Here is a 64247-nt window from a genome sequence, read left to right on the forward strand (position 1 = left end):
GTCTCTATTGAAAAATTGACTTTTATCTCAATGAGACTAACCTGGTTAAATAAAAGTTAAATTAAAACATATTCAGAACATACCAGAACATACCAAAACATATCAACATACAATGGCAATTTTTGTATCTGTGCGTTGAACCATGCAGCCAATTCTATTTAACTAATATAACAGGAACAAAAGCCTACTGTCTCTCAGTGCTATATACAGTTCAGACTGTCTACAATTACAAAAAGCATATCCTTTCATCCTTTTGGATGTACCATTTATTGTAAATAAGGATAACTCTGCATACATTTCTAAACAATGTTTTCTTCTATATGAACAGTTTTTACAAACATTTTAAGTATTCTTGAGATTTGTGTAGCTCAGTAGGCCTCCTGTAGCTCAGTTGGTAGAGCATTGCGCTTGCAACGCCAGGGTTGTGGGTTCGATTCCCACGGGGGGCCAGTATGATAAAAAGTATGAAAAATGTATGCACTAACTGTACGTCGCTCTGGATAAGAGCGTCTGCTAAATGACTAAAATGTAAATTTGTATACAGTACATCCCTCTTTCCAAGCCAAACCAGAGTGTGTTATCGCCATCTAGTGTCCACAAGACATTATGCAGGTTCTGGCATTTTAACGGAAATACCAAGACCAAACCCAGTCGATTCTCAAACTAAATTCATTTAATTAGTCTTTGACTTTTGTTGTTATTTACAATGGTAAAACAAATAAATAAAATCATGACAAAAAAATTATATCATCTGAACAACACCGATATTCTTTCATGCTATTACAAGATTGTCCAGCAATATCTAAATCACAACGTTGACTCTGCATGCTCATGGCCCTGTAGACACCAGGGACGTATATTCATTGTGTGTACAGGGCTGTATATTCATTGTGTGTACAGGGCTGTATATTAATTGTGTGTACAGGGCTCTTCTCATATCCATTCACTTCAGGGGTGATAGGGCCAGGAGTTTCTCTGGACCACGTAACCTGACCAGAGAAAACTCCAGGCTCTACATATAGGTTTTAAACTGGGTCCTGAAACACTCTACGAATTATGTACCTTAACCTTCAGCAAACCTTCAGCAAACCTTCGGTAAAACTTCAGCAAACCTTCGGCAAACCTTCGGCAAACCTTCAGCAAACCTTCGGTAAACCTTCGGTAAACCTTCAGTAGCTCCAAAGTTAGTTTTCATCCTCTTCCTACCAACTCATTCTCTCTCTTTTTGAATTAAGCCATAAGGCACTTTTATGTAAATACAAACTGTAATAAATTATTATTTACAATCATCTTTCCCATCAGGGTTTCAAATTATTGAGGACATCTAGGGGGCTGCAGGGGGATATGTGAAGTACCTGAACAATGTGGTACTCAACCACAAATATAAACTTAGTTTGTTTGGATCTAATATCTCCTACCATGAGCTGTGGCTGTTGATATTGTCGTTTCCTATGTTGAAGTTGTTTCCTTCAAGATCATTAAAGGTGATGGATTGTTATTGTGAATTCCTCAATGGCTGTTCCTCACAGCCGACCCGACACAAAACAAAACAAAAGCCTAAGCTCTCTAGAGGACACAGTCCTTGAATTAGCTACAACACAATCAATTCAACTGATCACAATGTTATGGCCATAGCAGTGAACAGGCAGAAGGCTGGGCGGTATTCATTAGGTACCAAATGGTCAATCTTCTCTAAATGGGAGCTGGTGTTGTCAGATTGTTTCATTCTAACGTTGTACCAACAGTAGTATTACAGTAACTAAAATTAAAATGCTAAACAATAATATATAAACATCATTTTTCTTTGCCCTTTTCGATCTTACAGTACAGTAGTTAAGGCAAGAAGCAGTCCGAGTCATAGGCAGTGGCTTTGAAATAAGTGTGTGTGTTGATCTATTAGCCTATCAGAAAAGATCAGTGAATATTGATGCCTGTCAGTAGTAAAGGTCCATTTGAGTGTCAGTGCTCAGTCTATCTACAGTGGGGGAAAAAGTATTTAGTCAGCCACCAATTGTACAAGTTCTCCCACTTAAAAAGATGAGAGAGGCCTGTAATTTTCATCATAGGTACACGTCAACCATGACAGACAAATTGAGAAAAAAAAAATCCAGAAAATCACATTGTAGGATTTTTAATGAATTTATTTGCAAATTATGGTGGAAAATAAGTATTTGGTCACCTACAAACAAGCAAGATTTCTGGCTCTCACAGACCTGTAACTACTTCTTTAAGATGCTTCTCTGTCCTCCACTCATTACCTGTATTAATGGCACCTGTTTGAACTTGTTATCAGTATAAAAGACACCTGTCCACAACCTCAAACAGTCACACTCCAAACTCCACTATGGCCAAGACCAAAGAGCTGTCAAAGGACACCAGAAACAAAATTGTAGACCTGCACCAGGCTAGAAAGACTGAATCTGTAATAGGTAAGCAGCTTGGTTTGAAGAAATCAACTGTGGGAGCAATTATTAGGAAATGGAAGACATACAAGACCACTGATAATCTCCCTCGATCTGGGGCTCCACGCAAGATCTCACCCCGTGGGGTCAAAATGATCACAGGAACGGTGAGCAAAAATCCCAGAACCACACGGGGGGACCTAGTGAATGACCTGCAGAGAGCTGGGACCAAAGTAACAAAGCCTACCATCAGTAACACACTAAGCTGCCAGGGACTCAAATCCTGCAGTGCCAGACGTGTCCCCCTGCTTAAGCCAGTACATGTCCAGGCCCGTCTGAAGTTTGCTAGAGTGCATTTGGATGATCCAGAAGAGGATTGGGAGAATGTCATATGGTCAGATGAAACCAAAATAGAACTTTTTGGTAAAAACTCAACTCGTCGTGTTTGGAGGACAAAGAATGCTGAGTTTCATCTAAAGAACACCATACCTACTGTGAAGCATGGGGGTGGAAACATCCTGCTTTGGGGCTGTTTTTCTGCAAAGGGACCAGGACGACTGACCGTGTAAAGGAAAGAATGAATGGGGCCATGTATCGTGAGATTTTGAGTGAAAACCTCCTTCCATCAGCAAGGGCATTGAAGATGAAACGTGGCTGGGTCTTTCAGCATGACAATGATCCCAAACACACCGCCCGGGCAACGAAGGAGTGGCTTCATAAGAAGCATTTCAAGGTCCTGGAGTGGCCTAGCCAGTCTCCAGATCTCAACCCCATAGAAAATCTTTGGAGGGAGTTGAAAGTCTGTGTTGCCCAGCGACAGCCCCAAAACATCACTGCTCTAGAGGAGATCTGCATGGAGGAATGGGCCAAAATACCAGCAACAGTGTGTGAAAACCTTGTGAAGACTTACAGAAAACGTTTGACCTGTGTCATTGCCAACAAAGGGTATATAACAAAGTATTGAGAAACTTTTGTTATTGACCAAATACTTATTTTCCACCATAATTTGCAAATAAATTCATAAAAAATCCTACAATGTGATTTTCTGGAGAAAAAAAATCTCGTTTTGTCTGTCATGGTTGACGTGTACCTATGATGAAAATTACAGGCCTCTCTCATCTTTTTAAGTGGGAGAACTTGCACAATTGGTGGCTGACTAAATACTTTTTTCCCCCACTGTATATGTATTGATCAATCTGATAGATAAGTATTGGTCTAGTCAGAAGTCTGTGTGCAGTATTACAGTCAGTAAAACACCAATGCAAGGCATAGTATATATAGATTCTCCCCAGTTAGTTAGTCAGTCAGTCAGATAGTCAGTCAGTCAGATAGTCAGTCAGATAGTCAGTCAGTCAGCAGTAGCAGTAGCAGTCCAGAATATTGATCCAGTCATTTTAAAAGTAGAATACAGTAGAATACAGTAGAATAGCATTGGCTTGGGTGAGTTTTCACCATTGATAAATCCATGACGGGAAGTGTGCACGTGCACACTTCAGAAGAAGGGTGAAGAATCAGGACATAGCCTCAATGTGCACAACACTGTTGTGACACGGTCAGTCTGTCTGCACACGTTTGTTCCACTGCAGAGTCAGTGAGTGTCATAGGGTTGAATGGCTGTTTGTTGTTCTTATTCTACTCCTTGTTTGTTGTTGTTGTTCAGGAGCTTCCGTCGCTCCAGTGTGTGGCCCACTCCTTCTTCTGGAGGATCCCTGCCTTCTGTTGGAACTGGGGCCGGTCTTGACGGGGGATCTTCACCGCATGGTATTGAGGCACTTTATCTTCATACTGGACCCGACGGAAGAAACCACACTGTGGGAGAGAGCGAGAGAGAGCGAGAGAGAGCGAGAGAGAGAGAGAGAGAGAGAGAGAGAGAGAGAGAGAGAGAGAGAGAGACTAGGTTGATGTTGCTGTTTAACCCAAGGAAACATTTTGGTTGCTGATTCTGAAACATTGTGCATGTGCCACAAAAGCCAAAAACATCCAGGTGATTTGCGTAAAGTTTGAATAAAACAGGTGACACACAACAAGCAAAGTAAACACACCACACAGCATAATAACCTTATGCTGTCAACACACTCCTGCACCACCATTTTGTGAGAAACAAGGAACAAGTTCATTCTGGCATTCTAACCTAATCTAATCAGGTGACGTGTGACCAGATGAAATGAGATTATTCATGAATAGAACAGGAAGGACAATCTCATAAGGAAGAGAACATGTACACAACCTCCTACAACGCCAGGATGAACTTGTTTCAGGTATACAAAGGTTTACAGATAACAACTCAGGCAAAGTCACAGCACTGGCAGGCCAGTGCAGAGCAGGCCAAGGTCCAGAGCAAGCCATTGTGCAGAGCAGGCCAGGGTGCATGGCTTTACCACTTGGAGAGACGAGAGGGCAGGAACCTATTGGTCTGACGCCTGCTTCTCAACCTCAGAGGGCTGAGCATGCATGTGGGCGCGGTAGTACTCTGTTTCGTACTGCGGGCGGCGCTCTGTACGCTTGAAGAACCCACACTGGGGAGGGAGGAGAAGGAGGAGCGGGAGTTACAACAGAGATGTGAAGGGAAGGAGGAAGAGAGGGAGAGAGAGAGAGAGAGAGAGAGAGAGAGAGAGAGAGAGCGCAGTTGGAATGTAAGTAAAGAAGAGGAGAGATGGATTAGAGAAGAGAGAGGAGAGAGATGGACTAGAGAAGAGAGGGGAGGAGAGATGGACTAGAGAAGAGAGAGGAGGAGAGATGTACTAGAGAAGAGAGAGCAGAGAGATGGGCTAGAGGAGAGAGCAGAGAGATGGGCTAGAGGAGAGAGCAGAGAGATGGGCTAGAGGAGAGAGCAGAGAGATGGGCTAGAGGAGAGAGCAGAGAGATGGGCTAGAGGAGAGAGCAGAGAGATGGGCTAGAGGAGAGAGCAGAGAGATGGGCTAGAGGAGAGAGCAGAGAGATGGACTAGAGAATAGAGAGGAGCTGAGATGGACTAGAGAATAGAGCAGAGAGATGGACTAGAGGAGAGAGCATAGAGATGGACTAGAGGAGAGAGCATAGAGATGGACTAGAGAATAGAGCATAGAGATGGACTAGAGAATAGAGCAGAGAGATGGACTAGAGAATAGAGCAGAGAGATGGACTAGAGGAAAGAGAGGAGGAGAGATGGACTAGAGGAAAGAGAGGAGGAGAGATGGACTAGAGAAGAGAGAGGAGGAGAGATGGACTAGAGAAGAGAGAGGAGGAGAGATGGACTAGAGAAGAGAGAGGAGGAGAGATGGACTAGAGAAGAGAGAGGAGGAGAGATGGACTAGAGAATAGAGCAGAGAGATGGACTAGAGGAAAGAGAGGAGGAGAGATGGACTAGAGAATAGAGCAGAGAGATGGACTAGAGGAAAGAGAGGAGGAGAGATGGACTAGAGGAAAGAGAGGAGGAGAGATGGACTAGAGAAGAGAGAGGAGGAGAGATGGACTAGAGAAGAGAGAGGAGAGAGATGGACTAGAGGATAGAGCAGAGAGACGGACTAGAGAATAGAGCAGAGAGATGGACTAGAGAAGAGAGCAGAGAGATGGACTAGAGGAGCGAGCAGAGAGATGGACTAGAGAAGAGAGAGCAGAGAGATGGACTAGAGAAGAGAGAGCAGAGAGATGGACTAGATGGTAATATCAAAGAAATTGAATGATAAGAGAATAATGGAAATTGGCTGATGTATCTTTTTTTGTAAAACAACACATTTCACTGCAGCTATCTGCATGGTGGATGTGACAATAAATAATGTTTTATTTAAACTATCTGGGGGATGTGACAGTAAATCATGTTTTATTTAAACTATCTGGTGGGTGTGACAATAAATCATGTTTTATTTAAACTATCTGGTGGATATGACAATAAATCATGTTTTATTTAAACTATCTGGTGGATGTGACAATAAATCAGAAATACTAGGTGTTGGTACCTTCCAAAGGATGCGGGCCAGCAGAGCCAGCAGCAGTATAATAGAGATATGTAGGAACCTATGTTTATTATAGGTTATACTAGGTGTTGGTACCTTCCAGAGGATGCAGACCAGCAGAGCCAGCAGAGCCAGCAGAGCCAGCAGGATACCAGCCAGGGTAATAGAGATACTCTACATGACCAAACGTATGTGGACACCTGCTCGTCCAACATCTCATTCCATAACAATGGGCATTAATATGGAGTTGGTCCCCCCTTTGCTGCTATAACAGCCTCCACTCTTCTGGGAAGGCTTTCCACTAGATGTTGGATCATTGCTGCGGGGACTTGCTTCCATTCAGCCCCTTGAGCATTAGTGAGGTCGGGCACTGATGTTGCGCGATTAGACCTGGCTTGCAGTCGGCGTTCTAATTCATCCCAAAGGTGTTTGATGGGGTTGAGGTCAGGGCTCTGTGGAGGCCAGTCATGTTCTTCCACACCAATCTCGACAAACCATTTTTGTAAGGACCTCACATTGTGCACGGGGGCATTGTCATGCTGAAACAGGAAAGGGCCTTCCCCAAACTGTTGCCACAAAGTTGGATGCACAGAATCGTCTAGAATGTCATTGTATGCTGTAGCGTTAAGATTTTCGTTCATTGGAACTAAGGGGCCTAGCATGAACCATGAAAAACACCCCAAGACCATTACTCCTCCTCCACCAAACTTTACAGTTGGCACTATGTATTCAGGCAGGCAGCGTTCTCCTGGCATCCGCCAAACCCAGATTCGTCCGTCGGACTGACAGATGGTGAAACGTGATTCAACACTCCAGAGAACGTGTTTCCACTGCTCTAGAGTCCAATGGCGGCGAGCTTTACACCATTCTAGCCGACACTTGGCATTGCATATGGTGATCTTAGGCTAAGATCCCATTTCATGAAGTTCCCGATGAACAGTTCTTGTGCTGACGTTTCTTCCAGAGGCAGTTTGGAACTTAGTAGTGAGTGTTGCAACCGAGGACAGACGATTTTTACGCGCTACACGCTTCAGCACTTGGTGGTCCCGTTCTGTGAGCTTGTGTGGCCTACCACTTCGCGGCTGAGCCGTTGTTGCTCATAGACGTTTCCACTTCACAACAACAGCACTTACAGTTGACCGGGGCAGCTCTAGCAGGGCAGAAATTTGATGAACTGACTTGTTGGAAAGGTGACATCCTATGACGTGCCACGTTGAAAATCACTGAGCTCTTCAGTAAGGCCTTTCTACTGCCAATCTTTTTCTATGGAGATTGCATGGCTGTGTGCTCGATTTTATACACCTGTCAACAACGGGTGTGGCTGAAATAGCCAAATCCACTAATTTGAATGGGTATCCACATACTTTTTATATATAGTGTATGTAGGTACAGTAACTAAGTCATATGATGTGTGTTGTGTCTTCTACGGTATGCATGCCAGCAGAGCCAGCACCAGCATAATAGAGGTATGTAGGAACAGTAATAGAGGTGTTTATTATGGGTTATACTAGGTGTTGGTACCTTCCAGAGGATGCAGACCAGCAGAGCCAGCACCAGGATACCAGCCAGGATGGCTATGAGGATCCACCACCAGGGGATCCAGTACTGGGCAGTCAGACCAATCTCTGGGTAAATCATCACTGGGACCTAAAGGGAAAACACAGCAATATAAAGCAATGAGTGCTTTATTGTGAAGTGTCTTGTCTTTACTGTGTATGTGTCACTAGTAGTTAGAGCCCATAGTCTTTTCCTGGTCAGGTCATATGGTCAGGAAATACTCATAGCTCTAGTTATTCATGTTAATAGTTAAGAGTGTGAGTTTCTGAGTGTGTGTGTGTGTGTCTCTCAGTGTGTGTGTGTGTGTGTGTCTCTCAGTGTGTGTGTGTGTGTGTTACCTGTGCGGCAGCATCCCTCAGCACCAGGTGTTTGATGCTGGACTTGACTGTGATGTTGGCTCTAACCAGCAGCTCCAGAGCACTGACTGATTGGAACTCCTGAGAGAGAGAGAGAGAGAGAGAGAGAGAGAGAGAGAGAGAGAGAGAGAGAGAGAGAGAGAGAGAGAGAGAGAGAATGAGAGAGAGAGAGAGAGAGAGAGAGAGAGAGAGAGAGAGAGAGAGAGAGAGAGAGAGAGAGAGAGAGAGAGAGAGAGAGAGAGAGAGAGAGAGAGAGAAAAAGAGAGAGAGAGGGAGAGGGAGAGGGAGAGGGAGAGAGAGAGAGAGAGAGGGGGGAGAGGGAGAGAGAGAGAGAGAGAGAGAGAGAGAGAGAGAGAGAGAGAGAGAGAGAGGGAGAGAGGAGAGGAGAGGAGAGGAGAGGAGAGGAGAGGAGAGGAGAGGAGAGGAGAGGAGAGGAGAGGAGAGGAGAGGAGAGGAGAAACACTAGTCTTTACTAGGTGAAGGAGATTAGAGAGCCTCTGACCAGCATCTCCAGAACATGGTCTGAAGGAAACTCCTGACGGCAAGAGAACTCATCAATAAATGATGTATCCATCAGAGGTTTACATAAAGCCCTTTAAACATCAGTACTTGTCTTGGCACAACGTGCTTTATAGCAGCCCAGCCTAGACCCCAAAGAGCAAGCAGAAGCAGAGAAGACCTCATCAACACAGACATTTACTAGGGAGAGGAGATTACACTGGCCAAACATTATCAATGACATTATCAATGATATATTTATATGAGATGATCAATAATAGGTTAGCCTGGAAAGAGACCGAGATCAGTCTGTGCTTTAGCCAACTCCTATGACTTATCCTCATTGTTTTATAACAATGAATGACACGGAACACGGATAATGACGGCTTATGCTGATTAATACATTGTCAAAGTACAATGCAAAGGGTCCCTCCTGTTCCGCCCGCCCTCGTGTTGCCTTTGTAGTTACAGTCTGTGATTGCTCTCACTCCTTCATAATGCCCTTTCACAGTTACTGTTTCATCGATACAAATGCTACTGTTAACATGCACTTGCATTAAGTGGTACTTCAGGAAAACGTGCCAAGCAGAGACATAAAGGTTGGAGCTGTGACAGAGAGCAATGGCCACTGTTGAGAGCGTTGAGTGTCGTTGAGTGGTAGTGTTGTGTTTGTTCATTGATGAAACCAGGCGCAGGATTACTACTTTTAATAACCAGATGCTTCATCTAGCAAAGTGCATCATTGTGTAGTCATACAAGGCCATACAATTCTATCAACCACCACAAGTTATGCATTGCTTTATGGGAACAGTAGTCTATGTTAAAACACATAACACAATACGTGAGAGCAGGTTATATCTATCTATAAGCTATAAGCTCAAAAACACTTGTTTTTTCCTACTAGCACTGACTTTGCTGATAAATATTTTGTTGAGGAAAATGTACTTGCTACGATTGGGATATGTAGTCTCACCAGCTACAGTGGGGGAAAAAAAGATTTAGTCAGCCACCAATTGTGCAAGTTCTCCCACTTAAAAGATGAGAGAGGCCTGTAACTTTCATCATAGGTACACGTCAACTATGACAGACAAAATGAGAAGAAAAAAATCCAGAAAATCACATTGTAGGATTTTTAATGAATTTATTTGCAAATTATGGTGGAAAATAAGTATTTGGTCAATAACAAAAGTTTCTCAATACTTTGTTATATACCCTTTGTTGGCAATGACACAGGTCAAACGTTTTCTGTAAGTCTTCACAAGGTTTCACACACTGTTGCTGGTATTTTGGCCCATTCCTCCATGTAGATCTCCTCTAGAGCAGTGATGTTTTGGGGCTGTCGCTGGGCAACACTGACTTTCAACTCCCTCCAAAGATTTTCTATGGGGTTGAGATCTGGAGACTGGCTAGGCCACTCCAGGACCTTGAAATGCTTCTTACGAAGCCACTCCTTCGTTGCCCGGGCGGTGTGTTTGGGATCATTGTCATGCTGAAAGACCCAGCCACGTTCATCTTCAATGCCCTTGCTGATGGAAGGAGGTTTTCACTCAAAATCTCACGATACATGGCCCCATTCATTCTTTCCTTTACACGGATCAGTCGTCCTGGTCCCTTTGCAGAAAAACAGCCCCAAAGCATGATGTTTCCACCCCCATGCTTCACAGTAGGTATGGTGTTCTTTGGATGCAACTCAGCATTCTTTGTCTTCCAAACACGACGAGTTGAGTTTTTACCAAAAAGTTATATTTTGGTTTCATCTGACCATATGACATTCTCCCAATCCTCTTCTGGATCATCCAAATGCACTCTAGCAAACTTCAGACGGGCCTGGACATGTACTGGCTTAAGCAGGGGGACACGTCTGGCACTGCAGGATTTGAGTCCCTGGCGGCGTAGTGTGTTACTGATGGTAGGCTTAGTTACTTTGGTCCCAGCTCTCTGCAGGTCATTCACTAGGTCCCCCCGTGTGGTTCTGGGATTTTTGCTCACCGTTCTTGTGATCATTTTGACCCCACGGGGTGAGATCTTGCGTGGAGCCCCAGATCGAGGGAGATTATCAGTGGTCTTGTATGTCTTCCATTTCCTAATAATTGCTCCCACAGTTGATTTCTTCAAACCAAGCTGCTTACCTATTGCAGATTCAGTCTTCCCAGCCTGGTGCAGGTCTACAATTTTGTTTCTGGTGTCCTTTGACAGCTCTTTGGTCTTGGCCATAGTGGAGTTTGGAGTGTGACTGTTTGAGGTTGTGGATAGGTGTCTTTTATACTGATAACAAGTTCAAACAGGTGCCATTAATACAGGAAACGAGTGGAGGACAGAGGAGCCTCTTAAAGAAGAAGTTACAGATCTGTGAGAGCCAGAAATCTTGTTTGTTTGTAGGTGACCAAATACTTATTTTCCACCATAATTTGCAAATAAATACATAAAAATCCTACAATGTGATTTTCTGGATTTTTTTTCCTCATTTTGTCTGTCATAGTTGACGTGTACCTATGATGAAAATTACAGGCCTCTCTCATCTTTTTAAGTGGGAGAACTTGCACAATTGGTGGCTGACTAAATACTTTTTTTCCCCACTGTATGTTAAAATGAATGCACTACTGTAAGTCGCTCTGGATAAGAGTGTCTGCTAAATGACTAAAACAGAAATGTAATGTGACGTGTTTGTTTGTTTTACCTTCAGGAAGGCGCTGTGACGCCACGTGTCGTGTGGGGCCAATTGCGTCATGGGAATGGTAGTCTTTGCTATTACCACATAACAACACAATGCGATAGGTGACGTGGTGTTTTACCTCCAGGAAGGTGCTGTTCCAAAGGCGTCCCTGGATCTTGAGGACAGCTGAGCCAGAGAAGCTGTAGAGAGGACACTGGAACAGCACACAGCGCGCTGAACCCAGCAGACAGTCCTACACACACACAGAGGGTTGGGAAGACCATCGATGAGAATAGCTGGGATGGTATTCAATCAAACTCACAGTATGGATGCGCTGAGATGCAGGGCTCTAGGGCATGTTTGCAGCACGTGAGCTATGTGATGTTTTCTGTGGTGCTGGCTTGATTACAACCAGTGTTGGAGAGTGGTGAACTACATGTAGTTCAACTAGTAATTTAACTAGATTTTACAGTAGCTTGGTGGCAGTTGAACTAAATTCAACTCTTGGTAGTGTTTCACAGTGTTAGTTAATTACTTTATAGCCATGTAGTGGTGTAGCTAACTATTGGAACTACACACAACTTTTTTTGCAAAAAGAAGAGAAAATATGGGTGAAGTAGGCCAGAATTTCCTTTATTTTTCGGCATCAGACCTGCCTATAATTCTCACTTCTGTTTATGTCATGAGCACTCTCTCTCCCTGGTAGCAACATTAATTGCATTCAATTCTCTGCCACTCTGCTCACTCTCTCCCTACTCTGCCTAACGAGCTCCACCTGGCTCCGCCCTGCTCTGCTCTTGTTACCTGGCCAGCTGCACTGCATTTCCCACTCACCATCCTCACCTTGCCTCACTCTGTTCTAATTACTCTGCCAGCTGAACTGCATTTCCCCACTAACCTCTCCCAGTATATCAAGCCCTGTTTTTCAGCCAAGCCCTGTCAGATCGTCTTCAAACCCGGACCAGTAACCTGCCTGTCTGCGCTCTGACTCCTGTTTGTGATACCGATCCTTTCTTGACTGCCTCCTTGTTCTACTGCCCCGTCTATCCCGACCTGCCTTCTGGACCTCGACTACTCTCCGATCTTCAGCCCCTCCGGTAACTCGATTCTGCCTTCTGTCTCTCACCACGACATTTGCCCAGCCCTGATCTGTACTTCTGCCTGCCATTCATATTGCTGTTGTGTGTGTGTTCCCCCAGGTCTCCGACCACCAGATGAGCGTGCCCAGACGCTTCACCACCCTCAGCCCGATACGCCGCTCCATCACTGGGGAACACACACACTAAGCACTTGGACTGGACACCCCCGGACATTTGGTGACCCCCGGAGCACAGGTACCCACAGGACCCTGAAAAACCCCAGAGCCCCAAGCACCCCTGGAACCCCTGACACCCCTGGCACTCCTCTTCCCGCCTGAAACCTTCAATAAAGAACTCTGAATTTGAACTTGCGCTCTTGGGTCCTCTTCTGTCCGTGACAGAACGATCTGACCATCATGGACCCAGCGCACTCCCTGACCACGATGGAAGAAGAGCCAGAGATGACTGCCATACAGCGACTGGAACGCTCTGAGGGAGACATAAATCGGATGGCTGGCGACATCGCTTCCCTTCTCCAGCTATTCAACCAGCAGCAACAACAGTTCCAACTGCAGCAACAACAGCTAGCCCAAGCCCTGCAACTACTCTCAAACCCGGCTACTCCACCTGCACCCCCCCCTGGTCCTTCTGTTCCTGTACCACCGACACTCCTTCATCCCTCCGCTGGAGGTCCCAATGCTGCAGGCCCGGCAGTGCTGCCACCAGATCCCCACGCTCCTGAACCAAAGATTGGGAACCCGGAACGTTTTGATGGCAACCAGAAGCAAGTAAGACCATTCTTGAGCAGCTGCCGAATCCAGTTTGCACTACAGCCCAGGACTTTCTCAACAGAGGGAGCCAAGGTGGGGTATGTCATCACACATCTCACCGGTCGAGCTCGGTTGTGGGGAACGGCGGAATTCGACCGGCAAACCCCAGCCTGTGCCTCCTTCAGTGCCTTTGAGGAGGAGATGTTAAAGGTCTTTGACCTAGGCTCGCCAACAGCCGAAGCGTCACAAGCTCTGCTCACCATCCGTCAGGGCAATCGGACAGTGGCAGACTTCTCCATTGACTTTCGTACCCTGGCCAGTCAAAGCTCGTTTAACCCAGAGGCACTGGTGCAAGCCTTCCTCCATAGCCTGGCGGACTATATCAAAGACGAGCTTGTTTCCCATGACCCGCCCTCAACGCTTGATGCCGCCATTGACCTTGCCGTCCGCATTGACCGCCGTATACAGACCCGGAGGAGGGAGAAGGGCCGTCTCAGTCAACCTGCCATCCGCACTCGGGTCGATACCGCTTCTGTCCAGCCCCTGCCTGTCAAGTCCCATAGCCAACTCAGTCAGCCTGAGCCCATGGAGATTGGCCGTGCCTCTCTGACTCCCGAGGAGCGTCGGCGCCGTCTAAGCTCCAACCTTTGCCTCTACTGTGGTGGCGAGAATCACCGTGTCGCCACTTGTCCGGCAAAAGCCGCAGCTCACCAGGTGTAGGGGAGATCCGGGTGAGCTCAACAAGCCTTCAGTCTCCCTCCATCCGAAAGACCCTGCTTCATCTCCGCCTTCAGCTTTCTGACAAGACTCATACATTGGCCGCCCTTGTGGATTCCGGAGCCGAAGCAAACATCATGGACCCTGAGCTTGCACAGCAACTGGGCGTGAACCATCATCAACTGACACAACCCATTCCTGCACGAGCCCTGGATGGGCATCATCTTGGCACTGTCACTCATATCTCCGCCCCTGTGACAATCCTGCTGTCAGGAAACCACCAGGAGTCCATCCAGTTTCACCTCCTACACTCACCTGGCCAACCACTCATTCTTGGATACCCGTGGCTCCGTCAGCACAACCCCCACATCGACTGGGAGACAGGAACAGTCCGTGAGTGGGGAAGGAGTTGTCACCAGACCTGTTTAAGGGGGGCCACCCTGCCCGTTCACCGGGAAAGATCTAGCGCTACCTCCGACATATCCAATGTTCCGGCCTGTTACCACAGCCTGAAAGAGGTGTTCAACAAATCCAAGGCGACATCTCTACCCCCACACAGACCCTATGACTGCGCGATTGATCTCCTGCCTGGCACAGCACCTCCCAAGGGTCGTCTGTATTCACTGTCAGCCCCGGAAAGAAAGGCCATGGAGGACTACATTAATGACTCTCTTGCCGCCGGGATAATTAGACCGTCATCTTCCCCCGCAGGAGCGGGATTCTTCTTTGTCGGCAAGAAGGACGGTTCTCTTCGTCCATGCATAGATTACCGGGGTCTGAACGACATCACGGTTAAGAATCGCTACCCACTGCCCTTACTTTCGTCTGCCTTCGAACTGCTGCAGGGAGCCACTGTATTCACAAAGCTGGACCTTCGCAATGCCTACCATCTGGTGCGGATGAGGGAGGGAGACGAATGGAAGACAGCGTTCAACACACCAACCGGCCACTATGAATATCTCGTCATGCCCTTCGGCCTCACCAATGCCCCAGCAGTTTTTCAAGCCCTAGTGAATGATATCCTCAGGGACATGCTAAATACGTTCGTATTTGTGTACCTTGACGATATTTTAATATTCTCAAAGACTCTGTCAGAACACACGCACCACGTCCAGTTGGTCCTGCGCCGCCTGCTGGAGAACTCTCTTTTCGTGAAGGCAGAGAAGTGCGAGTTCCATGCCAAAACCGTTTCATTCCTGGGGTATGTGGTGACCGAGGGCAGCATTCAGATGGATCTCACGAAGGTGTCGGCTGTCACTTCCTGGCCAGTTCCTGAGTCTCGGAAAAAGTTGCAACAGTTCCTGGGCTTTGCCAACTTTTATAGGAGATTCATCAGAAACTATAGCACAGTGGCTGCACCCCTCACGGCGCTAACCAGCACTAAACAACCGTACCAATGGACATCAGCTGCTGATAAGACCTCCCAGGTGGTCCTGGAACATGTGTTTCGTATCCATGGCCTACCCCAGGATATAGTGTCAGACCGGGGCCCGCAATTCTCAGCAACCTTTTGGAAGGAGTTCTGTCATCTCCTTGGGGCCACCGCCAGCCTATCGTCTGGATTCCACCCGCAGTCAAACGGCCAGACTGAACGCATGAACCAGGAGCTGGAGAAGGCACTGAGGTGTGTGGCTTCCCAAAATCCCCGGGCCTGGGCTCAACACCTGCTCTGGGTGGAATATGCCCATAATTCACTCACCAGTTCCTCCACCGGGCTCTCCCCCTTTCAGTGTGTCTACGGGTATCAACCTCCACTGTTTGCCAGCCAGGAGGCGGATGCCACCTGTCCGTCTGCTCTTGCGTATGCCCGCCGCTGCCGCCGCACTTGGGCCCAGGCTCGCACTGTGCTCCTGAAGTCTGGAACCAGCTACGCCGTCGGTGCCAACCGACGGAGGACCCCAGCACCTACTTACCGGGTTGGTCAGAAGGTCTGGCTGTCTGCCCGGGATCTGCCGCTGCGGGTTGAATCACGTAAGCTGGCCCCTCGCTTCATTGGTCCTTTTCCTGTGCAGAAAGTCATCAGTCCAACGGCGGTCCGACTTCAGTTGCCCGCTTCCATGCGGGTCCACCCCACCTTCCACGTCTCCAAGGTCAAGCCGGTCCATGAAAGTCCCCTGGTCCCTGCAGCTCCGGCGCCACCTCCTCCGCGCCTCGTAGATGGCGGTCCTGTCTTCACCGTCCGGCGGCTGCTCCGCTCTAGGCGAAGGGGTAGGGGTCTCCAGTACCTCGTTGACTGGGAGGGATATGGTCCAGAGGAGAGGACCTGGATCCCGGCCAGGAGGATAGTGGACCGGACCCTTATCACTGACTTCCACCGACTACATCCTGATCAGCCTGCAATCCGTAGGGGCCGTCCAAGAGGGGTTCCTAGCCGTCCTGCCCGCCCTGCTTCCTGTCCTGTGCCTGACCCTGCTCCTGTCTCAGTGCCTGTCCTGTCTCCCGACCGTGACCCTCCAGCTCCTTCTGAGGATGAGGAGATTCACTCGGACCGCTCGGAGGAGTTCTGACCCGCCGCCTGCTCCCCTCCACCCTCCCGGCATGATGTTGTTCTTGGGACTTCTGGGGCCGTCCCTTGGAGGAGGGGTCCTGTCATGAGCACTCTCTCTCCCTGGTAGCAACATTAATTGCATTCAATTCTCTGCCACTCTGCTCACTCTCTCCCTACTCTGCCTAACGAGCTCCACCTGGCTCCGCCCTGCTCTGCTCTTGTTACCTGGCCAGCTGCACTGCATTTCCCACTCACCATCCTCACCTTGCCTCACTCTGTTCTAATTACTCTGCCAGCTGAACTGCATTTCCCCACTAACCTCTCCCAGTATATCAAGCCCTGTTTTTCAGCCAAGCCCTGTCAGATCGTCTTCAAACCCGGACCAGTAACCTGCCTGTCTGCGCTCTGACTCCTGTTTGTGATACCGATCCTTTCTTGACTGCCTCCTTGTTCTACTGCCCCGTCTATCCCGACCTGCCTTCTGGACCTCGACTACTCTCCGATCTTCAGCCCCTCCGGTAACTCGATTCTGCCTTCTGTCTCTCACCACGACATTTGCCCAGCCCTGATCTGTACTTCTGCCTGCCATTCATATTGCTGTTGTGTGTGTGTTCCCCCAGGTCTCCGACCACCAGATGAGCGTGCCCAGACGCTTCACCACCCTCAGCCCGATACGCCGCTCCATCACTGGGGAACACACACACTAAGCACTTGGACTGGACACCCCCGGACATTTGGTGACCCCCGGAGCACAGGTACCCACAGGACCCTGAAAAACCCCAGAGCCCCAAGCACCCCTGGAACCCCTGACACCCCTGGCACTCCTCTTCCCGCCTGAAACCTTCAATAAAGAACTCTGAATTTGAACTTGCGCTCTTGGGTCCTCTTCTGTCCGTGACAGTTTATGTGGTTAATAGGATAAATTACACATTCTGTTCAAATCTGTCTCCAGAGTGATCTGTTCTTGCGATTTGTAGTCTATGACGTTTCAGATTTAGATATGATAATATCTCACAAAGTTGCTTTAGTTAAGTAAACTGTATTTTCTTCAGCGTAGCTTTAGTGTTACTTAACTTCTTCCAGTGTGAAGTAACTGGTAAACTATATTGTCGGAGTAGATTCCCCAACACTGGTTACAACCCCATTGTAATCCCTCTTGTTCCCTGTCCCTCTTGTTCCCTGTCCATCTCTCTCCCTCTCTCTCACCAGTTTGAGTGACTTGCGTCTCTCTGAGGCGGCCACAGCAGGCGTGGTCCTACCCAGACTGCCCTTGGTCATCACATGCCCTTCCTCTTCTGGGTGGGACCGCCCCTTCCTCCTGGCCTGCTCACAGGGATAGGAAGCAGAGATCAAATAAATCTAATGAAACAACAAAATACTTAGTTTTAGGCAAACAATATAATTATGCTTTAGCTCATGGGTGTGGGGAGGTGTACACTTTTTGTCCAATGTGGTTATTTCTGGACAATATCTCAATTTATGGAACCCCTTATGGCTCAAGACAACTAAAAGCCTACCTTCAGGCCTGCAGCCTGTGGCTGGTCGTCAGAAGGAGAGCTGTGGGTGAACTTGCGTGGGTTGAGGGAGGTGTGGGGGGTACAGGGTGTTTCTGGATGGCCATGGAAGTGGAGAGAAGTGGGGTACAGGAGCCACTTCCCATTGGACAGCTCGTGAGGCCACATGATGTTGAGGAAGGCGGAGCCTAGCGTCTGCAGGGACGGCCCGGTGTTGGTCACCTGATTAAAACATGAAGGACTGAATAGTTAACCGAATGAAACATGATCAATGATTAAAAAAAACACATCAAAATATTCATATATTGCTCTCTTCACAACACTGCATAGCTTTTCATCGTATATCTTCCAAGGTTCACAGCCTTAGAATACTGTATATCCCTGTGCTACATTAGCATGCTACATTTCCATGCTACATTAGCATGCTACATTTTCATGCTACATTATCATGCTACATCGTCTTTTGACTCCTCTCTTCTTCTCTCACCATAAACTCAAACTCCACAGCACTCCCCACATCGTCCAGAGTCTCCATGGCGCTCTCCCCCTTCACAGCCCCACTGAAGAACAGCTGGTGTGGTCTGGCCAGCCTGAAACAACACAGAGACAGACAGGTAGGGTCAGTGGACAGCTGGACAGAGCCTGAGAGTCTTATGGTACCACTGTTTACTGTTTTTATGGATCTCAGGACTCCTTGAAAACAGCAGCAAGTGTTACAGAGTGGACTGTCACTATCCTGGATTAAATAAATCAAATCAATGAATGTGTTTTTGACCTACTGACTCACTGTACTGAATGTGGCCACCGTGGGCAAAATTAGTTTGACACACCAGTGATATGAGGGTGTGACTTACCCACTGACAGCCAGGGGGAGCTCTATGATGATTTTAGCCACGGCTATGACTGGGGCCAGGTCTCGCTGTTCACTGATACTGAGGAGGAGACAACACACACACATCATATTGACTGCAATCTGGATAAACGTTCTATCTTCATTTCTAGCTATATCAATTTGAATACATATATTGAAAGTAGTAATTCCCTTCCATGTGCAATGAATGTTTTATTAGTGTAGTACCAAGCAAAGCCATTCACCTTGTGAATTGCCATGATATGAAAATAAACAGTGTTTTTTTACAGTACGAGAAAACAAAGATGCGTTAAATGGAACAACTATGAAAATAAGTTGCCCAGCCAGGACTTACGTAGCCAGCAGGAGGTTGACAGTGAGTTCCGTGGTCTCTATGGTGATAGCAGAGGTGCTAAGGATGATGTAGAACTTCAGTATAGCATCTCTCTTCAGGGGGTTTCCCAGCTCGCACTCTGCCTGAGAGCCATTCTGATTGGCCTGGCACACCACCTACACACAGGAAACAGGAAACAGGATCATTATACTGCTACTGTAGCAAGGTAAAGTTGCCCTAAGGTTTCCCTGACCACATCACCAACATAGTTTTTCCTGGGTCAGGAAAAACTCCTGGCTCTAAGCGTAACATGTCAGCCCTGTCCAGAATCGACCCCTAGACCCTACCTCCTAGACACTGGTGGAGATCTGAGAGGAATGGAAACGTTTAAGTGTGAATACCTGTTGTCCCGAAGCCAGAGTAGGAAAGGGTGTCCGGCAGGGTTAGGGTCAGGGTTGGGGTCAAGTCCAATTTACTTTGAAATTCCAATTCAATTCTTGAATTCACTCATGAAGTGGATCATTTACATTTAATTACATTTGAGTATTCAAGTTATGGAATTGGAATTGAATTGGAATTAGACTGCTTGGACTTTTTTAACTGGAATTGAATTGGAATTGTAAAAACATTTAATCTTCGGAAATGAATTGAATTGGAATTCAATATTTTAAAATGTCCCAGTTAATGGAATTAATGACCATAGTATTAAAAAATTGACTGTACGATTTGTTTTTAATCATTTCAACCTGTATTCCTATATTTCCCATATAGCTAGGTTGTCTGAACAGTGAAATGATCAGCCTTAAACCAGAGGGAACTGAATTTTAATTGGAATTTGTGGAATTGTTGGGGATAATATTGAATTGGGATTTGCAGTCTTGGAATTTACCTAACACTGGAATTCAGAGGAATTGAATTACAGTGGGGGGAAAAAGTATTTAGTCAGCCACCAATTGTGCAAGTTCTCCCACTTAAAAAGATGAGAGAGGCCTGTAATTTTCATCATAGGTACACGTCAACTATGACAGACAAACTGAGAAAAAAAAATACAGAAAATCACATTGTAGGATTTTTTATGAATTTATTTGCAAATTATGGTGGAAAATAAGTATTTGGTCACCTAAAAACAAGCAAGATATCTGGCTCTCACAGACCTGTAACTTCTTCTTTAAGAGGCTCCTCTGTCCTCCACTCGTTACCTGTATTAATGGCACCTGTTTGAACTTGTTATCAGTATAAAAGACACCTGTCCACAACCTCAAACAGTCACACTCCAAACTCCACTATGGCCAAGACCAAAGAGCTGTCAAAGGACACCAGAAACAAAATTGTAGACCTGCACCAGGCTGGGAAGACTGAATCTGCAATAGGTAAGCAGCTTGGTTTGAAGAAATCAACTGTGGGAGCAATTATTAGGAAATGGAAGACATACAAGACCACTGATAATCTCCCTCGATCTGGGGCTCCACGCAAGATCTCACCCCGTGGGGTCAAAATGATCACAAGAACGGTGAGCAAAAATCCCAGAACCACACGGGGGGACCTAGTGAATGACCTGCAGAGAGCTGGGACCAAAGTAACAAAGCCTACCATCAGTAACACACTACGCCGCCAGGGACTCAAATCCTGCAGTGCAGACGTGTCCCCCTGCTTAAGCCAGTACATGTCCAGGCCCGTCTGAAGTTTGCTAGAGTGCATTTGGATGATCCAGAAGAGGATTGGGAGAATGTCATATGGTCAGATGAAACCAAAATATAACTTTTTGGTAAAAACTCAACTCGTCGTGTTTGGAAGACAAAGAATGCTGAGTTGCATCCAAAGAACACCATACCTACTGTGAAGCATGGGGGTGGAAACATCATGCTTTGGGGCAGTTTTTCTGCAAAGGGACCAGGACGACTGATCCGTGTAAAGGAAAGAATGAATGGGGCCATGTATCGTGAGATTTTGAGTGAAAACCTCCTTCCTTCAGCAAGGGCATTGAAGATGAAACATGGCTGGGTCTTTCAGCATGACAATGATCCCAAACACACCACCCGGGCAACGAAGGAGTGGCTTCGTAAGAAGCATTTCAAGGTCCTGGAGTGGCCTAGCCAGTCTCCAGATCTCAACCCCATAGAAAATCTTTGGAGGGAGTTGAAAGTCAGTGTTGCCCAGCGACAGCCCCAAAACATCACTGCTCTAGAGGAGATCTGCATGGAGGAATGGGCCAAAATACCAGCAACAGTGTGTGAAAACCTTGTGAAGACTTACAGAAAACGTTTGACCTGTGTCATTGCCAACAAAAGGTATATAACAAAGTATTGAGAAACTTTTGTTATTGACCAAATACTTATTTTCCACCATAATTTGCAAATAAATTCATAAAAAATCCTACAATGTGATTTTCTGGATTTTTTTCTTCTCATTTTGTCTGTCATAGTTGACGTGTACCTATGATGAAAGTTACAGGCCTCTCTCATCTTTTTAAGTGGGAGAACTTGCACAATTGGTGGTTGACTAAATATTTTTTTCCCCCACTGTATCTCTGAATTCAAAGACTGAACTGGAATTTTTATTAAAAATAAATTGAATTTACACGGCGAGAGAATTTAATTTAAATTGAATTTGTGGAATTGATCCCAACCCTGGTGAGGATCAAGGCTAGAGTTAGGTGTGTGTACCCGAGTAGGACAGGTTGTGTGTGTTTCATATTTCAAGTTTTTAATGTCACATGTACAAGTACAGTGAAATGCCTTTCTTGCAAACTACAAACCCAACAATGCAGTAATCAATATAAATGCAGTAATCAATACACAGCCATGCAATCTCCATAGACAAACATTGGCAGTAGAATGGCCCGTACTGAAGAGCTCAGTGACTTTCAACGTGGTACCGTCATAGGATGCCACCTTTCCAACAAGTCAGTTCATCAAATTTCCGCCCTGCTAGAGCTGCCCCGGTCAACTGTAAGTGCTGTTATTGTGAAATGGAAACGTCTAGGAGCAACAACGGCTCAGCCGCGAAGTGGTAGGCCACAGAAGCTCACAGAACGGGACCGCCGATTGCTGAAGCGCGTAGCGTCTAAAGATCATCTGTCCTCGGTTGCAACACTCACTACCAAGTTCCAAACTGCCTCTAGAAGCAACGTCAGCACAAGAACTGTTCGTCAGGAACTTCATGAAATGGGTTTCCATGGCCGAGCAGCCGCACACAAGCCTAAGATCAGCGTCGGCTGGAGTGGTGTAAAGCTCGCCACCATTATACTCTGGAGCAGTGGAAACGCGTTCTCTGGAGTGATGAATCACGCTTCACCATCCGGCAGTCCGGTGGACGAATCTGGGTTTGGCGGATGCCAGGAGAACGCTACCTTCCCCAATGCATAGTGCCAACTGTAAAGTTTGTTGGAGGAGGAATAATGGTCTGGGGCAGTTTTTTATGGTTCGCGCTAGTCCCCTTAGCATACAATGACATTCTAGACGATTCTGTGGTTCCAACTTTGTGGCAACAGATTGGGGAAGGCCCTTTCCTGTTTCAGCATGACAATGCCCCCGTGCACAAAGCGAGGTCCATACAGAAATGGTTTGTCGAGATTGGTGTGGAAGAATTTGACTGGCCTGCACAGAGCCCTGACCTCAACCCCATCGAACTCCTTTGGGATGAATTGGAACACCGACTGCGAGCCAGGCATAATCGCTCAACATCAGTGCCCAACCTCACTAATGCTCGTTGCTGAATGGAAGCAAGTCCCGGCAGAAATGTTCCAACATCTAGTGGAAATTCTTTCCAGAAGAGTGGAAACTTTTATAGCGGCAAAGGGGGGACCAACTCAATATTAATGCCCATGATTTTGGAATGAGATGTTCGATGAGCAGGTGTCCACATACTTCTGGTCATGTAGTGTATGTATAGGGTAAGGTGACTAGGCATCAGGATATAAGATAAACAGAGTAGCAGCAGCATATATGATGATTGTATGTGAGTAAGTGTACGTGTGTCAATATAAAAGTGTGTGCATGTTATGTGTGTGTTGGAGTGTCAGTATGCGTGAGTGTGTAGAGTCCTGTGAGTGTGCATAGGAATAAATACAAGGGTCAACTAGTCAGTGTAGCCATTTTGTTAGCCATTGAGCAGTCTTATGGCTTGGGGATAGAAGCTGTTCAGGAGCCTGTTGGTGTCAGACTTCACCGGTACCGCTTGCCGTGCGGAAGCAGAGACAACAGTCTATGGCTTGGGTGGCTGGAGTCTTTAATGATTTTACGGGCCTTCCTGTCACACCGCCTGATATAGAGATCCTAGATGGCAGGGAGCTCGGCCCCAGTGATGTACTGGGCTGTCCGCACCACCCTCTGTAGCGCCATGCGATCGAGGGCGGTGCTGTTGGCATACCAGATGCTCTCAATGTTGCAGCTGTATAACATTTTGAGGATTTGAGGGCCCATGCCAAACCTTTTCAACCTCCTGAGGGGGAAGAGGTGCTGTCGCGCCTTCTTCACGATTGTGCGCATGTGAACCAAGTCCTTAGTGATTTGGACATCGAGGAACTTGAAAATCTCGACCCGCTCCACTGCAGCCCCGTCGATGTGGATGGGCTCGTTTCCTGTAGTCCATGATCAGCTCCTTGGTCTTGTTGACGTTGAGGGAGAGGTTGTTTTCCTAGCACCACCAGGTCTCTGACCTCCTCCCATAGGCTGTATCATTGTCGCTGGTGATCAGACCTACCACCATTGTGTCGTCAGCAAACGTGATGATGGTGTTGGATTTGTACGTGGCCACGCAGTCATGGGTGAACAGGGAGTACAGGAGGGGACAAAGCACACACCCCTGTGGGGCCCCGGTGTTGAGGGTCAGCGTGGCGGAGGTGATGTTGCCTACCCTCACCACCTGGGCGCGGCCCGTCAGGAAGTCCAGGATCCTGTTGCAGAGGGAGGTGTTCAGTCCCAGGGTCCTAAGCTTGGTGACGAGCTTGGATGGGACAATGGTGTTGAACACTGAGCTGCAGTCAATGAAGAGCATTCTAACATATTCCTCTTATCTAGGTGGGTGAGGGCAGTGTGGAGTGCAATTGAGATTGCATCGTCTATGGATCTGTTGGGGCGGTATGCAAATTAGAGTGGGTTTAGGGTGTCTGGGATGATGGAGGTGATGTGTGCCATGACCAGCCTTTCAAAGCACTTTAATTAAAGATGTGAGTGCTGCAGGGTGGTAGTCATGGTGGCATGAAGCCTTAGAGGTCTTGGGAAGAGGAATGATTGTAGTCATTGTAGACCTTTCCTGCAGCCAAATGATCAAATCGCCCTCTAGTGGCCTCACGGGTGGAATGTTATTAATATTTTTCATAATTAATCAACATTATTTATTTATTTTACGCTGAAATTCCGGTGTTTCTATGTCAAATGGTTTTGTTATATTTCAGTCTTCTGTGGTGTATAGTAAAGTGTAATATTGGGATGCAAACTCAAAATGGAATACATTTCATCTCTATATCTGACAGGTCTTCTTTTTTTAAAGACCATAACCATGTGTATGAGGTGTATACATTTGTTTCAAAGTGGATTTGTTTAAGAGTGCCAAGAATCACAACGTGTGACCCTGATTTAGCCCACTGTAGTAAAATGTTTAAGACGTGGGGATTACAGACTTGGACAAGGAGAGGTTGAACATTACCATGAATAAAAATAATAATATAATATGCCATTTAGCAGACGCTTTTATCCAAAGCGACTTACAGTCATGCGTGCATACATTTTTGTGTATGGGTGGTCCCGGGGATCGAACCCACTACCTTGGCGTTACAAGCACCGTGCTCTACCAGCTGAGCTACAGAGGACCACATGTATGTGCGTGTGTGTGTTTGGTGTGTGTACCTGTTGTCCCCTGAAGCCAGAGTAGGACAGGGTGTCCGGAAGGTTCACCAGTAGCTGGGCAGCGTGGGCATCATCTCCGTCTTCCTCTGGGTACAGAGGGTCAGAGGGCATGTTGGTGACGGTCACCTCCAACACCACAGACCTCTGGTCAGACAGAGAAAACACCGCCACCTCTTCATCGTCCCTGGAATGAAGGGATAAAAAGGAAATAGAAAAGAGGAATAGAGAGAGTGGTTAGACATAGGATCTCTGGTCAGAACAGAGAGAACACCTCCTCACCATCTCTGTAATGAGAGGGGCATGAGGTAACTAGAAAAAAAAGTGGTTGGATATGAAGGAACAGTGAAACAAAAAAGGAAGAATAATACCCATCTGAGGTTGTTTAAGATGTAGGGCAGGACGGCCCAACCCCGTTCCTGGAGCACTACTGTAGGAGTGTTTTCTCTCCAACCCTAATCTCTGGTGGACAGATCTAGGTGTACATAACTGGTACCGTAGAATCTGTCAGGAAGGAATGGGATGCCTGGGACAACGAGCAGCGGTAGTTCTGGTTTTGGGGGGGGGGGGGGGGGGGGGGGGTTTCGTCACTGGTTATTTGGACACTGTTTATTAGTATCTTTCGAATTTTGGAAGGGGAGGAGACATTCGGGCCGATAATTTGCAAAGAGAGAGGGTGGAGCTCCTCGTTTGCGAATCCGTTCCACGTTCTAGAATCTCTTAATCTCGTCTCTTAACATGTATGGACCCAGAACTATTGAGCAGCTAACCAATTACGCAAGACTTTAGTTCTGGGTTAACCGAGATGACTCTGACACTAATCTAGCAGACCTGATTCTTATAATAGTTAGCTGGTTGATAAGCTGAATCAGGTTAGTTACAACTGGGGTAGAGCGAAAAACCTACAGGAGGGTAATCAAATCAAATCAAAGTTTATTGGTCGCATATACAGATTTGCAGATGTTATTGCAGGTGCAGCGAAATGCTTGTGTTTCAAGCTCTAACAGTGTAGTAATACCTAGCAATACAAAACAATACACACATAATCCAAAAAGTTAAAATAAAGAAATTAAGAAATATCAGAACGAGCAATGTCAGAGTCCGTAATAAATATATATATATATATATATATATATATATATATATATATATATATATATATATATATATATATATATATATATATATAATGGTGTGAATATAAGTTATTTTCGGCTGCAGGCAATAATACAAGAAACATTCTTGGCAAATAACATAGGAAATGAAATACTCCAAAGTTGTCTAGGAGCTAGAAACAGGGCGACCGTGTCTGTGGGTGCCATTTTGTCATTTTGGCTCTCCAGGGACAGTGTCGGGCAGCTCAGATATAGAGGCATGGTAAAATAGAAGGTAGAATGTAACAGCTATTGGAATTGCTGAACTCCTCTTCTCTGGGGAATGAGGAAATATAAAGAAGAAGTCATACAAACCTTGGCAGAGGGGTGAAGAGGTCAGAGGTGATAGGTCGGGTTCCAAACTGGTAGGTCAACTTCAGGTTGCTCTGACAGATCTTATCATCACCACAGCCTTCCCTCAGGAAATTCACCTGCAACGGAGGATACAGACTTCATCTCAGGGATGGACATGGAAAAAATTCAAATCATAGAATTGACCTTAAATCTTTTTTAAATGTCCAAATGATTTCACTTTGGAACCTGGTTCCCCCACTATGAAATAACAAAACCCTGTAGTATCCCTGTATCACACAGGCATGTATTAATTAGGCCTGTAACACAACCATTTCAAGTCTTCCTTCATGAACTTGAAAATGCAAATCAGTATGTTCCCTGGTTCTGTTGTTATGGTACTGACCTCAGAGTACAGGGTGTTGGAGGTGGCAACATTTAGTACAGGAGGTCGAGGTACTGACCTCAGAGTGCAGGGTGTTGGAGATGGCAACACTCAGTACAGGAGGTCGAGGTACTGACCTCAGAGTGCAGGGTGTTGGAGATGGCAACACTCAGTACAGGAGGTCGAGGTACTGACCTCAGAGTGCAGGGTGTTGGAGGTGGCAACACTCAGTACAGGAGGTCGAGGTACTGACCTCAGAGTGCAGGGTGTTGGAGGTGGCAACACTTAGTACAGGAGGTCGAGGTACTGACCTCAGAGTGCAGGGTGTTGGAGGTGGCAACACTCAGTACAGGAGGTAGCGTGTCTCGTTCCTCTGGGTTAGTGTCTGAGGAGAACATGGGGGGTCTGATGGTATGGGTGATGGCCAGAGAGATGGGACGCAGCTTGTCACGGATATTCTCCTGAATGGGAAATAATTAAAAGATTACTAAACGGGATCATATGATATTGGAGTTGGAAGGAAATAATACTTTTTTTCATTCAACTAAGACAATTAATAAATTGTTCGATTATGCCAGTTTAGCTAGATAAAGCACATCTCAAATACCATTTCTTCACAGGGTTGGAACACTATGCAGCTGCATGTAGGGGGCGATAGAGAGCACTGAGAGAACGAACTGAACACTTCACTTTACCCTTTTTCATGTTGCATAGTGCTCCAACCAAGAAAAAGTATTTGATATGTTCTGCAGTTGTACTCTGTAACGCCTCCTGTGTGTCTTCCAGATCAAATGACTGCGTCATATTGTACTGTACGTTTAGTTGGAAGGTGGCGCTCTGGCAGGCGGGATGACGTTGACCCTTCAGCTCCACCTCGTCAGTGTGTGTGTACTCCGCCGCCTGTGCACTTTGACCCAGGAAGCTAACACGGTGGGGCAGGCCCAGCTTCCTGCGCTCGGTGTCAGCCTCAATGAGTAGGACCAGAGCTAGTGGGAGGGAGGGAGGGAAGGAAGGAAGGAAGGAAGGAAGGAAGGAAGGAAGGAAGGAAGGAAGGAAGGAAGGAAGGAAGGAAGGAAGGAAGGAAGGAAGGAAGGAAGGAAGGAAGGAAGGAAGGAAGGAAGGAAGGAAGGGAAAGAGAAAGAGAAAGAGAAAGAGAAAGAGAAAGAGAAAGAGAAAGAGAAAGAGAAAGAGAAAGAGAAGAAGAGTCAGAGAAATGCAGCACTACAACACACCAGAGATAAGCTACTGGACATATTACCACACTATTTAACACAGCTGGACATGTTACCACACTATTTAACACAGCTGGACATATTACCACACTATTTAACACAGCTGGACATATTACCACACTATTTAACACAGCTGGACATATTACCACACTATTTAACACAGCTGGACAAATTACCACACTACTTAACACAGCTGGACAAATTACCACACGATTTAACACAGCTGGACAAATTACCACACTATTTTACACAGCTGGACATATTACCACACTATTTTACACAGCTGGACATGTTACCACACTATTTAACACAGCTGGACATATTACCACACTATTTAACACAGCTGGACATATTACCACACTATTTTACACAGCAAAAACCAACTGGTTCTAAACAGAGAGGTGTACAGTTTAGTAACTCACTGATGTCTGGTGAGTAGGTCTCAGGATAAGCAGTATAGGTGAAGCAGGCTTTGACCTCCACACTGAAAACAGAGAATAAAGTTAGCGAACAACAATCTGTCAACAGCAGAAATACACTACCTAATGTGAATAAAGGTTGAAATTAATGTTATTTGCGACCTACCAAACTCCATCTCTCCCCTTGCAGTTGTGTTGCTCCAAGTCAATATACTGCTGAGGTTCGATGGATACATCCCGGATCACATGAATGACTGGGCGAGACCTGTACAGAACTAGCTTATCACCGAGAGAGCCTACTGCCAGGTCAGGGTACAGGTTCCCATCGATGTCCAGGCCTCCTGAGATGGAGTAGCCAAACCTCTTCACCCCCTCGTCCACTCCATCCAGGATCTGTGAGGGGCAATCATGAAGATCATGTGTTAACTTGTATGATCAAGTGCAACTTTACACCTGAAATTACTATTCAGGTAGTCCTATACACCTGCAATTAGGGTGTGATGTTATCAGTCAGTAAACTTAGTTGAACTTGAACCACATCGTCGTTATTGAGAGTTAGCAATATGACCACCATGAAGTTTGCAACACCAGAGTTGAGGCTTTGATTCTGATATGATGAGACACCACTTACAAAAACGTAATATTTGTATAATTTTGTATACACAAGTTTCTACTAAAGTTTCCAATTTTTAATGTGTAGCCCTTTCCTGCAGTCAAAGTACCAAATCACCCTATAGTGGCCTCATGGGTGGAATGTTAATAATATTCTTCAGAATTTCAGAATTAATATACCTTTTTTTTTTCAAACCAAAAATCTGGTGTTTCTACACTACCGGTCAAAACATTTACATTTACATTTTAGTCATTTAGCAGACGCTCTTATCCAGAGCGACTTACAGTTAGTGAGTGCATACATCATTTTTTATTTTACATACTGCCCCCCCCCCCGTGGGAATCGAACTCACAACCCTGGCGTTGCAAACGCCATGCTCTACCAACTGAGCTACATCCCTGCCGGCCATTCCCTCCCCTACCCTGGACGACGCTGGGCCAATGTACATGTGGGTAGAGTTAAAGTGAACATGCATAAATGATAAACAGAGTAGCAACAGCATAAAATGCAAATAGTCCGGGTAGCCATGATTAGCTGTTCAGGAGTCTTATGGCTATGGGGCTGAAGCTGTTAAGAAGCCTTTTCGACCTAGACTTGGCGCTCCGGTACCGCTTGCCGTACGGTAGCAGAGAGAACAGTCTATGACTAGGGTGGCTGGAGTCTTTGACAATTCTTAGGGCCTTCCTCTGACACCACCTGGTATAGAGGTCCTGGATGGCAGGAAGCTTGGCCCCAGTGATGTACTGGGCCGTACGCAATACCCTTTGTACTGCCTTGCGGTCGGAGGCCGAGCAGTTGCCATACCAGGCGGTGATGAAACCAGTCAGGATGCTCGCGATGGTGACACACTCCAGCCACATGAGATCCTCAGACCCCTTGTGAGACCATATGCTGGTGCGGTTGGCCCTGGGTTCCTCCTAATGCAAGACAATGCTAGACCTCATGTGGCTGGAGTGTGTCAGCAGTTCCTGCAAGAGGAAGGCATTGATGCTGTGGACTGGCCCGCCCGTTCCCCAGACCTGAATCCAATTGAGTACATCTGGGACATCATGTCTCGCTCCATCCACCAACACCACGTTGCACCACAGACTGTCCAGGAGTTGGCGGATGCTTTAGTCCAGGTCTGGGACGAGATCCCTCAGGAGACCATCCGCCACCTCATCAGGAGCATGCCCAGGCGTTGTAGGGAGGTCATACAGGCACGTGGAGGCCACACACACTACTGAGCCTCATTTTGACTTGTTTTAAGGACAATACATCAAAGTTGGATCAACCTGTAGTGTGGTTTTCCACTTTAATTTTGAGGGTGACTCCAAATCCAGACCTCCATGGGTTGATAAATTTGATTTCCATTGATCATTTTTGTGTGATTTTGTTGTCAGCACATTCAACTATGTAAAAAGAAAATTATTATTTCATTCATTCAGATCTAGGATGTGTTGTTTAAGTGTTCCCTTTATTTTTTTGAGCAGTGTATATATATATATACAGTGAGGGAAAAAAGTATTTGATCCCCTGCTGATTTTGTACGTTTGCCCACTGACAAAGACATGATAAGTCTATAATTTTAATGGTAGGTTTATTTGAACAGTGAGAGACAGAATAACAACAAAAAAATCCAGAAAAACGCATGTAAAAAATGTTATAAATTGATTTGGATTTTAATGAGGGAAATAAGTATTTGACCCCTCTGCAAAACATGACTTAGTACTTGGTGGCAAAACCCTTGTTGGCAATCACAGAGGTCAGACGTTTCTTGTAGTTGGTCACCAGGTTTGCACACATCTCAGGAGGGATTTTGTTCCACTCCTCTTTGCAGATCTTCTCCAAGTCATTAAGGTTTCGAGGCTGACGTTTGGCAACTCGAACCTTCAGCTCCGTCCACAGATTTTCTATGGGTTTTAGGTGTGGAGATTGGCTAGGCCACTCCAGGACCTTAATGTGCTTCTTTTTGAGCCACTCCTTTGTTGCCTTGGCCGTGTGTTTTGGGTCATTGTCATGCTGGAATACCCATCCACGACCCATTTTCAATGCCTTGGCTGAGGGAAGGAGGTTCTCACCCAAGATTTGACGGTACATGGCCCTGTCCATCATCCCTTTGATGCGGTGAAGTTGTCCTGTCCCCTTAGCAGAAAAACACCTCCAAAGCATAATGTTTCCACCTCCATGGTTGACGGTGGGGATGGTGTTCTTGGGGTCATAGGCAGCATTCCTCCTCCTCCAAACACGGCGAGTTGAGTTGATGCCAAAGAGCTCGATTTTGGTCTCATCTGACCACAACACTTTCACCCATCTCTCCTCTGAATCATTCAGATGTTCATTGGCAAACTTCAGATGGCCCTGTATGTGTGCTTTCTTGAGCAGGGGCACCTTGCGGGCGCTGCAGGATTTCAGTCCTTCACGGCGTAGTGTGTTTCCAATTGTTTTCTTGGTGACTATGGTCCCAGCTGCCTTGAGATCATTGACAAGATCCTCCCGTGTAGTTCTGGGCTGATTCCTCACCGTTCTCATGATCATTGCAACTCCACGAGGTGAGATCTTGCATGGAGCCCCAGGCCGAGGGAGATTGACAGTTATTTTGTGTTTCTTCCATTTGCGAATAATCGCACCAACTGTTGTCACCTTCTCACCAAGCTGCTTGGCGATGGTCTTGTAGCCCATTCCAGCCTTGTGTAGGTCTACAATCTTGTCCCTGACATCCTTGGAGAGCTCTTTGGTCTTGGCCATGGTGGAGAGTTTGGAATCTGATTGATTGATTGCTTCTGTGGACAGGTGTCTTTCATACAGTGAACAAGCTGAGATTAGGAGCACTCCCTTTAAGAGTGTGCTCCTAATCTCAGCTCGTTACCTGTATAAAAGACACCTGGGAGCCAGAAATCTTTCTGATTGAGAGGGGGTGAAATACTTATTTCCCTCATTAAAATGCAAATCAATTTATAATATTTTTGACATGCGTTTTTCTGGATTTTTTGTTGTCATTCTGTCTCTCACTGTTCAAATAAACCTACCATTAAAATTATAGACTGATCATTTCTTTGTCAGTGGGCAAACATACAAAAGCAGCAGGGGATCAAATACTTTTTTCCCTCACATACAGTGCCTTCGAAAAGTATTCAGACCCCTTGACTTTTTTCACATTTTGTTACATTACAGCCTTATTTTAAAATTGATTAAATAAAACAATTTCCTCAGCAATCTACACACAATACCCCATAATGACTAAGAAAAACAGGTTTTTAGAAGTTGTTGCACATTTATTAAAAATTAAAAACAAAATACCTTATTTACAGAAGTATTCAGACCCTTTGCTATGAGACTCGAAATTGAGCTCAGGTGCATCCTGTTTTCATTGACCATCCTTGAGATGTTTCCACAACTTGATTGGAGTCCACCTGTGGTTAATTCAATTGATTGGACATGATTTGGAAAGGCACACACCCGGTCTATATAAGGTCCCACAGTTGACCAAAAACCAAGCCATGAGTTCGAATTGACAATAGCGCTCCGAGACAGGATTGTGTCAAGGCACAGATCTCAGGAACAGTACCAAAACATTTCTGCAGCATTGAAGGTCCCCAAGAACACAGTGGCCTCCATCATTCTTAAACTGAATAATTTTGGAACCACCAAGACTCTTCCTAGAGCTGGCCACCCGGCCAAACTGAGCAATTGGGGGAGAAGGGCCTTGGTCAGGGAGGTGACCCGATGGTCACTCTGACAGAGCTCTAGAGTTCCTCTGTGGAGATGGGAGAACCTTCCAGGACAACCATCTCTGCAGCACTCCACCAATCAGGCCTTTATGGTAGAGTGGCCAGACTGAAGCCACTCCTCAGTAAAAGGCACATGACAGCCCGCTTGGAGTTTGCCAAAAGGCACCTAAAGACTCTTAGACCATGAGAAACAAGATTCTCTGGTCTGATGAAACCAAAATTGAATTGAAGATTTGGCCTGAATGCCAAGCGTCACATCTGGAGGAAACCTGGCACCATCCCTACAGTGAAGCATGGTGGTGGCAGCATCATTACATTTACATTTTAGTCATTTAGCAGATGCTCTTATCCAGAGCGACTTACAGTTAGTGAGTGCATACATTTTATTAATTTTTTTCATACTGGCCCCCCGTGGGAAACGAACCCACAACCCTGGCGTTGCAAACGCCATGCTCTACCAACTGAGCTACATCCCTGCTGGCCATTCCTTCCCCTACCCTGGACGACGCTGGGCCAATTGTGCGCCGCCCCATGGGTCTCCCGGTCGCGGCCGGCTACGACAGAGCCTAGATTCAAACCAGGATCTCTAGTGGCACAGCTAGCACTGCAATGCAGTGCCTTAGACCACTGCGCCACTCAAGAGACATGCTGTGGGGACAATTTTCAGCAGCAGGGACTGGGAGACTAGTCAGGATCGAGGGAAAGATGAACGGAGCAAAGTACAGAACGCTCAGGACCTCAGACTGGGGCGAAGGTTCACCTTCCGACAAGACAACGACCCTAAGCACACAGCGAAGACAATGCAGGAGTGGCTTCGGGACAAGTCTCTGAATGTCCTTGAGTGGCCCAGCCAGAGCCCGGACTTGAACCCGATCGAGCATCTCTGGAGAGAACTGCAAATAGCTGTGCAGCAATGCTCCCCATCCAACCTGACAGAGCTTGAGGAATCTGCAGAGAAGAATGGGAGAAACTCCCCAAATACAGGTGTGCCAAGCTTGTAGCGTCACACCCAAGAAGACTCGAGGCTGTAATCATTGCCAAAGGTGCTTCAACAAAGTACTGAGTAAAGGGTCTGAATACTTTTTCGAAAAACCAGTTTTTTCTTTGTCATTATAGTGTATTGTGTATTGATGAGGGGGGAAAAACATTTTAATCCATTTTAGAATAAGGCCATAACCTAACAAAATGTGGAAAAAGTCAAGGGGTCTGAATACTTTCCGAAGGCACTTGTTCATACAGTACCAGTCAAAAGTTTGGACACACCTACTCATTTAAAGGTTTTTCTTTATTTGTACTATTTTCCACATTGCAGAATAATAGTGAAGACATCAAAACTATGAAATAACACATATGGAATCATATAGTAACCAAAAAAGTGTTAAACAAATCAAAATACATTTTTGATTTTAGATTCTTCAAAGTAGCCACCCTTTGCCTTGATGACAGCTTTGCACACTCTTGCATTCTCTCAACCAGTTTCACCTGGAATGCTTTTCCAACAGTCTTGAAGGAGTTCCCACATATGCTGAGCACTATATTTTGATTTGTTTAACACTGTTTTGGTTACTACATGATTCCATATGTGTTATTTCATAGTTTTGATGTCTTCACTATTATTCTACAATGTAGAAAATAGTACAAATGAAGAAAAACCCTTGAATGAGTAGGTGTGTCCAAACTTTTGACTGGTATTGTATATATATATATATAAACGGTCATCTCATATTATAGTATATCAAAACATTACAATTCCATGTTATAGACTGACCAGGTGAATCCAGGTGAAAACTATGATCCCTTATTCATGTCACTTGTTAAATCCACTTCAATCAGTGTAGATGAAGGGATGAGACAGGTTAAAGAAGGATTTCTAAGCCTTGAGACAATTGAGACATGAATTATGTATGTGTGCCATTCAGAGGGTGAATGGGCAAGACAAAATATTTAAGTGCGCCTTGGAATGGGGTATGGTAGTAGGTGCCAGGCGCACTGTTTTGAGTGTGTCAAGAACTGCAACGCTGCTGGGTTTTTCACGCTCAACAGCTTCCTGTTTGTATCAACAGTGGCCCACCACCCAAAGGACATCCAGCCAACTTGACAACTGTGGAAAGCATTGCAGTCAACATGGGCCAGCATCCCTGTGGAACGCTTTCAACACCTTGTAGAGGCCATGCCCCGAGGAATTGAGGCTGTTCTGAGGGCAAAAGGGGGTGCAACTCAATATTAGGAAGGTGTTCCTAATGTTTTTTGCACTCAGTGAATAATCATGATGTGATGAGCAACGAGCTTTTCTAAAGGTTCTTTTCACCTGTGCAGGCTTGGTATCGATGCCTGAGGATGAGCCTCGGTAGATGAACACTTTGCCATCTCCATCGAACGGAGCCCCCACAGCAATGTCTGGATGGAGAGAGACAGACACATTACATATCAACTATACTAAGCCTCATTCAGACATTGTCTTTTGTAGGGTCAGGAGTAGGGTTGTAAAATTATGGAAACTTTAAATAAATTCTGGAACTCATTATCACCTGATTCCGGGAATTCGGGAAAACCAGAGAATTTATTGTGACGCTAGTCAAGAGGGTTACTTGCTCAGGTCACCTGGACTTTTACTTTCAGTTTTACATTCACCTGCTGGAGCTCAACCTGGAGCAAGACATCATATCAGTAGTGTGTGTGTGTGTGTGTGTGTGTGTGTGTGTGTGTGTGTGTGTGTGTGTGTGTGTGTGTGTGTGTGTGTGTGTGTGTGTGTAATGAACAGTAGTACTGGTAACTGCAGTGTGCAGGATCTTGTTTTCTCTCACATAAATTGATCAGGAAAACTCCTGACCCTAAGGACAATAGACTTGCGTGCCAAATGGCCAAAAGTAGTGCACTACATAGGGAATAGGGTGCCATTTAGGATGTGACGAGTGACTCAGACCCCTCAGTCCCTTCAGTGCAGTCGACTGTAATGTGAATGTCGTTTAAATCAAGTTTTGATTTGATTTGATCCTTCCTCACCATCATATCCGTCCCTGTCCAAGTCTCCCACATTGTTGACGGTCAATCCAAACATGGAGTCATAGGTTCCGTTGAGCCTGATTGGCCGAGCATACTCCCAGTTACCGAATGGGTTGAGGAAGACGTACACAGCACCTCCGATATCTGCTTTCCTGTCAAAGTAGTTAGGAGCTCCCACTATCAGGTCTGTCCAGCTGGGGGGGGGAGAACAAGGAAGGAAGGAAGGAAGGAAGGAGGGAGGGAGGGAGGGAGGGAGGGAGGGAGGGAGGGAGGGAGGGAGGGAGGGAGGGAGGTTCAGATAGAGCTCTACAGAATCTTGGGTTGAAACAAGAAGATGATGGATACAAATGTAAACATCCGTCACTGAAATAATTTCCCTAAATGGTTTCCAGGTTCTTCACAAATCCTGGTCAGAGTATTCCCAGTTATGGGATTCCATCCGTTCATATTCCTACCTAATTCCGGAAAACTTCCAACTGGGATTTCTGAAAACATGGGAACTGGGAATTTTCTGGAAATGTGCAACATTACTCAGCCCTCACTGTTGAGCCATGGCCACAGAGTATCTGTCTGTACATTCCATACATTCCCATACACTGCTATCAATAGTATCAGCAGCAGACATATGCATTAGTTCTCACCCGTCACTGTTGAGATCAGCCGTAGCCACAGAGTAGCCAAAGGAAGAAGCCAGTTCCTCTCCCCACAGGATGTGCTGTGGCACCAGGCGGTACACGTTGTCTTTACGCAGCAGCACCACCGCTCCTGTGTGATTGGCTCTCGGAGCCCCCGCCACAAAGGTCAGCTCGCCACGACTCATTATGCCCTTAGCAGAGTCCACTGAGAAGCCTGGAGCAAGGCATTATGGGATAACAGTTAGTAGCAGTTGTGTGTGTGTGTGTGTGTGTGTGTGTGTGTGTGTGTGTGTGTGTGTGTGTGTGTGTGTGTGTGTGTGTGTGTGTGTGTGTGTGTGTGTGTGTGTGTGTGTGTGTGTGTGTGTGTGTGTGTGTGTGTGTGCGTGCGTGCGTGCGTGCGTGCGTGCGTGCGTGTGTGTGTGTCTGTGTGTGTGTGTGTGTGTGTGTCTGTGTGTGTGTGTGTGTGTGTGTGTGTGTGTAATTTAATTCACAATGAAACAACCCAAAGGCAAACACACTAAACAGCTACAGTATTTTCCAACATGCGGGGTGTGAGAGGAGGGATTGCAAGGAGTCTTGTTTTAACATTTAACAGTGTCAACATTCAGGCAGAAGCGTCTCATAGACAAACACAGAGACAGACAAATACTATTATTTTTTAAAAGAGTGACAGACAAATACTATCCTCTAGACAAACATACAGAGAGACAAACAGAGACGGACACGGAGCAGTTCAGGACGACAGGTGCGGAATGACCTAAAGGTTGGCTGCACTACTGTGGCAGCCTCTGAGGTCTAGGTTGCTGAATACATTAGTCTGGTCAAATAGTTAAACAGCTTGAGAATCATAACTAGTTTACAAATTTGTCTTGAGAGAACAGGTGGCCTAGCGGTTAAGAACGTTAGGCCAGTAATTGAAAGGTTGCTGGTTCAAATTCAAGAGCTGATTAGGTGAAAAATATGTTGATGTGCGCTTGAGCAAGGTAATTACTGGTTGCTCTGGATAAGAATGTCTGCTAAATTACTAAAATGTGGGTCAGCAGACAGTTGTCTGGTAGGTTTTCTGCATTGTTTAGGAGCTCCAGGACAACAGTTGTGGAATTCTGCTGTCTGACTTACTGTAGAACAAGTAACTAACAGAACTGTGTCCCTTTAAGAGGAATGCTACAGTTGGACATGTGATCCAGTAAAACTGTAGGCCTTTAAGAGATTAAGAGAAAACGTCCGTAAATATCACAAACTAGGCCTTTAAGAGAGGGATGAGCTAATTTGTCCTTTCACGCAAAAGTCACATCAAACCCAGTAAAATGTATTTGTGCCCCTTTAAGATGAACGCTACAGTTAGAGTTGTGATCCAGTAAAACTGTGTCCCTTTAAGATGAACGCTACAGTTAGAGTTGTGATCCAGTAAAACTGTGTCCCTTTAAGATGAACGCTACAGTTAGAGTTGTGATCCAGTAAAACTGTGTCCCTTTAAGATGAACGCTACAGTTAGAGTTGTGATCCAGTAAAACTGTGTCCCTTTAAGATGAACGCTACAGTTAGAGTTGGGATCCAGTAAAAGTGTGTCCCTTTAAGATGAACGCTACAGTTAGAGTTGTGATCCAGTAAAACTAACTAAGGCCTTTATTAAGAGATAGATAGATGAAGCTACATTTTAAAACGGAGGCCTTTCAAAGAGGGAGGAGCTACTTTTCTCTTTTACACAGAAGTCTGATCCTCTCTGTTTTTTACACAAAGAAGTCCAATTTGCTCTGTAAAGCTATAAAGGGAACCGAGGCTTTATCCTGCAACCTTTTTTAAACCGAATGTGGCCCACCAGGTTCAGAAATGGGGCCCCTGCAAACAGTTGTGTTGTGCAGCTGTCTACAGTGTAGTTGTAAGACTATGTGTTAAAAAAGCTACCGAGCCCTAGAATCAAATAAAAGCTCAATTGATATAAATGGATCTAAATATATTGTAACTACTTTAACTCATCTCTGATCAGTAGTTCTCAGTGGGATTTTCTGTCAACGGAAAATCGTGTGAGACAAATTGGAAGAATTTGAACATTTCATTTTTCATTGGCTGTATTTATATTGGCAGTTACTGTGGAAAAACTGGGCCTGACTCATCGGTGGACTGCGCTGGGTTCTCTGTCCAACAGTAATCAGATTTAATGGACACGATCTGAGGAGAAACAGCATGAACTAGGCTGCTGCCGGGTCCTGACTGGTTCACTGGGTCGAGAGACTGGATTTAATTATAAGCTATTTACATTTACAACGAGCTATTTACATTTTAAGACATTAGGGACCAGTTTCCCGGACACATATCAAGCCTAGTCCTGGACTAAGAGATAATTTTATTGGAGAAATCTCCATTAGACATAATATAATAATACAATGCATACTGGGCTAGTTTCCCGGAATTCCTGGACTATAAAGGATATCATACTATTAGTATATTATACAGTTACATTAGACATTGTATACATCAGTAAAGCTAAGTAGAATCCCATGTGATGTCAGTCAGAGATAAAGATGACAACACACTGTGGTGAAATTCCTCTACATTTAATTCTGCATTTAATTTGGCTTTAATTTGGATTTAATTTAGTTCTGTATTTAACTAAACTAAAAAAAAAAATACCAGTAATAGCAATACTGTCTGTCTGTGGCCTTTTAGTAAGCGTGCAAAACATATGCATTTAGTCATTATGTCATTTGGTTAGAGGGTCAGTGGAGGCATGCTGCGAGTTATAAGTGAGGGGTCAAAGGTAATAATGGCCATTAAGGATGTGGAGGAAGAGGGATAAGGCAGGCTCTGTCCCAAATGGAACCCTATTCTCTTCATAGTGCACTACTTTTCACCAGGGCCTATAGGACCCACAGTGCACTGTACTGTATATAGGGAATTAGGTGCCGTTTGGGACGCATTCCGGTTTCTGTGTACAGGAGGATGAGAATAGAGAGATTTGATGGGAACAATCAATCGGACGGACCAAACCGTTATTGGTTAGAGTCCATTAGCTGGATCTAAAATGGGAATGAGGAAGTATCTATTATCAATGAGAGAGATGTCGCTCAGCTCCAAGGAGAGGACTGCTCTAAACTATGCACTAGAACGCAGATTGTAAACACTCTGTTCCCCATGGGATCTACCCTGCGAGAGCCGTCTTTGAGATACAGAGATACTGTACATGTCAGTGTTGGTATTGTCTTTCTACACAGAAATCCTCCATGGATGATTACCATGGTGATCTCAGAATACTTTGTTCACCTGTGAGATTTGTTTATAAACTCTGCTTTACTTACTTTGTTATTTCACTTCAAACCCCTTTATTGTAATTAGCAAAGTTACCTGTATCTACAAAATGTAGATAAGAATGTAGATATAGATGTACTGTATATAGAACCACCACCAAGGTACCCTGGACAGCTTCAACCCGCCACACCATTGAGTAAAGTCCAGACTGACAGGCTGTGCAGACAGCCCCACCATACAGACTGACAGACTGACAGGCTGTGCAGACCACCCCAACCATACAGACTGACAGACTGACAGGCTGTGCAGACCACCCCACCATACAGACTGACAGGCTGTGCAGACCACCCCAACCATACAGACTGACAGACTGACAGGCTGTGCAGACCACCCCAACCATACAGACTGACAGACTGACAGGCTGTGCAGACCACCCCACCATACAGACTGACAGACAGTACAGACCACCCCAACCATACAGACTGACAGACTGACAGGCTGTGCAGACCACCCCAACCATACAGACTGACAGACAGTACAGACCACCCCAACCATACAGACTGACAGACTGACAGGCTGTGCAGACCACCCCACCATACAGACTGACAGACTGACAGGCTGTGCAGACCACCCCAACCATACAGACTGACAGACAGTACAGACCACCCCACCATACAGACTGACAGACTGACAGGCTGTGCAGACCACCCCACCATACAGACTGACAGACAGTACAGACTGATAGGAACACAGAGAGACATGCAGACCAGTCGGAGTCCTACGTTCTAATCTACGTACGTTCTAAACACGTTCTAGAGAAGAGCTAGCACCGAGCACACACCAACACACGGGGGTAAGGTGGGAGGACAGCAGGGTTGGGGTTAATTCCATTCCAATTCCAGTCAACTCAGGAAGTACACTGAAATTCCAATTATCTTCAATGCTTTTCAATGCGGACAATTTGGAATTGGAATTTGGTTTACATTCTGAATTGACTGGCAGTGAAATGGAATTGACCCCAACCCTGGAGGAAAGGAGGGTAAGTCTACAGTAAGTTGTATCAACATGAATCTGGTTTGTTCAAACAAACAACACCTCACTCCAAGCTACAAACCTAAGTAGCTATTCTGAGCTACGTCCTCAAACATGGGCCGGTTGGAGTGTGGCTCCAGAGTTTTGTACACCAGGGCATCTTCATCGGGACTAGCCATGAACAAGAGCCCTGTGGCCCGAGAGAGAGGAAGAGAGAGGGGGGGGGGGGGAGTGGAGGAGTGGAGGAGTGGAGGAGTGGAGGAGTGGAGGGGAGGTGGTGAAGGGGAACAGGGTGACAAGGAGAGAGAGAGGGAGTGCAGGTGAGAAAGGACTGTGCTGTGATTGTGTGTTTTCTTCTTCCTGGTATCGCAGTGGTTTGTGGGTAAACCACTGGCACCTAACAGAAGGACGACAAGACTGACTCACGCTGTACCCAGAATGCACGGCCAGAACTGTCTGTGGGGGAAACGCAAACCCACTGACTCCCAGAATAGACAGACCTAGCCTGGTCACAGATCAGTTTGTAATGTTTAGCCAAATTATCTATGTTTTATAGCCTGGTCCGAGATCTGTTTGTTCCTTTAGACAACTCCTTTAGACAACTCCTTTGACTATGATATAAGCTGGTCCCAGATCTGTTTGTGTCTTTAGACAACTAATTTGACTATGTTCTATAGACTGGTCCCAGACCTATTTGTGCTTTTTAGCCAATTTCTGTATGACATGACAGCAATTTGCTACTAAAGTACAAGTTGCATATATAGTAGACTATATTTTATTATATTATAATTATATTATTACAAGCAGATCTTGGACCAGGCTATAACAGGCCATGATGACTGTGAGATAATAATATTCCTCTTAAGTAGCCTATTATAATATTGTAATATTTCTGACCCCAGCAGTTAGGAAAGGTATTTTCCCGTTGGCAACCGCAGTGCACAGAGTCTCTCTGCATGTCTGAGGATATTTCTATCATGATTGGTCCATTCCTACGGTAGCTACTTCATGTGGGAGATTATTCCGAGTGGAGCTGTCTGGTTTTAGCTCTGGTGAGTCACACTCCCTCATAACAGACCAGGGTCAGGGATGGACCCTACGGACACGAGAGAAACAGAGAAACAGTACTAGGGTGTGTCTGAAATGCCACCCTGTTCTTTATCTAGTCCACTACTTTTGACCAGTGGCTCTTGTCTGCACCGCACTGCCCTGGGCCAGTTTAGACTAGGCCTGTCTGCCTTTCTAGAGCCCTCTTAGTAGCTACTCTGGGTCCTCTAGGTATGGGATATGTATTTATTTTGGGTACAGTGTGTCGTCAGTCAGTTGTTGTTGTCCTTCCCTGCCCCTCTCCTGTCCTGTCCTGTGCTGTGCTCAGTGATCTCTGGTGAGACAGGGCAGCAGGCAGACAGCTGTGTGAGAGGAGCAGGAGAGGGCTGGGCAGGGACGGTCGGTCCTACCCAGGTAACTATGGTAGGGAACAGGGATCAGCTGAGCATTCAGCTGTTTCTCATCCGCCACCTCATAGGGCCCGTCGTCATAGAAACCCAGATCCAGTAGAGTCTGGTTTAGTAGCTGGACACGCATCTCTCCTGGAAGGAACAGAGTTAGAGGACACAGACACTCAGACACACACACAGACACACAGACAGACACAGATACACATTCGCTCTCTCCCTCTTTCTCTCTCTCTCTCTCTCTCCCTCTTTCTCTCAACCTCCCTCTATCTCTCTCCCTCTTTCTCTCTCTCTCTCTCTCTCTCTCTCCCTCTTTCTCTCTCTCTCTCTCTCTCCCTCTTTCTCCCTCCCTCTATCTCTTTCTCTCTTCCTCTCTTCTCTCTCCCTCTTTCTCTCTTCCTCTCTATCTCTCTCCCTCTTTCTCTCTTCCTCTCTATCTCTCTCCCTCTTTCTCTCTTCCTCTCTATCTCTCTCCCTCTCTTAATTTCAGAAGGAACAAAACTCCATTACCCCCTACAAAGATCAATAGGGACTCAGTCGATAGAGTGACCACATATACTGTAAGTACCTGGGAATCGAAATAGACAATAAACTGAAATTCAATGACTGCCTTTGCAAAGATAAAGAAATTGCAACAGAGAATGTTTTTTTACATAAACTGAACCATTTTAATGTCGACCGCCATATCTTACAAATGTTCTATAAATCTGTCCTGCAGAGTGTGCTGTCCTTTGGTCTGATATGCGTGTTCAGAAACATGCGAGACCAAGTCAAGCTTCAGCGCTTGATTAAGACGGCGGGAAGGATAATTGGTATAGATCAAGAATCAGCCACCAACCTGTACACAAAACTCATCTTCCTAAAACTTGACAGCATTTTACAGGACAGTACCCATCCCCTTCACTCTAACACAGTCACAGCAGCAGCCGGATAAGGGGAAAGAGACTTCTTCAAAGAAAATTAAAACTGATAGATATGGTGACGGTTTTATTCCAACAGCCATTAGGCTGTATAATAGATAGTCTGTTGGTCCTCCATTATACAGAATATTGCACTTTCACTTTAAATGTGTAGCTATAGCACTTGAATTAATTATATTGTGTAGTTTCTGTTTTCATGTTTTATGTACCGTCTTTTAAGCACATGACCAAATGAATATTAATAATAAAGTTGATCTGAATTTGAACTATGAACCCTCCCTCCCTCCCTCCCTCCCCCATCTCTCTCTCCCTCCCTCCCTCCCTCCCCCTCTCTCTCTCCATCCCTCCGCCCTCTCTCTCTCTCTCTCTCTCTCTCTTCTCTCTCTCTCTCTCTCTCTCTCTCTCTCTCTCTCTCTCTCTCTCTCTCTCTCTCTCTCTCTCTCTCTCTCTCTCTCTCTCTCTCTCTCTCTCTCTCTCTCTCTCTCTCTCTCTCTCTCTCTCTCTCTCTCTCTCTCTCTATTGCCAAACACACACTTCCATTTTCAAACATACACAACAAACACATACAAAACAGATAAGTACAGGACAAAGTACACCATCTTTAGGGTTCCACAGTGAAAATGTCAAGTACCATATCATGTAAATCGTGACTCTACCTAAGGCCTGTTTAATATATGATACAGTGATCCATAATTTCAGCCATATTGATCCCTGACGTTAAATAATGACAGTTCCATCCATCAGACCAGTAACTAACTGCTGGGAATCAATCACTTTGATCGATCAGTAGGACTGCTGAGGCCAATCAGTAGATTGGCTTATAAATCAATGATTTGTCCACGGAATTTCTTTTTATGTAAACAGAATTGTGCGGGTTTTTTTGGGTTTTTTTGCACTATGCTTCTACATCTAAGACAACTGTAAGCGAAAAACGGACAAAAAAAACTCCAATAAGATATTTTCAGTCTAATTTCATTCTTTCAGACAGTGCCAAAATATTTCCCCCATTCAGTAAGTAAAGTAAAGGCATATATTAGCTGAATCGACACAATAAGACGTGGACTTATCTTGTCACTTTTAAGTGTCTGAAAACATCTCACAACAAGCTTTGACTTTTGAGTGAACTATCATTTGAAACACCTCAGGTGTCAGTCATCATTATTTAACCTGTATTTATACAGGTGTGTCTCAATGAGATAATTTTAAAAAGTGTGTCACCGTACCTTTCCAGTTGTACGTTCCAGGAGCTCCGAACATGATATATTGGTTGTCAGGTGTGAAGGCGGCAGACAGGCCCTGCTGACAGAAGCCAAACTGTTCGTGTCCCTGGGGTCGCCCCTCACAGAACTTCCACTCCCCTCCATCCAGATCGTCCCTCTCTGTCAGGTCCTCACTGAGCACGTAGCAACGCCCGATGGGGTCTCGCGTCTCCAACGGCTGGCTCACACGCTGACGTAGCTCGTACAGGTGGGCACACGTCTGAAAAAGGGGCGGGAGAGGTATATAGTAGTAGGTTCATTGAAGAGGTCCCATAGGTTTGGACAGAGGCAGGAGAGAAGCTAAGCAACTGGAATAGATGGTCTACTTCACTACAGACATGCTAAACACAACTCGTACAGGTGGGCACAGGTCTGGTTCAGTGAAGAGTTCCCACAGGTCTGGTTCATTGAAGAGGTCCCACAGGTCTGATTCATTAAAGAGGTCCCACAGGTCTGATTCATTAAAGAGGTCCCACAGGTCTGGTTCATTGAAGAGGTCCCACAGGTCTGGTTCATTGAAGAGGTCCCACAGGTCTGATTCATTGAAGAGGTCCCACAGGTCTGATTCATTAAAGAGGTCCCACAGGTCTGGTTCATTGAAGAGGTCCCACAGGTCTGGTTCATTGAAGATGTCCCACAGGTCTGGTTCATTGAAGAGGTCCCACAGGTCTGATTCATTGAAGAGGTCCCACAGGTCTGGTTCATTGAAGAGGTCAACAGTTCTGATTCATTAAAGAAAAACAACAAAAACCAAAACGTGCACCCCTTGGGTTCCGTCTCTCACAGTTGAAGTGTACCTATGATAAAAATTACAAACCTCTACATGCTTTGTAAGTGGGAAAACCTGCAAAATCGGCAGTGTATCAAATACTTGTTCTCCTCACTGTATGTGAGAATGCTGTTCATTGACTACAGCTCAGTGTTCAACACCATAGTTCCCTCAAAGCTCATCACTAAGCTAAGGACCCTGGGACTAAACACCTCCCTCTGCAACTGGATCCTGGACTTCCTGACAGGCCGCCCCCAGGTGGTAAGGGTAGGTAATAACACATCTGCCACGCTAATCCTCAACACGGGGGGGCCCTCAGGGGTGCGTGCTCAGTCCCCTTCTGTACTCCCTGTTCACCCATGACTGCATGGCCAGGCACGACTCCAACACTATCATTAAGTTTGCTGACGACACAACAGTGGTAGGCCTGATCACCGACAACGACGAGACAGCCTATAGGGTGGAGGTCAGAGACCTGGTCGTGTGTTGCCAGGATAACAACCTCTCCCTCAATGTGATCAAGACAAAGGAAATGATTGTGGACTACAGGAAAAAGACGACCGAACACACTCCCATTCTCATCGACGGGGCTGTAGTGGAGCAGGTTGAGAGCTTCAAGTTCCTTGGTGTCCACATCACCAACAAACTATCATGGTACAAACACACCAAGACAGTCGTGAAGAGGACAAAGCCTATTCCCCCTCAGGAGACTGAAAAGATTTGACATGGGTCCTCAGATCCTCAAAAAGTTCTACAGCTGCACCATCGAGAGCATCCTGACTGGTTGCATCACTGCCTGGTATGGCAATTGCTCTGCCTCCGACCGCAAGGCACAACAGAAGGTAGTGCGTACAGCCCAGTACATCACAGGGGCCAAGCTCCTGCCATCCAGGACCTCTATACCAGGCGGTGTCAGAGGAAGGCCCTAAATATTGTCAAAGACTCCAGACACCCTAGTCATAGACTGTTCTCTCTGCTACCGCCCGGCAAGTGGTACCGGAGCACCAAGTCTAGGTCCAAAAGGCTTCTTAACAGCTTCTACCCCCAAGCCATAAGACTGCTGAAGAGCTAATCAAATAGCTACCGGGACTATTTGCATTTTACGCTGCTGCTACTCTGTTGAGGTGTATTGCAATATGTAAAGTTAGAGCCAGGATAGCTCAGTCGGTAGAGCATCAGACATTTAATCTGAGGGTTCAAATCCCTTTTTGGGCGTTGCTTTGACATTTTCCTTCCTTCAAGAGGCAGTCTGCTGCTATTCTCTGTTCATTATCTATGCATAGTCACTTTAACTCTACCTACATGTACATAGTAAAGTAATTACCTCGACTAACCGGTGCCCCCAGCACATTGACTCTGTACCGGTACCCTCTGTATACAGCTTCGCTACTATTATTTTACTGCTGCTCTTTAATTATTTCTTAAAATTTATTTTTTGTTATCTATTTTTTACTTAGCACTTATTTTTCTTAAAACTGCATTGTTGGTTAAGGGCTTGTAAGTAAGCATTTCACTGTAAGGTCTACTACACCTGTTGTATTCGGCGCATGTGGTAAATAAAATGTGATTTGATTTGGAGTTGGTCAGGGAAACCTCTGTGTGGTTGTGTACTGTGTACTAACCACCACCTTTCCTCCAATCCCCTGGCTCTTGACTGTCACTCCTAGCCACTGGTTGTCCTTGCTTTCCTGGTCGAGGTTTACGTCTCCATCGATGTCCACACGCTCGCAGTCAAACTCCTCGCCTGTGATTGGACAGCGGTACAGGGCGCCAGGGCGCTGCCTCCGCATCACGCCCAGTCCTCTGGCCCGCGGAGCCCCCACCAGGATCCTGTTAGCAAGACACACAAACACACATGAATTTCTATGGAAATGGACAATAAAAGTATCGTAGCAAATTGTATCATATCATTTCATATGTGATTGTTTCTGGGAGTATCCATTTAAAGGGGTAATCAGTAGTTACTGCATCCATTTTTGGACTTATAAATTAATGATACAGTATGTACCCATTGATTCTTGAAGAATATAACTTATAAATGCCTCATGAGCATAGTTTACTGGCGTACCCCATCAGAACCCAAAATATAACCTTGTTCTACTCCAAAGTTTGTAAACAAAGTAAATGTAAACAACCACTGTATAGCCTCAAAACATGGTTAAAACTATCATTTTTATATCATGGATGTTCAGTCCATGCATCCATAGCTCTGTCTATGAATCCCTCAGATCACTCTGCTGTTGTTTCAACTGCTGATTGGTCCTTTAAGGCCAGGAACGTTTCCTTCACACACAGGACTGGAACTAGGAGTCTCTCATGACACACTGATCAAAACACAAATGATTAAGTAGCTGGCCAGCACACTCAAGATTTGGTTCTGGCAGCATGCCTACAAGCCCATTAGTCATCACCTGAACAGGAAACACACTGGGCACCATACATACGACTGGCTAAATTTTCTGAACTTTGTGAGGGGAGCTTTCTGGCGCCCAGTGCTGCTGAGTCATCACCCAATTGGGTGCTACACAGAGCGGAAGAGAAGTCCAGTGGCTATACGAGTCAGGCTGGTTCCCAGACTTGCCCTCTGCAATCAGCAGACTCCATCACCATCATCTACCATCCTCTGACCAGCTCGCTCCACTCAAGCCACTTATTTTTCTTAAAACTCCATTATCGGTTAAGGGCTTGTAAGTAAGCATTTCACTGTAAGGTTGTATTCGGTGCATGTGGTAAATAAAATGTGATTTGATTTAGAGTTGGTCAGGGAAACCTCTGTGTGGTTGTGTACTGTGTACTAACTTTCAAGCCATGAACTGATCCTCTCCATCGTAGGAGGATGCAGTTTTCAAAGACTTGGCCTCTATTGGTTGACCTGTCATGATATATTGCTTGTTTGTTTTTGAAGCGCTTTGAGATTCTATGAAAAGTGCTACAGAAACGTAATAAATTATTATTATTATTACTATGTATGACCAGCTCTCCTGAGCTAGTTAGTTTAGATGTTGTATATTTGACATGTTGTTTACAACAACCTCAGGTACGTTCAGTGAGGTCTCTATTCTCTGACACACAAAGCATCAACGTATTACTGGGAGGTTGTATCTAACACTGATTATCATGATTCCCTCCCCCTCCTATCTTTTGTAACGGTTGCGTTTTCACTGCCTTGGCTCTGGCTTCAGCCTTATACGGGCTGGCTGGTCCAGGCAGGGGGCTATTTAAAAACCCACCATGGAACCACATTCCACCCAACCAACACTCTCCTCTCTCTCCTATCACAGAGAAACACAGGGAGAGAGGGGGGAGAGTGGGGGGAGTGGGAGAGAGAGAGCAAGGGAGAAAGAGATAGTGGGTGGGAGAGAAAGAGAGGAAAAATGAGAGTAAAGAGAGGGAGAGAGAGGGAGATTGGAGAGAGACGGAGAGAGAAAGAGAGAGGGAGAGAGAGAGAGAGAGAGAGAGAGAGAGAGAGAGAGAGTGGGAGAGAGAGAGAGAGAGAGAGAGGGGGGGGAGAGAGAGAGGGGGGAGAGAGAGAGAGAGAGCGGGGGGGGGAGAGAGAGAGGGGGGGAGAGAGAGAGAGAGGGGGTGGAGAGAGAGAGAGAAAGAGAGAGGGGGAGAGAGAGAGAAAGAGAGAGAGAGAGCGAGAGAGAGAGAGAGAGAGAGAGAGAGAGAGAGAGAAAGGGGCGTGTTCAAAATGAGAAAATGCTTTGAAAAAACGAAAATGTGTGAATGTCCATGTGAAATGTTTAAGTCTTCCACCTGTCTTATTTTGATATGTACAAGCAGCACATTTATATTACAGCTTCCCCAACCGCTGCACCTACTGGCTGTAAATATGCTCTAGCTGAGGGCCATGCTACACACGTAGCTAGATGTACCCAGGCTTTTCTGAAATTAGCTAGCTTCAGTTAACTTCACATTCCAGCACAGGATTCATCCGTACGACTACGGTGGATATTGCTCGTCCGCCTGCCACTAACTCTAGCAGGCTTGTAACCGTGCGTGCGAGTCGCACGTGGCTAGTCCAGCGCCAAACTCTTCGTTGAGACAATGCTGAACCATCAATCCATGGGCGAGTCAGACACATTAAACATTTGTACCGAAATCAACATGAATTAAAAGTTATCTTGCAAATTCAGCAGGCTATGGTGTGAAAGAGGCTTTAAGAAGCAGTCTTTATTGTATAATCTATTGTTAATGGTGTCTTTGATGTGCTTATCAATGCACACAATACTTTTTCTCCACTCCTATGATCAAATAATTGTATAAAGTCATACAAAAGTTTTACTGTGTGTTAACTTTCAAATGCATCCTATCATTACTAAATGTGTAATGTGATAGGTGTTTTAATATGACTATATTTTTACACCAAAAAAAAACATTTTTTTAATAAAATATTTGGTAAATATTTAATTGGTCATCTTCCTCAAATACTGATAACGCAATCTTTACGAGAGGGAGGGAATCTGATTTGATTGGTCCTCAACTCGTGGCTTGGACACTTCATTCAGGATAAATTGAGTTAGTTTTGAGTTAGCCTGCCCCAGAGCAGGTTAGTCCTGAAGGATACGTCGCCATAGAAATGTACCTGGCTAAAAGCTGAGCCACTTTCGGGGTACCGGTTATCCCGAGTTGAACTTAGAGTTGACCAAAGTTGCCTCTCTAACTCTTCAAACCTGATTGGTAGTATGGGCCTCAGACAGATAGACAGAGGCCTGAAGGGGGTGAGCATGGTGGATTAGTAGCCTGTGAGTCATCAGTACCACACTAAAGCTGATGGAAGGTGTAGCGCTGTAGAAATAAGATACTGTATTTACAAGTGTAGAAATCACACACTGTGTGAACGAATGGCTAAGACAGTCATTCCTAGCCTGGAGCGTCTCCTAGCCACTCCTGAACTCTGTCTGTGCTTGAGCCAAATTCTCTGGTGTTCATTGTCATGTCATGACAGCAAATGAGGGGTAGTTGGTTAATACAATACAAACAGATCAACCTGGCGACCAGGCTACAGTCACTCCTTGCCCTGAGACATGGCTGTATAGACTCCCATGGTGTTTAGAGAAGTCTACAGCAATGTCTCAGAGCAAAGTCACTCTATTGCAGCCATGTGTAATGAGGGTACAGGCTAGAGAGCTGAACAGAACTCCAGGCAGGGTAACAGTTGGTGTATCCAACCTGACTGCAGGGTAACAGTTGGTGTATCCAACCTGACTGCAGGGTAACAGTTGGTGTATCCAACCTGACTGCAGGGTAACAGTTGGTGTATCCAACCTGACTGCAGGATAACAGTTGGTGTATGACAGCCAGCCAGCCACCCAGCCAGCCAGCTACCCAGCCAGCCACCCAGCCAGCCAGCTACCCAGCCAGCCACCCAGCCACCCACCCAGCCAGCCAGCCAGCCAGCCACCCAGCCAGCCAGCCAGCCACCCACCCAGCCAGCCAGCCACCCAGCCACCCAGCCAGCCAGCCAGCCAGCCACCCAGCCAGCCAGCCACCCAGCCAGCCAGCCACCCACCCACCCACCCACCCACCCACCCAGCCAGCCAGCCAGCCACCCAGCCACCCAGCCACCCAGCCAGCCACCCACCCAGCCAGCCAGCCAGCCACCCAGCCAGCCAGCCAGCCACCCAGCCAGCCCTCTAGTCTGACAGTACAACTGTTGCTTTTCAACATCTCCTTCACCAGTGTTACTGATGCGTTCCAAATGGCACCCTATTCCCACATAGCGAACCCTAACAGCACCATTCAACATAGGCTTACTGTTGCCCCCTAATAGTCCTACATATTTCTATTCAAGTGCAGTCATGCATGCCACACCATATTCCCTATATAATGCACTACTTTTGACCATAGGGCCCTGGTCAAATGTAGTGCACTATGTAGTGAATAGGATGCCATTTGGGACACAGTTCATGAGAAACAGCATCTGACATTATTATCAGATCTGGGTTCAAATACTATTCAAAAACATTTTAACTACTTTATCTGGGCTTGATTGAGCAACAGTTCCAAACTCCACACATCGGGCACTCCTGTAAGTCTAAAGGAAACGTTAAAAGTATTTGAAATACATCGAATACTATTTGAACCCATGTCTGATGTATTAGCAGCCACCATCCATAACCTAGTGAAGCTGTGCTAAGCTAAGCTAAACAAAGGGGACCTGGGAAAGGGAAACAAGTTATCACTAAAAGCCTGATAAAAGGTTGAACCCTGTTAACAGCAGCATTCATCTAGACCTCTGGTTTATGTAAAGGTGATAATTCAACTCTCCCACGTACTGCATGCACTGCAGACACACATTACACAGGCAGGTGTTTGGGTGTGTGGTGTGTGTGGTGTTTGGGTGTGTGGTGTGTGGTGTGTGTGGTGTTTGGGTGTGTGGTGTGTGTGGTGTTTGGGTGTGTGGTGTGTGGTGTGTGTGGTGTTTGGGTGTGTGGTGTGTGTGGTGTTTGGGTGTGTGGTGTGTGGTGTGTGTGGTGTTTGGGTGTGTGGTGTGTGTGGTGTGTGTGTGTGTGTGGGGGGGGGGGGGGGGGGGGGTGAGGTTCCACTAACCTAAAGATCTAGTACATGTTAAGTAAAATACTTCATACGCTATCTATAATGCTTTACTCACAAAGACGCAGATACATTCTGAAATTCAGAGAGGGTTTCTTAGCACTTTTAACATGCAGTTACTATAGATGTAGGTTCTGGCTATACAAATGTTCACCGCCAAGGTTATAGCACATTATTTACCTTGAAGGAGATGCACTGCTGTTTCCAGGGCTTCTTCTGTTATATGCAGATTGTATGATAATCTGCATATAACAGAAGAAGCCCTGGAAACAGCAGTACATCTCCTTCAAGGTAAATTTACTTGATGAAGACAGAATGCAAAATGTGTTGTTCGTTCCATTTGTAAGCACTATAATCTGCACAATAAAATTAAATCAATCAAAATTCAATCAATCAATGTTGGTCATTGTTTTTGTATTGCATGCCACAGTATACCGCTACTCCAGCTAAATACATCTCCATCCCTCAGTTCTCTCATCTTTCCAGAATCCATGATTTGACACGGAGGGCCCACACCAATAGAGATCCTATTAAAGTTCCAAAATGTGTGAAAATGGCAGCCATATCGGTCAGGGAGAAATCCAAACCAGTCTAATTGGAATGACTGGCAGTAAAGGCATAATCCTGAATTTACTTATGCAGGACAATAAATGTAAGGCGTGTGATGTCAGAAATGGTGTAATATAATTATTGTCAACCTAAAATATTGTCATAGAATTATAAATACACTTTATACTGGTTTTATACACATTTGATTTGAATTGATTTGAACTAGCCTCTAAACCACAGGAGGCTGCTGTGGTGAGAACATTTAATCACAGGTAAGACATTTATCTAATTTAGTACAGTCCTTTTGTAACTCCACTCACTACTTGTAGCTGTAAACACTGAGTGTACAAAACATTAGGAACACCTTCCTAAAATTGAGTTGCACCCTCCCTTTTGCCCTCAGAACAGTCTCAATTCGTCGGGCTATGGACTCTACAAGGTGTCGAAAGTATTCCACAGGGATGCTGGCCCATGTTGACTCCAATGCTTCCCACAGTTGTGTCAAGTTGGCTGGATGTCCTTTGGGTGGTGGACCACTCTTGAAACACAAACCCAGCAGCATTGCAGTTCTTGACACACTCAAACTGGTGCACCTGGCACCTACTACCATACCCCGTTCAAAGGCACTTAAATATGTTGTCTTGCCCATTCACCCTCTGAATGGCTCACATACACAATGCATGTCTCAATTATCTCAAGGCTTAAAAATCCTTCTTTAACCTGTCTCCTCCCATTGATCTTCACTGATTGAAGTGGATTTAACAAGTGACATCAATAGGGGATCAAAGCTTTCACCTGGATTCACCTGGTCAGTCCATGTCATGGAAAGAGCAGGTGTTCTTAATGTTTAGTTCATTCAGTGTAGTCCGTTTGTTTGTGTTGTTGGTCCTGGCTAGCTTAATGTTCCGGTCGGTAGCTAGCTCTCACTCAGGTGGCTGCTAGCAGCGTCATGAAAAGGGGCATGAGGAAAGCCCTACAACAGGGTTCTTCAATTCCGGTCCTGGAGGGCCGAAACACTTCTGTTTTTTATTTCTACCTGGTAGTTAATTGCACTCACCTGGTGTCCCAGGTCTGAATTAGCCCCTGATTAGAAGGAGAGGATGAAAAACAGAGGTGTTTCGGCCCTCCAGGACCGGAATTGAAGAACCCTGCCCTACAATAATATAACCTTTTTCTAAGTAGTGAGAACGCTCAGGAGCAGGCAATGTTGAAAGGTAATCTTTAGACATGTACTTTTCTTAAATGTCGTTTTGTAATTGACTAAAACAACCAGACAACAAGAAAATTGTGTATGAAAAAGGTAAAGTTTTTGCTGTGAACCAATGGGGTAACGTGTTGTTTTCCCATAAGGTGGGCTGCGACTTTTGATCTAAAATCAACTGGGAGTATTGGCAGTTAATTTGAAAAATTAATGGAATAATTCCTCTTAAACTAGCTAAGAAACATATAGTGCATATAAATTCTTAAAATTCATTATTTTACAAAGAATCTCATCACAGCACTGGCAAACCATGGTTGACCAACTCCCTGACCAAAATGGCTGACCTTTATCCCATCAGAAGAAGGTTCATGTCCATTCTAGTATTCTAATTCCTAATTCTATGCCCACACAGCCCACACCCTTCCTCCCCCCTCCCCCCTGGCTAGATGGGATATCTGGGTGTTGAGTGTGAAGGTGACAGAGTCTGTTGGAATGCTGTCATGTAGCCACCAGCACCACACAATCCTAAACACATACACACACAGACACACAGACACACAGACACAGACACACACACACGTACACACAGACACAGACACAGACACATAATTCCTGGCCTGCCAACACGAGGCACAGTGTGCACCTGTATTAAACACTACTACGTGACAGAAAGGACTACTCCCATGATTCACAGTTCCATCCAGAAAGCTGCACATTTTACCACAATGTGAATGTCCTCCTGAAGACCCTGAGATATTGCCTAGGCTTAGCTCAGTAGGCTAACACGGTCTTGAATCACACAGACATTACCCACCGAAAAAGGCATAGATGTAAACTCATTGAAAATGTGTAATGATGCTGGGATACTTTCTTAAGATAAAAGATAGCCTATTGTCTACAGAGAGACAGACAACCAACAAATCTAGGCCCGTATTCAAAAAGCACAAGCACAAGGTGCACCTGTGTAATGGTCATGTTGTTTAATCAGGTTCTTGATATGCCACACCTGTCAGGTGGATTGATTATCTTGGCAAAGGAGAAATGCTCACTAACAGGGATGTAAAGAAATGTGTGAACAACATTTGAAAAAAGTAAGGTTTTTGTGCATATGGAACATTTCTGGGATCTTTTATTTCATATCATGCAACATGGGACCAACACTTTACATGTTGCATTTATATTTTAGTTAAGTTTAGATTCAATGGTTGTAAAGATGGGGAAAGGTCTGTCCATAATAAAAAGATGCTCAGCTTTTTTGACACCCCACTCCAAACAGCAGGTCCTGCAGGCTCTAGTTTTGTCTTATCTTGATTATTGTCCAGTCGTGTGGTCGAGTGCTGCAAGGAAATACCTAATTAAGCTGCAGCTGGCCCCAGAACAGAGAGGCACGTCTTGCTCTTCATTGTAATCAAAGGGCTAATATTAATACTATGCATGCCAGTCTCTCTTGGCTAAGAGTTGAGGAAAGACTGACTGCATCACTTCTTGTTTTTATAAGAAACATTAATGTGTTAAAAATTCCAAATTCGTTTTATAGTCAACTTACACACAGCTCTGACACACACACTTACACCACCAGATATGCCACCAGGGGTCTTTTCACAGTACCCAAATCCAGAACAAAATCAATAAAGGTTATAGTATTGTATAGAGCCATTAAAGTGGCTTGCGAAAGTATTCACCCCCCTTGGCATTTTTCCTATTTTATTGCCTTACAACCTGGAATTAAATTAGATTTTTTGGGGTTTTGTATCATTTGATTTACACAACATGCCTACCACTTTGATGATGCAAAATATTTTTTCCTGTGAAACAAACAAGAAATAACACAAAAAAACAGAAAACTTGAGCGTGCATAACTATTGACCCCCCCAAAGTCAATACTTTGTAGAGCCACCTTTTGCAGCAATTACAGCTGCAAGTATCTTAGGGTATGTCTCTATAAGCTTGGCACATCTAGCCACTGGGATTTTTGCCCATTCTTCAGGGCAAAACTGCTCCAGCTCCTTCAAGTTGGATGGGTTCCGCTGGTGTACAGCAATCTTTAAGTCATACCACAGATTCTCAATTGGATTGAGGTCTGGGCTTTGACTAGGCCATTCCAAGACATTTAAATGTTTCCCCTTAAACCACTTGAGTGTTGCTTTAGCAGTATGCTTAGGGTAATTGTCCTGCTGGAAGGTGAACCTCCGTCCCAGTCTCAAATCTCTGGAAGACTGAAACAGGTTTCCCTCAAGAATTTCCCTGTATTTAGCGCCATCCATCATTCCTTCAATTCTGACCAGTTTCCCAGTCCCTGACGATGAAAAATGGATGTTCTCTGGGTGATGAAAGGTGTTTGGTCTGTGCCAGACATAGCGTTTTCCTTGATGGCCAAAAAGCTACATTTTAGTCTCTTCTGACCAGAGTACCTTCTTCCATATGTTTGGGGAGTCTCCCACATGCCTTTTTTTTTTTTTTTTTTTTTATTTAAGCAGTGGCTTTTTCTGGCCACTCTTCCGTAAAGCCCAGCTCTGTGGAGTGTACGGCTTAAAGTGGTCCTATGGACAGATACTCCAATCTCCGCTGTGGAGCTTTGCAGCTCCTCCAGGGTTATCTTTGGTCTCTTTGTTGCCTCTCTGATTAATGCCCTCCTTGCCTGGTCCGTGAGTTTTGGTGGGCGGCCCTCTCTTGGCAGGTTTGTTGTGGTGTCATAATCTTTCCATTTTTAATAATGGATTTAATGGTGCTCCATGGGATGTTCAAAGTTTCTGATATTTGTTTATAACCCAACCCTGATCTGTACTTTACCACAACTTTGGCCCTGACCTGTTTGGAGAGCTCTTTGGTCTTCATGGTGCCGCTTGCTTGGTGGTTCCCTTGCTTAGTGGTGTTGCAGACTCTGGAGCCTTTCAGAACAGGTGTATATATACTGAGATCATGTGACAAATCATGTGACACTTAGATTGCACACAGGTGGACTTTATTTAACTACTTATGTGACTTCTGACGGTAATTGGTTGCACCAGATATTATTTAGGGGCTTCATAGCAAAGGGGGTGATACATATGCACGCACCACTTTTCCGTTATTTATTTTTTTGAATTTTTTGAAACAAGTTATTTTTTTCATTTCACTTCAACAATTTGGACTATTTTGTGTATGTCCATTACATGAAATCCAAATAAAAATCCATTTAAATTACAGGTTGTAATGCAACAAAATAGGAAAAACTCCAAGGAGGATGAATACTTTTGCAAGGCACTGTATTGCATGGAACTCCCTTCCATCTCATATTGCTCAAATGAAAAGCAAACATGGTTTAAAAAAACAGATAAAGCAACACAACCTCTCTCCCCTATTTGACCTAGATATTTTGTGTTTATGTATTGATATGGAGGCTATGTGTGACATTTTTTAATGTATGTAGTTGAGCTGTTCTTGTCTATTAATGTTCTGTATTATGTCATGTTTCATGTTCTGTGTGGACCCCAGGAAGAGTAGCTGCTGCCTTCACAAATGCTAACGGGGATCATAATAAAATGCCAAATACACGTCTCCCTGTTATTGACTGATAGAACTATAAAAGATAGTCTCCTATTATTGACTGATAGAACTATTAAAGATACATCTCCTGTTATTGACTGATAGGACTATTAAAGATACATCTCCTGTTATTGACTGATAGGACTATTAAAGATACATCTCCTGTTATTGACTGATGGGACTATTAAAGATACATCTCCTGTTTTTGACTGATGGGACTATTAAAGATACATCTCCTGTTATTGACTGATGGGACTATTAAAGATACATCTCCTGTTATTGACTGATAGGACTATTAAAGATACATCTCCTGTTATTGACTGATGGGACTATTAAAGATACATCTCCTGTTATTGACTGATGGGACTATTAAAGATACATCTCCTGTTATTGACTGATAGGACTATTAAAGATACATCTCCTGTTATTGACTCATAGGACTATTAAAGATACATCTCCTGTTATTGACTGATAGGACTATTAAAGATACATCTCCTGTTATTGACTGATAGGACTATTAAAGATACATCTCCTGTTATTGAGACAAAACAACCCCCTTCTGTCACCCCAATCACACTCATATCCTAATTGTCCCCATCACACACACACACCCACACACACCCACACACAGATTCACACACAGATTCACACACTCGCACACACACAGATAAAGCAACATCTCACGGCACAACGCCTCTCCCTTATTTGACCTAGATAGTTAGTGTGTATGTAGTAGGTTATATGTGCCATTTTTAAATTGATGTAGATCAGATCTGTCCTTGAGCTGTTCTTGTCTATTAATGTTTTGTATTATGTCATGTTTCACACACACACACACACACACACACACACACACACACACACACACACACACACACACACGCACACACACACACGCACACACACACACGCACACACACACACACCCATCACCCTGGTTCCCATGTGGTTACTGAGGAGGATGCTCACTGACCCCTACACTCATTGAGTCCCTCTCCAGGATCCTGTTACCCCCAACCTAGACCCCTAGTTGCCCTCCATTCTCCACCCCCACCCCCAGTCACCCCATCCCTCCCTCACCCATCCTCCCATCCCCCAGTCACCCCATCCCTCCCTCACCAATCCTCCCATGCCCCAGTCACCCCATCCCTCCATCACCCATCCCCCAGTCACCCCATCCCTCCCTCATCCATCCTCCCATCCCCCAGTCACCCCATCCATCCCTCCCTCACCCATCCCCCAGTCACCCCATCCCTCCCTCACCCATTCTCCCATCCCCCAAACCCATGACATTCTCCCTCTCACTGACCTCAGCTCCTCTCTCAGTTAGTGACTGAGTAGCCATTCCTTGTGTGACTCAGACAGATAGGCTTGAAGGATCCCCATATCTTTATTTCAGTGGCGGCTTGTATGCTACCCTCTGTTGTGACTCACATCTGATCTCACACAGAAGCTGTTTTTAACAAGCTTATCTTTCCACTTTATGTGACACATACGACCATGATGACACACACTAGGCCTACTTCTAGCCTGGTCCCAGATCATTTTGTGCTGCCTTGCCAACTCTTATGGTCACAGTCACACTAAACAATGACCATAGGAGTTGTCAAGACAGCACAAACAGATCTGGGACCAGGCTATATTACCACCAAAAGGGAGATGGAATGCCAACTGGAGAGAGAGAGACACACATCTTCTGTTGACTTTGACAGGCTATTGTTTAGACAAGCAAGGGCACAGGCTGCAGACACTGTGTAATCAAATCAGGAAGAAAATCAACTTATCCACAAAGAAACTCTCGTGAGAAAAAGTTGTGCCTATGGACACAGCCCATCTGAAATTAGCCCACCCAACTACCTCATCCCCGTATTGTTATTTATTTTGCTCATTTGCACCCCAGTATCTTTATTTTCACATCATCTCTTGCACATCTATCATTCCAGTGTTAATACTAATTGTAATTATTTTGCACTATGGCCTATTTATTGCCTTACCTCCATAACTTGCTACATTTGAACACACTGTATATATATTTTCTGTTGTATTTTTGACTTTATGTTTTGTTTTACCCCATATGTAACTCTGTGTTGTTGTTTTTATCGCACTGATTTGCTTTATCTTGGCCAGGTCGCAGTTGTAAATGAGAACTTGTTCTCAACTGGCTTACCTGGTTAAATAAAGGGGAAAAAATATATATATATATTCTGATTAATGGTAATGCATTACTTTATTTGAAGATGTGTCAAATAATCACTTAAGGGATACGTTTCTAAAGGCGACTTGATTGATACCCTGGAGGCTGATACCCTGGATGCTGATACCCTGGAGGTTGATACCCTGGATGCTGATACCCTGGAGGCTGATACCCTGGAGGCTGATACCCTGGATGCTGATACCCTGGAGGTTGATACCCTGGATGCTGATACCCTGGAGGCTGATACCCTGGATGCTGATACCCTGGAAGTTGATACCCTGGAGGTTGATACCCTGGAAGTTGATACCCTGGGGGCTGATACCCTGGAGGTTGATACTCGGGAGGTTGATACCATGGAGGCTGATACACTGGAGGCTCTGCCCAAGACTGGAGGCTCTACTCTGCCCAAGACTGAAGGCTCTGCTCTGCCCAAGACTGAAGGCTCTACCCAAGACTGAAGGCTCTGCTCTGCCCAAGACTGAAGGCTCTGCTCTGCCCAAGACTGAAGGCTCTGCCCAAGACTGGAGGCTCTGCTCTGCCCAAGACTGGAGGCTCTGCTCGGCCCAAGACTGGAGGTTCTGCCCAAGAGTGGAGGCTCTTCCCAAGACTGGAGGCTCTACCCAAGACTGAAGGCTCTGCTCTGCCCAAGACTGAAGGCTCTGCCCAAGACTGGAGGCTCTGCTCTGCCCAAGACTGGAGGCTCTGCTCGGCCCAAGACTGGAGGTTCTGCCCAAGAGTGGAGGCTCTGCCCAAGAGTGGAGGCTCTGCCCATGACGGGAGGCTCTACCCATGACGGGAGGCTCTACCCATGACGGGAGGCTCTACCCATGTCCTATACTATGACCTAAACACTCTCCCTGTGTGGAAGTTGTCCTTAGGAACAGATCTAGGATTAGGTAACCCTCACCAAATCCTAACCTCAACCAGCAGTGTTTCCAGGGGGTGGCCCAGGGTGGGCATAGCCTTCCTGAAATCTGATTGGCCACCCCAGTGGCCCCCCCAGCCTCCAATTGATAATTTTGACCAATACCCGCACCGACAGCAAGACTCATCAATCTCACCGGGGAAAGAATCATTGCAGCAAAATAGCGCCCCTCTGTCTTAGTATGTGTAGCCCATGTATCTGATGCTGTCTGGACAAAAATAGTATGACATGCCATATTATTTTTGGCCAGAATGCATCAGATACATGGGCTACAGATTCTAAGACAGAGGGGCGCAATTTGCCTCGCTCTGATGCTTTCTCTGGTGAAATAGATTCAGCCTTTTGTGAATTGAAGGACAATTATAAAACACGGATAGACACGAATGAGAAATCATTTTATAAGTTTGTCTCTTTATTTTAAATTGTAATGGGGTTTTTCTTTGTGGGGGGGGGGGGGGGGTTAGCCTAAAATAGAGACCCTCGAATTCACACTCTGTATGGCCCTTTCAAGTGAATTTACTGCTGTATGCTAATATCCTTATATAAAATCCTGACCTTGAATGCAAACACTGTCAAAATACTTTTGGAATTTATTTATTTATTTGAACAGGGAAATGTACCAAACCTAAGCTGAAGCATTTAATGCGTTGAACCATCATAATTATACAGAAAAAAATCCATCTTGCATCAATTATTTAAAAAAAATGTTATGGCCACCTAAACTGGTTCTGTGCTCCATCTTGGACCACCCCATTCAAAATGTTCTGAACATGCCACTGACCTCAACCATTAGGGTAAAGAACGATAAATCTGACCTTAGTTCAGTGTGTAGGGGAAACGTAACTCAACACACTGAACTGGAACAGAGGGCTACAACAACTGTGTAAACTGGGGACAGGAGGGTCATTCTGTATGGCTTTACAGCTATATGACTTCATAATGGTCTACAGAGCCGTCTAGTCCAGACCATCAGGGAGTCGAAGAGCTTCTGGTGACAGATTTCAGAAAAAGGTGTTTTCCCAGCTGATTGTTTTTCTGTTTTCCTGATATGAGAACAACAGCTGAGATGACTGTGGTCTGACTCATCAAACCATTAAGTACATGTCTAATGCTCACCCTGGACAGCACTGGACAGGGCAGGGAGAAAGGGAGACAGGGTGAGAGGGGGGGGGGAGAGAGAGAGAGAGAGAGAGAGAGAGAGAGAGAGAGAGAGAGAGAGAGAGAGAGAGAGAGAGAGAGAGAGAGAGAGAGAGAGATGGGGGCAGAGAGAGACAGTGACAGCTGCAATACAGTACAAGTTGAATAACTATCCAGTGAGTGCATGATCCATGGATTTTAGTCATAATGGACATTTTCATGCTTGGGATGATTCACATATAGACTTAATGTATCTAGGGTTTCACTGATGACGTCTTTCCATTAGTATCCCATCATTGCACTGTCTGCAGTCCAGGACAATGTAAACTCATGAACACTCTATACGTTCACAATATGTAGCCAGAAACAATAGACCTGCTAAAGGTTGAAATATAACATAATCTAATAGAATTGAGCAGCATAGAATCTAATAGAATAGACTAGAATATAACATAATCTAATAGAATATAATATATTAGAATAGACTAGAATAGAGCATAATCTAATAGAATTGAACAGGATAGAATCTAATAGAATAGAATAGAACATAATCTAATAGAATATAATCTATTAGAATAGACTAGAATAGAGCATAATCTAATAGAATTGAACAGGATAGAATCTAATAGAATAGAATAGAACATAATCTAATAGAATATAATCTATTAGAATAGACTAGAATAGAGCATAATCTAATAGAATTGAACAGGATAGAATCTAATAGAATAGAATAGAACATAATCTAATAGAATATAATCTATTAGAATAGACTAGAATAGAGCATAATCTAATAGAATAGAACAGGATATAATCTAATAGAATAGACTAGAATAGAACATAATAGAATAGAACAGGATATAATATAATTTAATAGAATAGAACCGACTAGAATAGAACAGAATCTAAATGAATAGAATAGAATAGAGCTGAGGTGGCAACTGCTTCAGAACTATGCTCTCCCTAATGTGTTGTTGACCCCTTGTAACTGTCCTAGAGGACAATAGTACCTCCTCGAGACCAACCCCACCCAGGCATCTTCAGCATCTTCTTCTCATGTCACCACCTGCCCCCAACCTGCCCCCCTCCCATCAGATCAATAAGTGAACAGCCATTTCCAACAAGGATCTTCTTATCTTTTATCTTTTATTATTTCTTATTGTTGTTCCATTGTCGAGAAGGAACCTGCAAGTAAGCATTTCATTGGACGATGTATACCCTGCGTATCCCGTACATACGACCAAAAATAAAACTTGAACTTGACTCGAGGATGGGAGAAGGATTGGCCCTCAGGTCCCAAGTCTAAACATCCAACAACCCCCCCCCATTAGAACCCTCCCTCCACAAATAGGAGCTCCATGTCTCTCTTACCTCCAGAATCCATGAGATGTGTACATGTGTTAGATATTGATTTATACAGGGAAGGGTGCAAGAAACAAAAGGTTATGGTTATTTTAAAATGGAAGCCAAGCAGATGCATGGACGTATTAGATATAATAGAAAATCACGGAAGACGGCCAACTATGCATAAGAGAACATGAATAAGACAACTGAAATCTAGCAGGCAGTAATACATGCACACATCTGGCCAGAGGGAATGCTTAATTGCTTAATCTGCACCCAGTCCACACAGTATATTTCCCCCCACTTAATTCCTGAATAAATATTGAGGCAAGCCACTGACTGGTCCTTTAGCATTCTGATCACACTGCCTGGACCCCTTGGCTGCCGGTTCAGTTCTGCTTCAGTAAGCATTCCACTCAGACCAACCCTGGGAGGCCTTCAGATGATGTCTAGCCCCGAGCCACAGCAGCAGGACATCTGCCCCTACTATCCTACCTCAGGTGTAACCAGGCCTTTATGGATTTTGCTAAACTGATTGGGAGTGTTGAACTGCTACCTAAAGTATACACCCATTCAACATTCAGAAAAGTATACATTCCACTTTATATAATAATAATAATAATAATAATAATAATAATAATAATAATAATAATAATAATAATAATAATAATATTTACCATTTCGCAGAAACAACTTACAATTATGCATGCATATATTTACATATGGAAATGAACCCCCGATTCCTGGCAGTGTAAACGCAGAACCAACTGAGCAACACACGATTACCTGAGATCTGAGATGATGCACTGTGTGTGTGTATTTATACACTGAGTGGACAACACATTAAGAACACCTGCTCTTTCCATGACATAGACTGACCAGGTGAATCCAGGTGAAAGCTATTCTCCCTTATTGATGTCACTTGTTAAATCCACTTCAATCAGTGCAGATCAATGGGAAGAGACAGGTTAAAGAAGAATTTTAAGCCTTGAGACAATTGAGACATGGATTGTGTATGCGTGCCATTCAGAGGGTGAATGGGCAAGACAAAAATATTTAAGTGCATATTTGAACGGGGTATGGTAGTAGGTGCCAGGCGCACTGGTTTGAGTGTGTCAAGATATTGTAACACTGCTGGGTTTTTGTAACTGTAACACTGCTGGGTTTTTCATGCTCAACTGTTTCCCCGTGTGTATCAAGAATGGTCCACCACCCAAAGGACATCCAGCCAACTTGACACAACTGTGGGAAGCATTGGAGTCAACATGAGCCTTTCGACACCTTTTAGAGTCAATGCCCTGACGAATTGAGGCTGTTCTAAGGGCAAAAGGGGGTGTAACACAATATCAGTAAGGTCTTCTTAATGTTTTGTCCACTCAGTGTATGTAGATTCTTTAAATATGGCTATGTTTACATGCATGTACATTTGGTTTAGCCTGGAACGCCAGTTCTGTTAGTGCTGTAGTCATCACATCACATCACATCTCATCTCATCCCATCGTTAGATGAAGATGTGGTCCTCTGTAGCTCAGCTGGTAGAGCACGGCGCTTGTAACGCCAAGGTAGTGGGTTCGATCCCCGGGACCACCCATACACAAAAATGTATGCACGCATGACTGTAAGTCGCTTTGGATAAAAGCGTCTGCTAAATGGCATATTATTTATTATTATAAGATAAGGCTACATTACAAATGGGACCGATGGT

General features: G+C 45.1%; 1 protein-coding gene across 1 annotated transcript; it reads right to left on the bottom strand.

The window, feature by feature from the left end:
- Positions 1–3461: 3461 nt before the first annotated feature.
- LOC311113860 (integrin alpha-7-like) lies at positions 3462–59930 on the bottom strand (the record flags this gene model as incomplete). Its single annotated transcript, XM_084189148.1, has 23 exons — positions 3462–4211; positions 7856–7981; positions 8230–8328; positions 11538–11651; positions 17659–17778; positions 17970–18188; positions 18454–18556; positions 18821–18898; positions 19172–19326; positions 24997–25180; positions 26463–26578; positions 27135–27284; positions 27640–27809; positions 28478–28539; positions 28641–28867; positions 35106–35194; positions 35801–35994; positions 36442–36649; positions 40796–40903; positions 42171–42302; positions 44311–44566; positions 46738–46945; positions 59200–59930. 23 exons carry the CDS (start codon positions 59928–59930, stop codon positions 4059–4061), a joined length of 4002 nt encoding a protein of 1333 aa, XP_084045274.1. The 3' UTR covers positions 3462–4058.
- Between the last annotated feature and the right edge of the window lie 4317 nt (positions 59931–64247).

This window comes from Coregonus lavaretus (assembly GCF_964263955.1).
Source record: "Coregonus lavaretus genome assembly, contig: HAP1_SCAFFOLD_2187, whole genome shotgun sequence".
Taxonomy (NCBI): Eukaryota; Metazoa; Chordata; class Actinopteri; order Salmoniformes; family Salmonidae; genus Coregonus; species Coregonus lavaretus.